Below are 56,006 nucleotides of genomic sequence, written 5' to 3'. Positions count from 1 at the left end.
TTGAGTTAGGCCTCAAGCTAGGGGCAGGCTCCCTGGAGGTGCATGGTGAACAGCTGTGGCAGGCACAGCAGGTCTAGGAAAGTCGGAAGTGAGTTGCCCCTCACATCGAGCTCACCATGATTCTGTGGTGGTGAGGGCAAGAAGTGGATGAACATGAAAGACAGGATGATGCCTTGGGTGTGGACTGAGGGAGGGGAGGGGTAGCAAGGGAGGTGGTCTGCTGCTCCGGGCTGGAAATGCAGAAGCCCACTTCCCTGGGCCCAGAGCCATATGGAACACCAGGGGTCCTGGAGATGTCTCCAAAGCTTTTAGCCTCGTGCTGGAAACAGCCAGAGGCAGTGCAGAAAAGGAATGTGCGGCTGGAGGTGTCAGAGACCCAGGTTGGCATCCAGCTGCACCCTTGACTCGGGGCCCGGGGCCAGACCCTCCCCCGTCTGGCCTCTCCTGTGAAGCATGTTGCTCTAGAACAGAACTACAGAGTAGTGTCCTCATTGAGCCTTGTTTGACCCACAGCAAGACTTCAAAATTAAACACGGGGTGATTGCATGGCAGTTCTTGATTTCTGGCTCCTCTTAAAAAGACAACATCTGGCAATGGGGGCTGTGCTCCCTCCTGGCAGCAACCAGATAGAGCTGAGTAGCAGTCAGCCCCTTAGGTAGGGCATGGGCGCCCAGTCTTCCACAGTCCCCTACTTCCTGTCCATCCTGACACGGAGGCCCTGTTTTGGTTGCCATCTGTCATCACATTCGCACTGTTCTTAGTATAGAAATGAAATTGGGGACATAGGAAAATGAAAGCTGTACCAAGAAGAGCTTGTGCTTAAACTAGGCAAGAGCCTATTTCTTTTTGGAAGTAAAGAGTGTTCGTGTGTGTGAAACATGTTATCAAGTATGTCTGTGTCCAAAGACTGCAGGCCCCCCAGGCATCTCTGGGTTCCTTGGGCTGCATTCTCCCACCTAAGTGACTGGATTTAGCATCTTTAGTTACCTCTTTAGGATAAATGAACTAGATCCCAACAGAAGAGCCAGGAGCCAGAGTGTTCTACTTACTACCTTTTATTCTAACATGAACCATGGCCCTGAGAGCTCATAAAAGCTTGGCTGAGCAGAGAGAACTAGGGGTCAGCAGAAAGGATTATGGGTGGAAAATCTTGGCTCTTCCTTGGGGAGTGATGCTGGGGAAAGGGAAAAGAGTGGCTCAGCCTGCGGGTAAATAGGCTAGAAAAGCCGAGGCCAAAGGCCAGAGGGGAAAGGACAGTCAGCCTGTCCAGCCTGGGGGTAGGGTTATCCCTTCTTCCTGTGCCTTCCCACCTTGTCCATGAGCCCAGATATCAGAGCCTTGTGTTGGAGGCTGCCGTGATGTCAGGAATGGGGTTCCGTCTAGCTTTTGGCCACCTCCTGGGACCTCATGCCCCTGTTGACAGATGGAGTTGCGCAGCAGGGCCTTGCTGCATTGTTATCTGCTGTTCCGACTTGGTTTTTCGTTTCCAAGGGTGATGAAGAACCAGGCACCAGGGTCTCATGGGATGAGGTACAGGGTGGGAGATGGGGGAGGGGCTGGGGGCCGAAGGGAGCAAGAAAGCTGTAGCTGTGCGGGGCTGGCAGGATGTTGAAGACCGCCTCTGCTGCTTCACATGGGGACTGGAGAAAGAAGCAGCAGGTTGAGGTTGGGGTCACGCATTTGTTGTCCCTGCCCCTTCCTAACATCCTGGACCTGCAGAGCCGTTGAGGACTGCCCACCCTCCCCTGCCCCCTGCTTGGGTCCAAGTAATGACCATCATGGATTTGTATAACTCCCCACAGCCCCCCAACCCTGTTCCTCCATCTGTGAAATGGACATTCCAGGGATGTTGGAGAGTGGCCCAGCATCACACTCCTTCACCTGCCCACAAAGGAGCTGACCCCGCCGGGGATGAGCTGCTGGTGACCAGATGCCCCTCTGCAAGGCCTTTACCTGGGCCCAGATCCTGCTTGGTCACACCCAGCCCGGAAGACGGGTCCTCCAGTTCCAGTGACTCTGCAAAGGAGCAGCAAGTCCATTTGTCACTTGAAGTGCAGCCTACCTGACCCAAGACACCTGAGGGCAGTGCTTCCCACCTAGCCGCAGGCTTAGTGCCTGGGAAAGCAGGTGCCCAGGGAAGGACAGCTGCAAGCAGCAACGAAGAGGTATAATGGGGGCTTGAGTGAGAAGAGGGTGATGAAATGAGATGAGTGGGCCTGTAGGACTCCTGCTTGCTAGAGGATGGTGCATGGATGGATGAAATTCACAGATGAAAGGACTGGCAGATAAGTGAACAAATAGATGAGTGGATGTAAGAGGAGAGATGACAAATGGACAAATAGGAACACACAGATGGGTGGATGGATAAGGGGCTGGATGCATGACTACGTCACTGCCCCCAGGAACTGCCATCCCGGGTGTCCTGGCCCCATGAGCTTCAGAGGGGACCTCTTGCCCCTCAACCTTCCTAGTCCTTCCTGGTCCTCTGACACTGGCACAATGCGACTGCTTACCACTACAGTTCTGGTGCCCGCGGCTTCTGGTGTTGGGGACCTCCGTGCCGTTGGGGAAGACACACCAGCAATAGCCGGTGCTCCCATAGCACTGGAGCGGCAGATAGTTGCCGTTCTCGTCGCACTTGGGCCTGAATGTACCCGGGTGGACAGCAGGGATGCGGCTGACCTCTTCCTGGCACTTGGTCAGTACTGAAGCGACAGGCATGATGAGGACACAGTGAGTGAGTGAGCTCTGAACCAGGGTCTGAGCAAAGCTAGAGACCCACACACAACTGCTGTGGGCCTAATGCCTTCTTCCCAAGTGGCTTTACTCACTCCAGCCATCACACGGATGGGAAAACTGAGCCCTAGACCAACAAGGTCTGAGAGCAAAAAGGAAGTGAATGGCCATGTGTCCAGTTCACCTCAGAAGTTGATGGTTTCTTCTGACACTCAAAGCCCATTACAGTTTTGGGCCGGGCACAGTGGCTCATGCCTATAATCCCAGCACTTTGGGAGGCCGAGGTGGGCAGGTCACTTGAGGTCAGGAGTTCGAGACCAGCCTGGCCAACATGGTGAAACCCCGTCTCTACTAAAAATACAAAAATTAGCTGGGCGTGGTGGTGCATGCCTGTAATCCCAGCTACTCAGGAGGCTGAGGCAGGAGAATTGCTCGAACCCAGGAGGCTGAGGTTGCAGTGAGCTGAGATCGCACCGCTGCACTCCAGCCTGGGCGACAGAGCCAGACTCCATCTCAAAAAAAAAAAAAAAGACCATTACAGTTTGGAATTGCACTTCGATTCTGATTCTAGAGAAAAGCGATGGGCTCCTTGGTAAGTCTAAGCTTCCTGTTGCTGAGAGTTCCCAAGCAGAGAAATGGGGGTTACCGTGTGTTGGAGATGTCTTAGAGGGGTTTAAGCATCAGCTAGGAGTTGTTGGAGGTAGCATGGAAGGTGCCTTCTATGAATCTGATGCAGAAACTGAGGGCCTGGCCAGGGTGGCCCTTTGACCTTCTACTTCAAGACCCTGAATCCCAGAGGGGACATAGCAAATTAGAGACAACACCAGGATAGAAACAGCATTCTGGCTTTGGGGCTAAAAACATCCTAGTCTGCGTTGTCCATGAGGTGGGAAATGCCCAGAGCTCTCTTGGCAGCAGCTGTGACCTTGGCGCCCTCACTGGGTTGTGGGCAGCGCTGGGGCAAGGTCATTACAAGGATTCCTTCCTGCAGTGTTTCGGGCGGGTTCTGCCCCAGGCCCCCTGTGCTGTACCATCCTCCGTGAGAAAGGTCACCTGTACCCTGTGGTGACAGGCCTCTATGGGCCCTTAGGAACCCTTACACAAGATGGGGATGAGTCGGGGGCGGGGGACAGCCAAACCAAGAAGGAACAGACAGGAGAGAGAAGTGAGAGCTGAGAGGATGGGAGATTCCGCGGCGCTGGGACCAGGGAGTGCTGGAGGCCCCAGCCTCAGCAGCTCCAGGAGAGCCCCGAGGGTCGAGAAGCCCTCGCACCCTAAAGCTCCGACTCCCTGTACCTTTTGGTGGAGCCTCAGTGGGCTTTTGCTCCAAGGAGTGCTTGCTCATTTCAAACAAGAGCCAATGGTGCATCCAGCTCTCAAAGACCTAATAGGGATAGAGGTGGAGGTCAGGTTCAATAGCCACCACCAAGCCCCTACACTGCCTGGCTTTGCCCCTGGGGACAGAAACATGCAGGGCCAAATAGGGCCCCGACACCCGGGTCCAGCGGCAGCCTCTTAAAGGCCCATGGGGCTGAGCCCCACACACTGAAGCCTCCAGGTTTTGGAAGTGCTGGGAAACCCCTTCAGCTTCCTGAGAATGGCCTTCCCCGCCCACCCTCACCCCACCTCTCCCAGCCCTGCCCTAGACATTGGAGGAAAGAGTTCCCAAGCAGGGAAACCCGCTGACCTTCCAGTCCAAGGTCTCCATGGTGCTCTTAAGGTGTCTCAGGTTCTCCGGGAAGCTCCCCTTCAGCGGCGGGTACACCTTCAGGGGGTCAGCATTCTACAGGGTGGCAGAGCAGGAAGGATGGTTCAAAAAGGGCTCCCTGGCAGGCAGTGTGAAATGTGTAGCCCATGTTCCCTTGGTCTTCCATTCTGAGGAATGGACCAGAGCCGCACCAAGCCTAAACCCTGGACTTCAGCCATGATGGGAGGAGAGGGAAGGGGTAAGGGCAATCCAGCTGTTCAGCTACAAGACTGCAGGGTTGCGAGTCCAGTTCCAGACTCCAGGCAAGCTCTACCAACAAGCCCCAGTGTCCTCCCTGTGGATGGCTGCTCAGCTTTCAGGTCTCACCTGCTTCAGAAGGTGAGGACCCAACCTTGACTGCCCCCAGCTAGGCCGAGTCCTCTGCCTCTTTCTTCACAAAGCCCCCTGCACTTGTCATCACCTGGTCACTTGTCTGTCTCCCACACTAGCCTGGGATCCCCATGGCTTCAGGAGCTGGGTCCAATTGCTCCCCATTGTGGGCCCAGAGCCTTGCACAATGCTGGCACAGAATAGACATGCAGTACAAATTTGGGGAGGAAAAACCAAAACTACGGGTATCTTGAGCAAGTCACTTCCAAGCTTTGAGCCTCAGTTTCCTTTTTTATTTTTATTTTTATTTTTTTGAGATGGAGTCTCACTCTGTCACCCAGGCTAGAGTGCAATGGTGTGATGATCTCGACTCACTGCACTTCCCGGATTAAAGTGATTCTCCTGCCTTAACCTGAGTAGCTGGGATTACAAGTAACTGGGATTACAGGTGCCTGCCACCACGCCCGGCTAATTTTTGTATTTTTAGTATAGACTTTCACTATGTTGGCCAGGCTGGTCTCGAACCCCTGACCTCAGGTGATCCACCCACCTCGGCCTCCCAAAGTGCTGGGATTACAGTTATGAGCCACTGCGCCCAGCCGAGCCTGTTTATCTCTAAAATGCGGAGAGGCCGGACTACATATAACATTTAAGGGTCACCCTTGTATTCAGTAATCCGGAGAGTACATGTTGAAAATCTGCCATGAACCAGGTATACAGGCCTTGGAGCTCGACCTGGCCAGGGTCCTGGGTGGGCAGGCAGGGCCACCCGGCTAGCTCCCTGCATTCACCTGGAGCAGGTGCATCACATGGTCCTCCGTCATGTTGCCATACTTGGTGGCATTCTGCATGGGCTGTGGGAGGAAGGAACAGAAAGTTACCAGCGCTGGTCCCTGGAGCAGGGGGTGTGGAGCAGGAGCCAGTTGCTGGGATCTAGGTAAGAGACTGGAATCCCAGGCACTTGGTCAATGGTTCCATCTCTGCCACCTCCAAACACGAGAGCTCTAGCAACTCACTTTAGCTTTCTGCCTCAATGTCCTCATTGGTCAAACTGGCATAAGCTTTCCTGCCTAGGGTTTTGTCCACAGCACAGTATTGTGAATATAAATACTGTCAATGCATGATAGCAAGGTCTTTGAGAATGGGAGAGTACAGTAAGATACTATAGGAAATGAGAAGCACTTTGTAAACTGTAGAGGGCTGAGCCTTCCTCCCAGGGATGGTGCCAAGAGACTCTTCACCTGTGCCCTCCACACCTGGGAGCCCTATTCTTCCTGAGACAGGCACTGTGCCTCCCGCAGCAGTCAGGACCCCTCCCCAGCTGGGCTCTCCTCCCTGCCCCTTCCCTTGGCACTGTCCTCCATCCAGGTAGGATAACCTTGCCCCTCCCACCACCCTGGGGCTGTCCTTACCCCCTGGGCTCCCATGGGTAGCGCCTGCATCAGCAGCGGGGTTGCCATGCGCATCTTGCTCACAGGCTTGGGAGCTGTGGGGACAGGAACGAGGATAAGTGTGGCCCCGGTGCCCAGGGAGGAGGGTATCAGACCCAGATGAGGAAGGGCTGGAATTCCAAACCAGAGGGAGAGGACAGTGGACCCAGCTGGGTGCAGGGATGGGGGTCTCTGAGGTGAGCGACAGTGGGAGGTGGGGGGTGTCAGGACGTAGGGGTGCACGCACGCTTGGGAAGCTTCATGCGCAGGTTCTCCAGCTGCAGGTTCTGGGTGGTGACTGTCAGTTTGTCCAGCCGGCCCTGCTGCTGGTACAGGAAGTAGGCGGTGGTGGCCTGGCCAGCCAGAAGCAGAGTCACCAGGATGGAAAAGCCTGTGTACAGGGCTCCACGGCTGCACTTGCTGTGGGAGGTGGGGAGGATAGGTCAGAGGAGGATCCACAGTGGTTCTCCCCAAGGGCTGGCTAGGAATGGGGAAATGTATACCCCCATCTCTATCAGCCCCCTAAGCCACCCCTAACAAACAATGCACTTGAAGCACAAATAATAAGCTGGCTATGGAAATGCAGCTTGAAGACCTCGTCCTGCCCCTCCTTCCAACCATCGATGTGCCTGAAGTCCTCCCTGGCAGAGACCCTGCAGCTGCCACGGGCCTGACTTGAACAGAGAAGAGCAAAGAGGCATGCTCCTTGTCCTCTCTGGACCTTGGTGTCCTGCCTGTGCGATGAGGGGTTGAGGTGGGGGGGTTCTCCCCAGGCTCCCTTTGCCATGCAGATCTCCCGAGGATCGGGGCTGCCCTCAAGGGGAACGGGTTTGGTTTTTGTTTTGTTTTGTTTTGTTTTTCTGCTGGCAGGATCAACCAAGTATGTTATTTGTTTTAATTGACAAAAAAAAAAAAAAAAAGATTGTATGTGCTTACCAAGTAAAGGGAAGGGAGTTTTCACCCCTCTGCTCAACCTCCCACCCTCACAGTGAAATCAGATTTAAGGAGAAAAGGAAAGGAAGTGGGACCAGGACAGCAGAAAATGTGGCCCACCTGAGAAGAAGTGGGGCCTGGCCATTTTAGGAGTGGGTTGGGGGAGCCTTGGACAATGTCAGGCTGAAGCAGGGCCAGGAACCACCCACTCTGGGACCATCCTCTGCCCAGGCTCTCCATGTCTTTGAGCATGTCCCTGCCAGTCTCTGTGCCTCTGTTCCCTCATTTGTCACATAGGTGCCCCCACCTCTGCGATTCTAGAATTTGGTGGGTTTCTTCTTTTTTTTGTCTTTTTTTTTTTTTTTTCCTTTTTGTGGAGAACGGGGTCTCGCTGTATTACCCAGGCAGGTCTCGAACTCCTGGGCTCAAGCTATCCTCCCGCCTCTGCCTCCCTGAGAGCTGGGATTACAGGCGTGAGCCACCGCGCCCAGCGGGTTTCTTCTTTTAAGCAAGAACTCAATACAAGGGTCAAAGTATTTCAAATGGTAATATCCACCCTGCAGGGAATGGGCAGGAGTATAGGTGCCTAAGCCTGTGTGGCCTGGATGAATTTCTCATGCTCCCTAGACTCACCATCCAGACCCTCAGACCTCAGCGAGCCCTTGTATCTGTGGGCCTTGGATGCGATTTTGGGGGTGCATGCATATGTTACACTACAGGGGATGTAAGGATCCTGCCCCTGCACCCTGGGAGTTTCTGATCTGTTCTTTGACAACCCCAGGGGTGGGACTACTAGGACCCTAGTCTAGGTGTTGCCAACATGAAGGTGTTGGGAGGTGATCCGGCCACAAGGTCTTCTCCCTCATGAATGGGATTAGGTGCCCTGTAAGAGGGCTTGACGGAAGGAGTTGGTTCTGTCTTGCCCTTCTGCCTTCCACCATGTGAGGACACATCAAGGAAGCCCCTCACCAGGCTGGGCGTGGTGACTCATGCCTGTAATTCCAGCACTTTGGGAGGCCGAGGTGGGTGGATCACTTGCGGCCAGGAGTTCGAGACCAGTCTGGCCAACATGGCGAAATCCTGTCTACAAAAAATACAAAAAACTTAGCCAGGCATGGTGGTGTGCACCTCTAGTCCCAGCTAGTCGGGAGGCTGAGGTGGCAGAATTACTTGAACCCGGGAGGCGGGGAGGTTGCAGTGAGCTGAGATCGCGCCACTGCACTCCAGCCTGGGTGACAGAAGGAGACTCTGCCTCAAAGAAAAGAAAAGAAAAAAAAGAGGCCGGGCGTGGTGGCTCAAGCCTGTAATCCCAGCACTTTGGGAGGCCGAGACGGGTGGATCACAAGGTCAGGAGATCGAGACCATCCTGGCTAACACGGTGAAACCCCGTCTCTACTAAAAATACAAAAAATTAGCCGGGCATGGTGGCGGGCGCCTGTAGTCCCAGCTACTCAGGAGGCTGAGGCAGGAGAATGGCGTGAACCTGGGAGGCGGAGCTTGCAGTGAGCTGAGATCCGGCCACTGCACTCCAGCCTGGGCGACAGAGCAAGACTCCGTCTCAAAAAAAAAAAGAAAAGAAAGAGGGAGGGAGGGAAGGAAGGAAGGAAGGCAAGCAAGCTAGGCCGGGTGCGGTGGCTCACACCTGTAATCCCACTTTAGGAGGCAGAGACAGGCAGATCACCAGAGGTCAGGAGTTCGAGACCAGCCTGGCCAACATGGTGAAACCCTGACTCTACTAAAAATACAGAAGTTAGCCGGGCGTGGGCCAGGTGCGGTGGCTCACACCTGTAATCTCAGCACTTTGGGAGGCCAAGGCGGGTGGATCACCTGAGGACAAGAGTTCCAGGCCAGCCTGACCAACATTGGTGAAACCCCGTCTCTACCAAAAATACAAAAATTAGCCGGGCGTGGTGGTGAGCACCTGTAATCCCAGCTACTCGGGAGGCTGAGGCAGGAGAATCACTTGAACCTGGAAGGTGGAGGTTGCAGTGAGCTGAGATCATGTCATTGAACTCCAGCCTGGGCAACAGAGTGAGATTCCATCTCAAAAAAGAAAAATATATATGTGTGTGTGTGTATATATATAAAGTGAGCTGAGATTGTGCCAGTGCACTCCATCCTGGGGGATAGAGTGAGACTCTATCTCAAAAAACATAACAAAACAAAAACAAAAAAAAGAAAGCCGCTCCAGAACTGTGAGAAATAAATTTCTGGGTGTTTTTTGTTTGTTTGTTTGTTTGTTTGTTTGTTTGTTTTTGTAAATTACACAGTCTGTTGTATTCTGTTAAAGCGGCACAAAATGGACTAAGACAGACCCATTGCGGACTGCCAGGATGAGGCTGCACCCTGCCTACTCCAGCAACCAGCAAGGATGGTTTAGGAAGCTCCAGGAGTCCCTTCTGCCTAGTAACTGATGACATCACAGACTGGCTCATTCTCATTGGCTTACTGCGTGTCAGTCTGTGCTTTCTGGGGTAAGGCCCCGCCCAAGAGAGAGTTATTCTAGAAGGAAACAGCAAAAACCCGACACGGGGGGGAAAGTGGGGAGACCAGACAGGAAGGGAAAACAAATTCTACTTCTTGGCCTTACCAAGGAACAGAGGTAGCCTGGCCTGGGTTCAGGCTCTCCAGCCTCATCCTCCACCTGCTCAGTGCTTCTGCAACCCCACACCCAATTCTAGCCCCAGCTCTACCTCCCACACGCGACATGGGAAAGTACCTTCCCCTGTCTGCCCCACAGTTCCTCAGGAGGCCTAAGAATCTTGAGATTCACCCTGAAGACGAGACCACATAACCTGGATTGGAATCCTGGCTCTGGAGTCCGTTAGTTCTGGGACCATCTAAGTTGCTTTACCCTCTGTGTGAGTAAAATCGGGTAAAACATCTGCTCCAAGGCTGTTACGTTCAATAAGATGATGAGGGTAAAGCTCTTGGCTCCACACCTAGCACATTGTTAGCACTCTATAAATAAATTACACTCAGTGCGATTCTCAGGGAGTTTGTAGTTAAGTTTAGCATCTGCTTTTCTTCCTCTTTATGCATCTTGAACGCCTGTCCCCTGGTTCTGGTAGAGTGCCAACTCTTGTCACCCCCCCTCTTTATTTCCTCATTTATACTACCTTCTTCTGCAATTTAAAAAAAAAAATAAAATAAAAATAAAAGCCAAAGTCAGGAGCCAACCAGAGCTAGCAGGAATCATGACACAGATGTTGCCAGGCAGAAGCATTCAGAAAAGCCTCCAAAACAGGCTCCAGTCTGGAATGGCCTAAGCACACATGGCCAGCTTTAGAAGCAGTAACTGAATAAAGGGAAAACTAGGCAAGGATTAGACAAGGGGACATGCACTCTGAACACTGAGCCCAACTAGGTCTGTAAATCACTGAGTGGTTGGAGCTCAGAGGGGTCCCACCTCCCCTCCCCACAAAATGCACCTCTGAAAGGGGGCCAGATGGAGGAGTGAGCTCACACTTTGATGTCAGACTAGTCCTGGTTCAAATTCTGCCTCCAACCACTCACTAGCTATGATTTCTTGGGTAAGTCACTTACCAATGTGAGCCTCAATTTCCTCTTCTGTAAAAAGGGACAACAAAAGTACCTGATTCATAGGGTGACTGTAAGAATTAAAATTGAGTTTAGCCCTTACATATGTGCCCTGCAAATAATCATAGTACTAACTAACAGTGGCTGAGGCCTGGTGACAGGTACACAGTGGATGAGAACTATTGTGGCTATTATATTATTACTCAGACTCAGGGAGAGGCAGTGATTTATCCAAGGTCATGCGTGGCCTAGACCAGAATCCATTCCTCACAAAAGAGTCTGCCCTCCTTGCCATGGGATTCCCTGGGGTTTTCACGGGCCACAGCTCTAATGGTCTGCAGTGGGTTACCTTGTTCCCCAGAACATAGCTTGTCATAACATCTCTGCAGGGCTCTCCCAAACCCCTTTCTGCCTGGCAACAGCGGACATCACACCTAGCTGTAAGTCCCTGTAGATTGCAAATTACTTTTTGAATATTGGAGTAGCAGGGCCATTGGGGTAACAGCCTTCTAGCCCTTTTTGAGGGAAACACATGGGTGAGGCTATTTTGGGGCTGGGAAGTGGGACCTGGGGTCCTCTGGATGGCTGTGCTGGCCTCTGGCTGCAAGGGAGAGGGGCACAGGCAAGGACATCAACCCTGAGCCCCCTCCAGAAATTTAACCAAAGCCTGCCCCTCCTTTCTTGCCTGCCCCCAACATCTCACAATCCCCCCTGTGGTGGCAGAACGTCTCCATCTACTCTGTAGACACCTGCAACTATCATTCCCCTGATCCGTGGTAATTAGGAGGGAACTCCTCTGTGAAGAACTGCTTCTACCATCCTCTTTTAGAAACTCTGTTTCTCCACTGGGATCTTGAACATTTTCAAAATCTGGTCCAAGGTCTTTATTTTTATTTTATTTTATTTTATTTTATTTATTTATTTTTTTGAGACAGAGTGTCACTCTGTTGCCCAGGGTGGGGTACAGTGGCACGATCTTGGCTCACTGTAACCTCTGCCTCCCAGGTTCAAGTAATTCTCATGCCTCAACGTCCCAAGTAGCTGGGACTACAGGTGTATACCACCATGCCTGGCTAATTTTTGTATTTTTAGTAGAGACAGGGTTTCAACATGTTGGCCAGGCTGGTCTGGAACTCCTGGCCTCAGCTAATCTGCCTGCCTCAACCTCCCAAAGTGCTGGGATTACAGGCGAGAGCCGCCATGTGCAGCCTGGTCCAAGGCCTTTAACCTAGCATTCACAGCCCAGCTTCAGTGGGGTCTCAAAGCCCCTGGATAGCATGTGAAACTCTAGGGAGAGAACCCAGGCTCTCTTCTGCTTTTCAGAAGGAGGGGGTCTGATGCAAGGAAAGTTACAAACTCTTGCTCTTAAAGGAACCCCTTCATTTGACAAGAGAGGGAGCCGGAGCCCAAAGCAGGCCAAAGACTTGCTCAAAATCACCCAAAAAGTCAATGTTAGAGTCAGAGCCTGAATCCCTCTTTCCTGTGACTCCCAGCCAGTGCTTCTTCCCAGCACATGCGCACAGCTCTGCAGTCCAGGATTTGTGTGCCCTTTCCTGGTGCTCACACGTACCTCTCCGGGGTTCCAGGGCGCCGGCCCAGCATGGGCAGTTGCTCATTGTTGGAGATCAGGTCGCGCTGGTCATCCATGACTGGCTTCTGATCTTCCTGACAGCTCCTCCTGCTGCTCCTGTACATCTGGGACCCTGAACCCCTGGCTCACCTCTTAAAGTTGGTGCTGGAGAGGAATCTGATTCGTCCACAGGAGGCCACTCCGCCCACTTGGTAGATGTGGAAGTGAAAGCTACAAAGGCTGGAAATACCCCATTTTGGTGAAGCTGCCTTTTGAGGGGCAGGATATGGGGCGGGGGGGCTCCCCAGGCAGGTAGAAAGGCCAACACGATCCCATTGGCTGTCCAGGGCCCTCATCACTTGTTTCTGGGCAGGCCTTTGGATTCATAAGGCTCTTTGAATGTTTGAAGAAACAGGCATATGTCCACTCCCTAGACAGGAAAGCACTTTGAATCAGAAGACACCTTTGTTTGTCTCCCCTTCTCACCCACAGATGAGTGGGTGCAGAAAGGGGCTGTACACCTTCAGAGAGCTCAGACAAGTCCTCTTCTCTGGCCTCCATTATGTCGTCTCAAACATGCGGGAGGAAGTTTGGACTACCTGCAGGGGTGAAAACATTTCTTTTCTTTCCCTGTTTAGGTTCTTAAGTTGAGATACTCCCCTGAAAACAAAAGTCAAGTTAACAAAAGAAAAACCAGCCAAAGTTTATTAACACATGCTGAACCCATTATGCAGTAGCGGCCTCAGTTGAGAAGTATTTCTCTCTCAAGGCAGTGGTTTAGAGGCCTTGCTTAAATAGTATTTTAACAAAGAGCCATAAGTCCCATAGAGTGACAGGACAGAGAAGAGGGTATCTTCAGGGTTCCAAAGGGCTGGAAGTGTAGGAAGATAAATGTGTGGAAAGAGTCAAGTCTGATCCAGGATCCTCTGAGCTCTGCTTCTGAACTGATCAAGGCAGAGAGGAGGGGCAGAGGGTACTCCTGGGTTTTAACCTTTTACCTTTAACTAAAATCCACAGGGCTTTAAAGAAGAATATTTGGGTTTCCTTCAAACCTGACAGTCCATGGTTTTAAGGCTCCGGCACTCAGACTTTCCTCCACTTACTAAGGCTTCCTTCGTGCCAGGCACATTGTCCATGCTTTGTTTCCTGTGATCTTTACAGAGGCCCTTTGAGGAGGGTTTCATCATCTCCATTTACAGATAGGGACACGGGGGCTGTTGTACAGGATCACATCTCCAGAAAGTGGTGGAGCCTGCGTTTTTAACCACTGTACCCTTCTGCCTCCTTGTGTGGTTCAGATCCAGGAGAATGGGGGCCTGTGCTGGGAGGCAAGAGGGCCTGGGAAAGGGTGCCTGGGGGGGATGGGACTGTGTTGACAAGGCTCCTGCGCTGTGACATAGTGAAAAACGTCTCTGGTCTCTGTCCCTGGTTCCGGACGCAAGGACCACTAAGAACCATAGAATCTCCAGAATAAGGCTGGGTGTGGTGGCTCACACCTGTAATCCCAGCACTTTGGGAGTCTGAGGGTAGAAGATCACTTGAGATCAGGAGTTCGAGACTTGCCTGGTCAACATGGTGAAACCCTGTCTCTACAAAAAATATAAAAATTAGCCAGGTGTGGTGGCACATGCCTGTAATCCCAGCTACTTGGGAGGCTGAGGCAGGGGAATTGCTTGAACCTGGGAGGTGGAGGCTGCAGTGAGCCCAGAATGCACCACCGCACTCCAGCCTGGGTGACAGAGCAAGACTCTGTCTGAAAAACAGAAACAAGCAAACAAACAAAAAAAAGACCAGACATGGTGGCTTACACCTGTAATCCCAGCACTTTGGGAGGTCGAGGCAGGTGTATCACGAGGTCAGGAGCTCGAGACCAGCCTGGCCAACATAGTGAAAGCCCGCTACTAAAAACACAAAAATTAGCCGGACATGTTGGTGTGTGCCTGTAGTTGCAGCTACTCAAGAAATTGAGGCAGGAGAGTCGCTTGAACCCTGGAGGCGGAGGTGTGAGATGGCGCCACTGCACTTCAGCCTGGGCAACAGAGCGAGACTCCGTCTCAAAAATAAAGTATCCCCAGAGTGAGAACAATGTCTTTTTTTATATATTCAGGAAATGCTGGTGACTGAAAGGCCCTAGATTGCTTCAGATGGGGGCTGGGTGCCATGTGAGGAGAGGGTTGGGACTTTCACACCTCACCCCCACCCACCCCACCCCGACTTCCAGAGAGGAGAGAGGGGTTGGAGGCTGAGCTCAATCCGTGGTGTAAGCAACCATGTCTACATAATGGAACTTGCATAAAATCCCAAACAACTAGGTTTGGAGAGCTTTCAAGTAGACGAACACATCCCTGTGCCAGGAGGGTGGTGCACCCCGACTCCACAAGGACAGGGACAGAGAGGCTCCTGTGTTCAGGACCCCTCCCGCAAGCTGTACACTATGGACCTCTTCATCAGCTGCTCGTCTGTATCCTTTATAATAAACTGGTAATAGTAAGTAAAGTGCTTCTCAGTTCTGTGAGCCATTATAGCCATTTGTCAAGTATGAAGAGGGAGTTGTGGGAACTCCCAATTTGTAGCCAAGTCATCAGAAGTACTGGAGGCCCGGGACTTGCGTTTGGCATCTGAAGTGGATGAGTCTTGTCTGACTGAGCCCTCAACCTATGGATTCAGATGCTAACCCCAGGTAGATAGTGTCTGAATGGAATTGAATTGTAGGATGCCCAGCTGGTGTCCAGAGAGTTAGAACATTGGTTTTTGGTGTAGAAAAAATCCACACATTTGGTGTCAGAAGTGCTGTGAGTGTAGCAAAACAAGTTTCCTTTCATATGCCGTATTTGTTTTATTAATCTTTATGTATTGCGTGTGCTTTACAATTTGCATTAATAGATTTTTTTTGTAAATTAAGACTTTGTGGTTCGAAGGTTCAATGAGACTTGGATTTCAAGAGTCAAAGGAGATAGTATATGTATTTTGGGAGGAGAGAGAAGAGCAGACATGGCCTTTGACGTGGCCAGACCTGAGTTCAAATCCCAAGTCAGAAACATCCTAGGCATGTGAGTCCCTGAGCCAGTCCCTCAACCTTTCTTTCTTTCTCTTTTTTTTTTTTTTTTTAAGACGGAGTCTGGCTCTGTTGCCCAGGCTGGAGTACAGTGGCATGATCTTGGCTCACTGCAAGCTCCACCTCCCGGATTCACACCATCCTCCTGCCTCAGCCTCCCGAGTAGCTGGGACTACAGGTGCCCGCCACCACCCCAGCTAAATTTTTGTATTTTTAGTAGAGACGGTGTTTCACTGTGTTAGCCAGGATGGTCTCGATCTCCTGACCTCGTGATCCACCCGCCTCAGCCTCCCAAAGTGCTGGGATTACAGGCGTGAGCCACCATGCCTAGCCCCTCAACCTTTCTGATTTTGCTTTCTGCTTTGTAATGTAGGGATGGTAATACTAGCCTTGCAGAGTTGTTAGACTAAATAAGCATTTAGCCAGAGCCTCGCACCATAGAAGATGCTGAAGATATGAAACTGGATGGAACTGGAGACATTTTGTAAGTGAAATAAGCCAGGAACAGAAAGTTAAACACAGAATGTTCTAACTCATATGTGGAAGCTAAAATAAGTTCAACTTATAGAAGTGAAAAGTAGAACAGAGGATACTAGAGGCTGCGAAGGGTAGGGGGAAGGGAGGAATGGGGATGCAAAAGGATACAAAATTGCACCTAAATAGAAGGGCTAAGTTTGTTCTATACCCCTGTGGGATGGCTATAGTTAACAATAATATACAGTTTCAAATAGCTGTGAGACAGAGCAGGGGACCTTCTTAGGGGCTGGCCAAGCACCCCACCAACATAAAAATAGAGAAAAACATAGGCCAGAAATGGTGGCTCACACCTGTAATACCAACACTTTAGCAGGTCCAGGGTGGGAGGACCGCTTGAGGCCAGAGTTCAAGACCAGCCTGGGCAACATAGTGAGACCCCGTCTCCACAAAAATTTTTCTAAAATTAGCCAGGCATGGTGGCATGTGCCTGTAGTCCCAGCTACTCAGGAGGCTGAGGCAGGGGGATCCCTGGAGGCTTGAGTGTCCAGGCTGCAGTGAGGTGCGGTGATGCCACTGTACTACAGCTTGGGTGACAGAGTAAGACCACCTCTAAAGAGAAAAAAAAAAAAAAGAAGAGAAAAGAAAAAGAAACTTAAGTTTCTTCAAAAGTATTTCGGGCACCTAGCTAGCCTTGAGAAGTAAATGAGCAACCTGATAAACAAAAATGTAATACTAACTTAAGACAATAGCCAAAACAGTTAGAATCACCGGGTATTTGGCTCCCTATAAAAACTAAAGATAACATCTTAGGCTGGGCGCGGTGGCTCAAGCCTGTAATCCCAGCACTTTGGGAGGCCGAGACGGGCGAATCACGAGGTCAGGAGATCGAGACCATCCTGGCTAACACGGTGAAACCCCGTCTCTACTAAAAAATACAAAAAACTAGCCGGGCGAGGTGGCAGGCGTCTGTAGTCCCAGCTACACGGGAGGCTGAGGCAGGAGAATGGCGTAAACCCGGGAGGCGGAGCTTGCAGTGAGCTGAGATCCGGCCACTGCACTCCAGCCTGGGCGACAGAGCGAGACTCCGTCTCAAAAAAAAAAAAAAAAAACTAAAGATAACATCTTAACTTATGTCCCTGCATTGCTTTTCATAAACCCAGACCGCCACCAAACAGATCCACTGGCACATAGATCTCAGACAAGGGGGAGCAGAGGAATAAACTCTAACCACCAGTCTTTGCACTAAATTTCTTCCTCTCACACCTGTAATCTCAGCACTTTGGGAGGCCAAGGTGGAAGGATTGCTTGAGGCCAGAAAGTTCAAGACCAGCCTGGGCAACAAAGCACAACCTCCATTTCTACAAAAACAAAACAAAACAAAATTTAATTAGCCAGGTGTGGCAGCACATATCTGTAGTCCCAGCTAGATGGGAGACTGAGGCAGAAGGATCACTTGAGCCCAGGAGTTTGAGGCTGCAGTTAGCACTGATTGCTCCACTAAACTCCAGTCTGGGTGACAAAGTGAGCCCCTGTCTCAACAAATAATAAATTTTAAAAATTAAAAATAAATACATTTCTTTCTGAGGGGCCTGGAAGAGGTCATGCACACAGGCCAGAGCTAACATTCATTTTTTCTGACCCCAAATGTTTAGACAAAGGTTCATGTCCTTAACCAATGACAAATGAGAAAATCTTTAAATCCACCCATGACCTGTGGACCCCCACTTCAAGATGTCCCACCTTTTTTTTCTTTTTTCTTTTTCTTTTTTGAGGCAGAGTCTCGCTCTGTCACCCATCACCCCGGGCTGGAGTGCAGTGGTGTGATCTTGGCTCACTGCAAGCTCCACCTCCTGGGTTCATGCCGTTCTCCAGCCTCAGCCTCCCGAGTAGATGGGACTACAGATGACCACCACTGTGCCCGGCTAATTTTTTTTTTTTTTTTTTTTTTTTGGATTTTTAGTAGAGACGGGGTTTCACCATGGTCTCGATCTCCTGACCTCGTGATCCACCCGCCTCGGACTCCCAAAGTGCTGAGATTACAGGCGTGAGCCACTGTGCCTGGCTCAAATATTTATTAAGTTATTTTCTGCATAGTCAGACAAATGATGTCTTATATCCACACAAAAATTTGCCCACAAATGAATGTTCATAGGGCAATAGGGCCATTATTCATAATATCAAAAAAGTAGAAACAACCCAAATATCCAATTGATGAATGGGTAAACAAAATGTGGTGTATCCATACCAAGAAATAGTATTCTGCCATAAAGAGGAATGAATACGCAATAAAACCATTACTTTAAAAAATAACGAAGTACTGATTCATACCATAACCTGGAGGAACCTTGAAAACATTATGCCAAGTGAAAAAAGGCAGACACAAAAGGCCATACATTGTATGATTCCATTGATGAGAAATGCCCAAAATAGGCAAATCCATAGAGACAAAATACAGATTAGGGGTTGCTGGGGGCTGCGGGGAAGAAAGGAGGGGGAGTGGTTGCTAACAGGTATGGGGCTTCCTTTTGGGTGATGAAAATATTCTAGAATAGATAGTGACAATGGTTGCACAACTTTGTGGATATACAAAAAGTCATTGAATTACACAATTTTTAAAGGGTGAAAGTTATGGTACATGAATTCGATCTCATTTTTTGAAGATTTTAATGATGGATAGAGCACACATTTACTTTTGCTTCCTCTCTCACTTTGCTTTTGTCACTAAAATGACCACAGGTTGTTTTAAGCGTAAATCTACAAGAACAAAGAGAACAGGAGATGAGAAAACAATAGAATTTTAGAAGCAGGAAAGCAGGTGAGCAAGTGTTAAGTCCCTTAGTGGACCCCCCAAAAACTGCATCCTAAACCTGCAGCTAGAAAAGCTGAGAAGCCACCTAGTTACGTGGCAGAACTCAGGAACGGGTATGTCGGGTACCCTGGTGGTGAGTAGAGGTGGGGCTAAAAAGAGGAGGGTAGTTTGGAAATCTGTTTCTAAGGTAGTGAGATACCCATGCCCTCTCCCTCCCTGAGTGCCATCCATCCCCTTCCTTGACGGAAAACTGCAAGTGTCTTTCCCAGACACAGTAGAGAACGTGAGCCTGGTACTGAAGCTGAGAGGCCCAGTGTTCTCCCCTACCCACAATGTGAAGGCCAGGCCTTCACCCAAGCCACAGCCTGGAGGATACTTCTCTGTGGAGCATGACTATCCCAGGAACAAAAGACCTCAGGACTGTGACACTGGGAGTTTCCTGATGAAACAGCCCAGCCAGAATACCCTGTAGGAAGCCCTCGGCGGATAAACCCTACTCATGGGTCACAGCTGTCTTAGACAATCAGGTTTTTTAGATAACCCAGAATCATGGGACATGTAAAGAAAGCCTTTAACATAAAAGAGAGTGAACAAAACAATCACACAGAAAAAAAAAAAAGCACTATGGAGGAAATGAACTGTCATTAATAGCCCTAGGGAGAAGAAGGACGACACTGTGCCCATGAAACAAGAATAGGATGCTATAAAAGTTTAAGTAGTACAGAAGAACAAAACACAGCTCTTGAAGATTTAAAATATGAGGGCAGATATTAAACAATCAATAGATGGAAGATAACGTGTTTTTATAAAATCTCCCAAAGTGTAGACTACGAAGATAAATTTAAAAATCAGACAGAAAAGGCCGGGCACGGTGGCTCAAGCCTGTAATCCCAGCACTTTGGGAGGCCGAGATGGGTGGATCACGAGGTCAGGAGATCGAGACCATCCTGGCTAACACGGTGAAACCCCATCTCTACTAAAAATACAAAAAAATTAGCCGGGCGTGGTGGCAGGCGCCTGTAGTCCCAGCTACTCGGGAGGCTGAGGCAGGAGAATGGCGTGAACCCAGGAGGCGGAGCTTGCAGTGAGCCGAGATAGTGCCACTGCACTCCAGCCTGGGCGACAGAGCAAGACTCCGCCTCAAAAAAAAAAAAAAAAAAATCAGACAGAAAAGAGAATTAAACACCAGTCCAGGAGGCCCAACAGCCAAATACCAAGTTCCAGAAATAGAGAACAGAAAATATAGAGGGGAAGAAATCATCAGTGAAATAAGTCAATACATTTTCCAGAACTCAAGGACATGAATTTCCAAACCGAAAAGGCCCAGTGAGCACTGAGGACAAGGTGTGAAAGCAATTTCACAGCAAGACATGCTGTTGTGAAGTTTCAGCAAAATAAGAACAAAGAGAAGATTCTGCAATTTTCCAGAAAGGAAAAACCAAGACAAATACAAAGAATTAGGAATCAGAAGATTAGGAATCAGAATGACTTTAGATTTCTTTCTTTTTTCTTTTTTTTTTTTTTTGAGATGGAGGCTTGCTCTGGCTGGAGCGCAGTGGTGTGATCTTGGCTCACTGCAACCTCCGCCTCATGTTCAGGCGATTCTCCTGCCTCCACCTCCCAAGTAGGTGGGATTACAGGCACCTGCCACCACCACTGGCTAATTTTTGTGTGTTTTATTTTTTTTTTAGTAGAGATGGGGTTTCACGATGTTGGCCAGGCTGGTCTTGAACTCCTGACCTCAGGTGATCCATCTGCCTCGGCCTCCCAAAGTGCTGGGATTACAGGCGTGAGCCACCGTGCCCAGCTGGAAAAGTTTTAAATTGCGTTGGGGACGGAGATGGAAAAAAAAATTTTTTGTTTGAAAGTGGTATAAAGAGGATGGTGAAGATCTGCTACTCTTTTTACAGCAAATCTTGTAGAACTATTTGATTCTTTTTTATTTTTATTTTTTTGTTTGTTTGAGACGGAGTCCACTCTGTAGCCCAGGCTGGAGTGCAGTGGAGCAATCTTGGCTCACTGCAGCCTCTGTCTCCTGGGTTGAAGCGATTCTCCTGTCTCAGTCTCCTGAGTAACTGGGACTACAGGCTCGTGCCCATGCTCAGCTAATCTTTTTGTGTTTATAATAGAGATGGGGTTTCACCATGTTGACCAGGCTGATCTTGGGAGGCTGAGGTGGGTGGATTGCCTGAGCCAGGAGTTTGAGACCAGCCTGGGAAACACAGTGAAACCCCGTCCCTACTAAAATACAAAAAACTAGCCGGCCATGGCAGCGTGCACCTGTAGTCCCAGCTACTCAGGAGGCTGAGGCAGGAGAATTGCTTGAACCAGAGAGGCAGAGGTTGCAGTGAGCTGAGATCACGCCACTGCACTCTAGCCTGGGTGACAAAGCAAGACTCCATCTCAAAAAAAAAAAAAGATAACACCTGCCTTCTCCAAATAATCAATGTCACAAAAAAAGGTGTATGTGTGTAGATACACGGTGATCTGTATTTTAAAAGATGTAAAAAACAACAAACCAAATGCAATTTGTAAATATTTGCAAGATGTACAATTTGGAAAAAATATGTATAAAAGATTTGTTTAGAAGCTGGGGAAATTTGAATATCAGACGTCATTTGGAAATTGTTATTGCTCTTCTTAAGTATGATAATGAAGTTTTAGTCTGGTGGGAGAATTTTTTTAGGAGATGAAGGCTGAAGTACTTGGAGGTAACATGACATGATGTTTGAACTTATTTTCACGTTGTTAGGAAAAGAGAGAGAGTGGAAGGGTGTGGCTCACGCCTGTAATTTCAACACTTTGGGAAGTTGAGGTGGGAGGATTGCTTGGGAAGTCAGCTTGAGGCCAGGAGTTTAGGACTAGTCTAGGCAGTATAGCGAGACCTTGTCTGTTATTTTTTTTTTTTAATTAGCCAGGCATAGTAGTAATCCTAGCTACTCAGGAGGCTGAAGCAGGAGGATCGCTGGAGCCCAGGAGTTCGAGGTTGCAGTGAGCTGGGTTCATGCCACGGCACTCCAGCCTGGGTGACAGAGCAAAACTCTCTCAAAGGTAAAAATAAAGGCCAGATGCAGTGGCTCACATTTGTAATCCCAGCACATGGGGAGGCCAAGGCAGAAGGATTGCTTGAGCCTAGGAGTTCAAGACCAGCCTGGGCGACATAGTGAGACTCCATCTCCACAAAAAATTTTTTAAAATTCTTATCTGGGGCTGGTGGCACACAACTGTAGTTTCAGCTACTAGAGAGGCTGAGATGGGCGGATGGCTTGAGCCCAGGAGATCAAGGCTGCAGTGAGCCGTGATCACACCACTGCACTCCAGCCTGGGTAACAGAGACCCTGTTTCAAAAAACTAAAAATAAAGACCCAGGCATGGTGGCTTATGCCTGTAATTCTAGCACTTTGGGAGATCAAGGCAGGCAGATCGCTTGAGCTCAGGAGTTCGAGACCAGCCTGTGCCACACGGCGAAACATCGTCTCTAAAAAAATAAGCCAGATGTGGTAGCACGTGCCTGTAGTCCCAACTATTTGGGGGGCTGAGGCAGGAGGATTGCTTGATCCCAGGAGGTCGAGGCTGCAGTGAGCCAAGATCATGCCACTGCACTCCAGCCTGGGTGACAAAGTGAGACCGTGTCTCAAAAAATAATAATAAATAAAAATAAAAGTAAAAGATCAGACACAGTGGCTCACATCTGTAGTTTCAACACTTTGGAAGGCTGAGATGGAAGGATCCCTTGAGCCTAGGAGTTCAAGACCAGCCTGGGCAACATGGAAAGACCCATCTCTATCAAAAAATGTTAAAAAAAAAAAAAAAAAATTCACCGGGCATGGTGGTATGTATCTGTGGTCCCAGCTACTTGGGAGGCTGAGGTGGGAGGTTGAGGCTTAGCCCAGGAGGTTGAGGCTGCAATGAGCTGTGTTGTGCCACTGCATTTCATTCAGCCTTGGTGACAGGAGAAGACCCTGTCTCCAAAATGACAAAACAAAATAATAATCATAAATTAAAACATGGAGAGAGAAGTGAAATTAATAGTAGTTGAAGCTGAGTGGTGGGCATCTGATCAACTTTTCTGTATGTTAAATTTTTTCATATTAAATGGTTAGAAAAAATTTTAAGTCAATTATGTACAAACTCAGTTTCCTTTGTACAGGAATTGTCCTCACTGCCAAGAAGGCATTGTTCATTCCCATTGTGGTTCTATTGACAACTGGGGGACAATGGGCTCTTTTACAGCATACACACATAATGTGTGTGTGGTTTTTTTGTTGTTTTTTGTCTTTTTTTTTTTTTTTTTGAGACAGAGTTTCGCTCTTGTTGCCCAGGCTGGAGTGCAATGGTGCAATCTCGGCTCACCACAACCTCCGCCTCCCAGGTTCAAGCGATTCTCCTGCCTCCGCCTCCTGAGTAGCTGGAATTACAGGCACGCGCCACCCCACGCCCGGCTAATTTTGTATTTTTAGTAGAGACGGGTTTCTCCATGTTGATCAGGTTGGTCTCGAACTCCTGACCTCAGGTGATCCACCCATCTTGGCCTCCCAACGTGCTGGGATTACATTATGGTCCCCCATGCCCAGCCCATAATGTGTGTTTTAATCCTCATGAAAATGTCTCAGTACTTTAGCAAAAGTTTTCCAATTTGTTTTTCAGTTTTGTGGGGTTTTTTTGTTTTTTTGGGTTTTTTTATGGAGTCTTTCTCTGTGGCCCAGGCTGGAGTGCAGTGGCGTGATCTTGGCTCGCTGCAACCTCCGCCTCCCGGGTTCAAGTGATTCTATTGCCTCAGCCTCCCAAGTAGCTGGGATTATAGGTGCCCACCACCACGCCTGGATAATTTTTTTTTTTCATAGAGATGGAGTTTCACCATGTTGGCCAGGCTGGTCTTGAACTCCTGACGTCAAGTGATCTGCCCACCTCAGCCTCCCAAAGTGCTAGGATTACAGACGTGAGCCATTGCCAGTTTTCTATTTTCATAGGAAAAAAATCCAAGTCCACCACTTACCAGATGCATGATTTTGAGCAAGTTACTTAAATCCTTTGTGCCTCAGTTTCCTCACCTGTAAAATGGGCATGCTAATAGAACCCATCTCATTGGGTTGCAAAAGGATTGAGTGAAGTAATACACACATGGCTGACATCAAGACAGCATGCAATACATGTCAGAGAGCTCAGCGATATTTTCTTTTCCGTAAGCATGTTCAATCTGAATCTGGGACCCTGTGCATGTGCAGAGATTTGGAGCTGCTCAACAGAGCCAGAGGGAGCCTCATCATTCCTCTCTGGACTGTTCTGGGGGTCTCATCTTGTGGGTCTCATCCCTGGTGTCACCCCTGAGCTAGTCTGAGTCACTGTCTAAGATGCCTGCCCTCTCTTAGTCTGGACATTCCAGGCCCCAGAGGTGTGAGTTCCTACCAGTTCACCCTGGGTGAACCCGGCGTGTGGAGTCTCCTGAGACCTCCCCTTCCCCATTCTCCTTCTTGGTCCCCGAGTCCCTGATGAACTGCCTCAAGAAGCAGGCAGGTGGTGTGCACACATCCCTGCCCACCAGCCCACATGGCCCAGTCCACCCATCTTGTGTGGGGTCTCTTGGACCCCAATACACCTTGGCCACGAATAAGGGGCTGGAAAGGGGACTCTTTGAGGGGAGGGAGCAGGCCTGGGCTCTAGTCCTATACCTTCCATATGTGCCCCAGGCAAGTATACGTCATCCCTTCTCTCACTTGCTCCGAAGTTATGTATTGAATATTTTATGCCAGGCGCTGTTCTAGGAGCTTGGGACACATGGATGAACAAGGCAGACAAGTTTCCCCATCCGTGTGGAGTTTATGTTCCAGGGGCAGGAGACAGGTCAGTAAACTTGATTTTTGTTAGAGAGTGGTAAGTGCTATGGAGGAAAGGAAAGTTGTTTCTGGAGACGCAGGGCTGGGGGCAGATTGTAGTCTTTGATAGGACGTTGGGATGGGCCTCATTGACAAGGTGAAATTTGAGCACAGGCCTGAAGGAGGGGAGGAAGTTTACCAAGCCCACGGCCGGGCAGAAATCACAGCCAGAGCAGAGGTCCCATGGTGGGAATGTGCCTGGCCTGGTTGACGAACTGCAAGGAAGCCAGCATTGCTGGGGCAGAGTGACTGAGAGGGAGAGGGAGAGGGAGGGACGGGAGGTCACAAGGTGTGCAGCCAGATCCTACAGACACCCACTGGACTTTGGCTTCACACCGAGTGAAGCCAGAAGCCGTGGGAAGGCTCTGAGCAGAGGAGTGTCACCTCCTGACTCGTGCTGTGAAAGGGCGGCTCGGGCTGCTGCTTAGGGGATCTGTACAGGATGGGCAGATCATCCCCGCGCCTGGTGGGCTGCTGTGAAGGTCGGTGGGGACACTGGGTGAGAAAATGCTTAGAAACAAAAGGCCCTGAGTGTGGTTACAGGGCTTCCAGGAGAGGGACCTGAGTGACTCTGCTCACACCCATCTTATTGAAGGGTCAGTGGAGCTCAGGAGAGGGTTATGATTTGCCCGGGGTCATATGTTCTACCACCGATTCAGGATCGGGGACTTCCCACTCTTCTCCCAGGGCAAATACCATCTGGCAGGTGGCTAAGTAGCGCAGCCTTTGGACCTGTGATGGCTGTAGGAGTCCTCCCGTGAAGATCCATTCACTGCACAAATATTTGTTAAGTGCCAGTTATGGGCCAGGCACTGATCTGGACTAGGAGCTGGGACCTAGAGGCATTGGGAGACACCTGGCAAGGGCTAAGTCCTGGTCTCTGGTGGGTCTGGTCTCTGATGGGGTTTGGTCTCTGGTGGGTCTGGTCTCTGGTGGGGTTTGGTCTCTGGTGGGTCTGGTCTCTGGTGGGGTTTGGTCTCTGGTGGGTCTGGTCTCTGGTGGGGTTGGTCTCTGGTGGGGGTTGGTCTCTGGTGGGGTTGGTCTCTGGTGGGAGTTGGTCTCTGGTGGGGTTGGTCTCTGGTGGAGTTTGGTCTCTGGTGGGAGTTGGTCTCTGGTGGGGTTGGTCTCTGGTGGGGGTTGGTCTCTGGTGGGGTTGGTCTCTGGTGGGGTTGGGGCTCAGTCGGTCTGTGCAGGATTTAAGTGTTAGAGGCCACGCTACTGAGGACTGGTGTTGGACTTAGGGGCAAGAGTCCATCTGGGACTGGGATCAGGTCACAACTGGAGTCAAGCAGCCCAGTCAAGAGGCTGTGGAAAGTCAAGCTGGAGAGGCAAGCCCTGCTGGGAGCTGTGGAGGTCAGGAGAAGGCTGCACATCCCAGGCCAGACTGTGTATGGGAAGGGCGGGACCAAGGCTTCACTGAGCTTTGCGTTTAGGTGGTAAAGAAGATGATGTCATTCATACAGGCAGGAAGGCATTAGCTCATTTGAGGAACAGAAAGAGCACAGTGCGTCTGATGAGCAGGGAGAGGCGTTTCAGCTGAAGAGCCGGGCTGGGACCAGGTCGTGTACTCTGGTAGTAGTCTCTTGGGGATTATTCCGAGAACAATGGGAAGCCCTCAGAGGGCCAGGCGGGAGGTGCTGGGTCTGGTTTATATTTGAAAATTATGCGTAGCACACAGATTTAAGGAAGCAAGAGGCCAGGCACGGTGGCTCACACCTGTAATCCCAGCACTTTGGGAGGCGGAGGAGGGCAGATCATGAGGTTGGGAGTTTGAGACAGCCTGGCCAACATGGTGAAACCCCATCTCTACTAAAAATACAAAAATTAGCCCGTCATGGTGGTGCACATCTGTAATCCCAGCTACTCGGGAGGCTGAAGCAGCAGAATTGCTTGAACACAGGAGGCGGAGGTTGCAGTGAGCAGAGACCACACCATTGCACTCCAGGCTGGGCGACAAGAGCAAGACTCCGTCTCAAAAGAAATAAAAGGGAGGGGGGTGGTGGGGGGACAGGAATGGTACCGGGAGACTAGAGAGGGGCCCAAGTGGTTTAGAGATAGTGGTGACTTCGAGTGGTGGTGGAGAAAAAGAAGGGCAGATCCACAGCTGTCTTGAAGGTAGAAGTGTCAGGATTTGCTGGGGGAGGAAGGGAGAAGGAGGTGAAGGTAGTGCCCAGGCTTGGGGCTGCACAAGGCATGGTGGTGGCCTCCACTGAGATGGGGAGATGGCAGAACACCTTCTGGAGCAGGTAGAAATCAGTTTTCTTCTGGCTCTCTGCTGCTGTGGCACTCATCTGTAGACACCAAGTAAGTGGCTGAGGATGTAAACTGAAACTTCCTAAAGAGAGAAATGAACACGTACATTTGTGGGTTATCAATGTGCCCCAATACTTAAGAGTGTGGATGGAGAAGCAGCTCTGATCAGTATGGAGGAAAGGCAGAGAGGTGGAAGGAAACCTAGGAGAGGGGCCACCATAGTCCCAGGAAAGACTTGAAGGACGGTGTGGACAGCTGTGTTGAATCCTGCTGAGAGGACGAGTCAGACAAGTGCAGACGAAAGCCCGGTGGACTTGGGCATGTGAGGTCACCGGCGACACTGACAAGAGCAGGCTTGTGAACTGCTTGAGGGTGGGTGGAGCAGCACTGGGAGCAGGGGCAGGAGGTGAGGCAGTGGCTGGACAAGATGCGGCCCCGGGTGCGAGCATGCTTGTCTGCAGAGGGAGTGACTCCATGGGGAGGGAGAGCCAATGATGCTGACGAGGGGAGGCAACAAAGGAGGGATCCAGGCCGGGTGCAGTGGCTCACGCCTGTAATCCCAGCACTATGGGAGGCCGAGGCAGGAGAATCACTGGGGCCCAGGAGCTCGAGAGCAGCCTAGGAAACGTAGGGAAATCCTGTGTCAATCAGTCTGTCAGTGAGTGGTCCTGCACAGCCCAGGCTCTCTGATTAATGCTGCCACCACAGTTCCCATCCGCTGGGTTTGAAGGGAAAGTGAAACTTTCAAATCCCACAAAGGCCCTGGCTCCTAAGCCTCACCTCTTTGATTGAGTGTAAATTATTCCCATGTGGCTTCTCATTTTATTGTCACAACAAGCCCTGTGAGTTTCAGGGGATTAAATGAGCCGCATATGCACCAGCTGAGTGCTAGTAAGTGGCAAAGCCAGGATTTGAAGCCAGGTCTGAGCTGTCTCCAGAGCACGTCCTCTCAATCCCCATGTCATACTGCTTCCCACAGGCTTCTTACTTCAAGCAGTAATAGGGTCAGGTCACTTGCAATCCCTGTTCCCAAGGGGATGGATTAGGCAGGCAGATGGGATTCCTTCCCAATCATTGTTTCCTACGGGCAATTCCTACCTCTGGTACTTTTGAGACAAACTTAGTATCAGTCCTCCAGGCTTCCATCCTGCCCAGGAATGATGCGTTTCCTCACATGCCTGATGGTCTACTTACATGCCTCTAGAGATAGAAAGCTCACTATCTCCATGAGCAACCCATTCTAGGCAGTAGGCTTGCATGACAACTCACAGCACAGACTCTGATCCAAGTTGCTTTGGCTGCATCTCAATTCTGCTGCCTACTAGCATCCTGTGCTTCAGTTTCCTCACCTGTAAAATGGTAATAACAGCCTGGTACAGTCGTCCATCCCTCTTATCCCAACAATTTGGGAGGCCAAGGAAGGAGGATTGCCCTGAGCCCAGGAGTTCAAGACTAGCCTGGGCAACATAGGGTGATGCCCATCTCTTAAAAACAGAAAAAATATTTAATTAGCCAGGCACGGTGGTGTGTGCCTGTAGTTCTAGCTACTCTGAAAGCTAAGGCAGGAGGATCACTTGAACCTCAGAGTTTGAGGCTGCAGTGAGCCATGATCACACCACTGCACTCCAGCCTGGGCAACAGAACAAGACCCTATCTCTAAAAAAACAAAACCAAGGCCGGGCGCGGTGGCTCAAGCCTGTAATCCCAGCACTTTGGGAGGCCGAGATGGGCGGATCACGAGGTCAGGAGATCGAGACCATCCTGGCTAAGACGGTGAAACCCCGTCTCTACTAAAAAATACAAAAAACTAGCCGGGCGAGGTGGCGGGCGCCTGTAGTCCCAGCTACTCGGGAGGCTGAGGCAGGAGAATGGTGTGAACCCGGGAGGCGGAGCTTGCAGTGAGCTGAGATACGGCCACTGCACTCCAGCCTGGGCGACAGAGCGAGACTCCGTCTCAAAAAAAAAAAAAAAAAAAACCAACACAACCAAAAGAGGCAGGCCAAGTGCGGTGGCTCACGCTTGTAATCCCAGCACTTTGGGAGGCTGGGGTGGGTGGATCACTTGGGGTCAGGAGTTCGAGACCAACCTGGCCAACATGGTGAAATCCTGTCTCTACTAAAAGTACAAAAATTAGCTGGGCAAGGTGGCAGATGCCTGTAAATCCCAGCTCCTTGGGAGGCTGAGGCAGGAGAATTGCTTGAACCCGAGAGGTGGAGGTTACAGTGAGGTGAGATGGTGCCAATGCACTCCAGCTTGGACAACAAGAGAAAAACTCCGCCTCAAAAAAAAAAAGTAATAATAGCAATACCTACTTCCTCACATCTCTGATGGTCTCAGGAGTTTGAGGCTGCAGTGAGCCATGATCACACCACTGCACTGCAGCCTGGGCAACAGAGCAAGACCCTGTCTCTAAAAAAACAAAAACAAAACGGGCAATAATAGCAGCATCTACTTCGTTACATCTCTGATGGTCTACTTGCATGCTCCTTCCGACTGTGAGTATGAGAATTAAATAAGCTGCTACTTTTTTTTTTTATTTTTTTGAGACAGTCTCACTCTGTCACCCAGGCTGGAATGCAGTGGCATGATGTTGGCTCACTGCAACCTCCGCCTCCTGGGTTCTAGTGATTCTCCTGCCTCAGCCTCCCAAGTAGCTAGGACTACAGGTGTGCACCACCATGCCTGGCTAACTTTTGTATTTTTAGTAGAGACTGGGATTCACCATGTTGGCCAGGCTGTTCTCGAACTCCTGACTTCAGGTGATCCACCCGCCTTGGCCTCCCAATGTGCTGGGATTACAGGCGTGAGCCACCTCACCCGGTCAATAAGCCGCTACATTTAAGTTGCTTAATAAATTTCAGCTGTAAGGCCGGGCGCGGTGGCTCAAGCCTGTAATCCCAGCACTTTGGGAGGCCGAGACGGGCGGATCACGAGGTCAGGAGATCGAGACCATCCTGGCTAACATGGTGAAACGCCGTCTCTACTAAAAAAATACAAAAAACTAGCCGGGCGAGGTGGCGGGCGCCTGTAGTCCCAGCTACTCGGGAGGCTGAGGCAGGAGAATGGCGTGAACCTGGGAGGCGGAGCTTGCAGTGAGCTGAGATCCGGCCACTGCACTCCAGCCTGGGCGACAGAGCGAGACTCCGTCTCAAAAATAAATAAATAAATAAATAAATAAATAAATAAATAAATAAATAAATTTCAGCTGTATAACATTGTCAGTATAGTTAGTGCTATTTTCCCTAAAGTTGCACCACAACTTGCCTCCCTGTAATTTCCATACTTTAGGTCTAGCCCTGTCCCTTGGAATTCTACCCTCTTTCGCACTCACCTGCAGGTTATTCCTATTGTTCTGCATTTCTCAATTTTTCTTTTTCTTTTTTGAGACAGAGTCTTGCTCCATCATCCAGGCTGGAGTGCAGTGACTCCATCTCAGCTCACTGCAATCTCTGCCTCCTGGGTTTGAGCAATTCTCCTGCCTCAGCCTCCCAAGTAGCTGAGATTACAGGTGACTGCCACCACGTCCGACTAATTGTGTGTGTGTGTGTGTTTTTAGTAGAGACAGGGTTTCACCAAGTTGGCCAGGCTGGTCTTGAACTCCTGACCTCAAGTGATCCGCCTGCCAAAGTGCTGGAATTACAGGCGTGAGCCACTGCACCTGGCCACTTGATGCCAGATTTTCTTTTTGCAAGTTCCATTTTTCATCATGCAAACATAATTTCCCCAAGATCATGGTTTCTTCTTGTCAGAGTCACTGGTTGTTTGCCAGGCAAGCTCAACTTTGCCAGACACACAACTGTTGGGGGTGGGAGAATGTAGCTTCAAGCCCTCACCTCCTGCCCTGACAGGCCTGATTGTTTGCTCCCAGGAATTTGCGTTATATGGATTTGGAATCCCTGTCAGTGGCCCTCTCTGACTGTACACCCTAAGCATCTGCCATCAGGCCAAGATGATGTCATGATGAAGGGCCCGGACTCTGAACAGAGCTAAGTTCAAATCCAGACTCTTCCACTTACTTGCTGTGTGATCTTCACTGAGGCACTTAGTCTCCCTAAGTAAGCCTCAGTTTTCTCATCTGTCAAACAGGACTACTACTACTACTAATCTTGCCTGCGTCATAGTGTGTTGTGAAGATTGATTAAGAGAATGCGGCCAGGTGTGGTGGCTCACACCTGTAATCCCAGCACTTTGGGAGATCGAGGCAGGCAGATCACGAGGTCAGGAGTTCGAGACCAGTCTGGCCGATATGGTGAAACCCCATCTCTACTAAAAACACAAAACACTAGCCAGCGCGATGGCAGGTGCCTGTACTCCCAGCTACTCAGGAGGTGGAAGGGAGAGAATCTCGCTTAAAGCCGGGAAGCGAAGGTTGCAGTGAACCGAGATCATGCCATTGCACTCCTGCCTTGGTGACAGAGCGAGACTCTGTCTCAAAAAAAAAAAAAAAAAAAAAAAAAAAAAAAGAATGCATGTAAAACACTCAGCATAGTACCTACCTCAATAAATGTTTGGCATTATATCTAAGGCTGTGCTGTCTAACATGGCAGCCCCTAGCTACACATGGTGGTTGAGCCCTTGAAATGTGTCTAGTCCAAATGGAAGTGTGCTATAAGTGTAAATATATAATGGACAGGCCGGGCTCAGTGGCCTGTAATCCCAGCACTCTGGGAGGCTGAGGCGGGTGGATCACCTGAGGTCAGGAGTTCGAGACCAGCCTGGCCAACATGGTGAAACCCCATCTCTACTAAAAATACAAAAATTACCCCGGCGTGATGGTGGGCACCTGTAAATCCCAGCTACTTGGGAAGCTGAGGTAGGAGAATTGCTTGAACCCGGAAGGCAGAGGTTGCAGTGAGACAAGATCGCGCCACTGCACTCCAGCCTGAGTGACAGAGAGACTCCTTCTCAAAAAAAAAAAAAAAAGTACAATGGATCTCAAACTTAACACAAAAAAGTAAAACATCTTAATAATTTTTATACTGATTATATATTGAAATGATAATATTTCGAACATGTTGGATTAAATGAAATATATTATTAAAATTAATGTCACTTTGTGATACTTTATTAGTATGGCTACTACAAAATTTGAAATTACATCTGTGGCTCACTTTTGTGGCTTGCATCATATTTCTTTTTTATTATTATTATTATTATGCTTTAAGTTCTAGAGTACATGTGCATAACGTGCAGGTTTGTTACATATGTATACTTGTGCCATGTTGGTGTGCTGCACCCATCAACTCATCAGCACCCATCAACTCGTCATTTACATCAGGTATAACTCCCAGTGCAATCCCTCCCCCCTCCCCCCTCCCCATGATAGGCCCCGGTGTGTGATGTTCCCCTTCCCGAGTCCAAGTGATCTCATTGTTCAGTTCCCACCTATGAGTGAGAACATGCGGTGTTTGGTTTTCTGTTCTTGCAATAGTTTGCTGAGAATGATGGTTTCCAGCTGCATCCATGTCCCTACAAAGGACACAAACTCATCCTTTTTTATGGTTGCATAGTATTCCATGGTGTATATGTGCCACATTTTCTTAATCCAGTCTGTCACTGATGGACATTTGGGTTGATTCCAAGTCTTTGCTCTTGTGAATAGTGCCGCAATAAACGTATGTGTGCATGTGTCTTTATAGCAGCATGATTTATAATCCTTTGGGTATATACCCAGTAATGGGATGGCTGGGTCATATGGTACTTCTAGTTCTAGATCCTTGAGGAATCGCCATACTGTTTTCCATAGTGGTTGAACTAGTTTACAATCCCACCAACAGTGTAAAAGTGTTCCTATTTCTCCACATCCTCTCCAGCGCCTGTTGTTTCCTGACTTTTTAATGAACGCCATTCTAACTGGTATGAGATGGTATCTCATTGTGGTTTTGATTTGCGTTTCTCTGATGGCCAGTGATGATGAGCACTTTTTCATGTGTCTGTTGGCTGTATGAATGTCTTCTTTTGAGAAATGTCTGTTCATATCCTTTGCCCATTTTTTGATGGGGTTGTTTGTCTGTAGCTCACTTTTGTGGCTTGCATCATATTTCTTTGGTGCTAATTCTGGTGGGTTTTGTTGTTGTTTTCAGTACGGGAGAAGAGATATGGTTTGGTTTGGGAGCATTTGAATTTCACTGGCTGCACCTTTCTCCTTTACACGGTATCTCAGCTGCAAGGGCTCAGATCACAGAGATGCAACCTCCTTTTTGTAAAGATGAGGAAACAGAGGCACATAAGAAATGGATATGCTAAGGGTCACTGAACCAGGGGTGGCAAAAGCCAGATCAGAACTAAGGCACCAAGGCAGCAGGCGGCTTCCTGTCAGAACAATGCTGCCACCTGGTGGCCACCTATATATGACTGATGCAAGCTCCCGTGGCAGCGGGGCTCCCTTCAGGGACAGGACTCTGCCACCATGTACTTCCAGCACTCTGCTGAGATGCTAGGACAGGGCGGGTCCTCCTCCTCCTCAACTTCCTTGGTAGCCTGATTGCACTGAGCCCCAGCCTGCTAGAAGTGAAAGAGTGTGGCGACTAAGGGTACAGTCTGTGGCTACAGACAAGCATATGTATGTTTGAATCCTTGCTCCTGTTTGAATCCTTGCTCCTGCCCATTCCCAGCTGTGTGCCCCTGGACAAGTCACTTAACCTCTCTGACCCTCAGTTTCCTCATATGTTAAATTTAGATAATAACAGTACTTACCTCAAAGCGACTGAATGAGGTAATACTTGTAATTCGAGTCATAAATATATTTATAGGATACCAGGTACACATTGTCTCAGGTGCTGGGACAGCAGTGACCTGAACAGAAAAGTCCAGTAGTCACCCAGCCTAGTGGTTCTCAGAATGTGGTCTCTGGACCATCAACATCAGCACTACGTGGGAACTTAGAAATACAAATCTTCAGACCAGGTGCGGTGGCTCATGCCTGTAATCCCAGCATTTTGGAAGCTGGGGTGGGTGGATCATACTTCTGTTTGAAAACCACGAACTTGGTGATATAGACGTTAATACCAAGTGGGGCTAAGATCTACACATTTAGCAGCATACATGGATAAATAGCTTGAGAATGATGGGCAGAGGTGAAGGATGCTAATGGATCTGTGATGTCAGGGAAGTTTGTCTGATAAGGCGACAGGTTCCAGCAAAGATCTAAAAGTGAATATCTAGAGGGAAGAGAAGAAGGTCATGCCTTCTCCTCTTCAAAACTCTCCCTGTTGACTGGGCGCGGTGGCTCAAGCCTGTAATCCCAGCACTTTGGGAGGCCGAGACGGGCGGATCACGAGGTCAGGAGATCGAGACCATCCCGGCTAACACGGTGAAACCCTGTCTCTACTAAAAAATACAAAAAACTAGCCGGGCGAGGTGGCGGGCGCCTGTAGTCCCAGCTACTCGGGAGGCTGAGGCAAGAGAATGGCGTGAACCCGGGAGGCAGAGCTTGCAGTGAGCTGAGATCCGGCCACTGCGCTCCAGCCTGGGCGACAGAGCAAGACTCCGTCTCAAATAAATAAATAAATAAATAAATAAATAAATAAATAAATAAATAAGACTCTCCCAGTAGACTGTAGACTGCATACGTGACTCTGCTTACCTCTCACTGGCCACAACTTAGTTGTGTGAGTCACACTTAGCTGCCTGGGGAGGCTGGAAACTGTAGTCTTTATTCCTCGTTTCTCTTAATTCTATGTTTCTTCTTCTTTTTTTTTTTTTTCTATTTTAATATTGCTCAGACCATCCTCCATAAAAATGTAATCTTCATTCTGATCAACCATACACGCAGCTAAAAATTGAGATTCCTATTTCCAATAGAAGATGAAGAGAAAGCATACTGGGACACAATTATATCTGCCACATGGTAGTTGAGCCCTTGAAATGTGGCAAGTCCAAATGGAAGTGTGCTATAAGTATAAATGTACAACAGATCTCAAACTTACCACACAAAAAAACAGTAAAACATCTTATTAATTATTTTTATATTGATCATATGTTGAAGTGAAATATTTTGGACATATTGGGTTAAATGAAACATATTATTAAAATTAATGTCACTTTTTGGTACTTTATTAATATGGCTACTAGAAAATTTGAAATTACATATATGGCTCACTTTTGTGGCTTGCATTGTATTTCTTTGGTGCTAATTCTAGCGGGTTTTATTGTTGTTTTCAGTAGGGGAGAAGAGAGATGGTATGTTTGGTTTGGGAGCATTTGAATTTCACTGACTGCACCTTTTTCTTTTACGTGTTTCTGATATAACTAGCCTTTGGAAGTCTTTTACACTTGTATGCCTCCAGTGATGGAGAGATCACTATCTCATGAAGCAGTTTAAATCCCTCTTTGAACAGCTTTTTTAGAAAACTCTTTAGGCCGGGCGCAGTGGCTCATGCCTATAATCCCAGCACTTCGGGAGGCCGAGGTGGGCAGATCACCTGAGGTCAGGAGTTCGAGACCAGCCTGGCCAATATGGTGAAACCTCATCTCTACTAAAAATACAAAAATTATTCGGGCGTGGTGGTGGGCGCCTGTAATCCCAGCTACTTGGGAGGCTGAGGCAGGAGAATTGCTTGAACTTGGGAGGTGGAGGTTGCAGTGAGCAGAGATCATGCCATTGCACTCCAACCTGGGCAACAAGAGCAAGACTCTGTCTCAAAACAATAAAAATTAAAAACTCCTCTTTAGGCCAGGGATGGTGGTTCACACCTGTAATCCCAGTACTTTGGGAAGCCAAGGTGGGATAATTGCTTGACCCCAGGAGTTTGAGACCAGCCTGGGCAACAATGTGAAACCCTCTCTCTACAAAAAGTGGGGAAAAATATTAGTTGGGAATGGTGGTGCACACCTGTAGTCCCAGCTACTCAGGAGGCTGAGGTGGGAGGACTGCTTGATCCTGGGAGGTCGAGGCTGGCTGCAGTGAGTTACAATCGCACCACTGCACTCCAGTCTGGGCAGATGTCTTGTCTTCAAAAAAATAAATTAAAAAAGAAGGAAAGAAAGGAGAAGGAAGGGAGGGAGGGAGGGAGAGAGGGAGGGAGGGAAACCCCTCTTTATTTGATGTCAAGTCTACCTCTGTACAACTCCTTCCCTAGCCAACTTCTACCACCTTAGGACCACATATAACACCACTGCTGCCTCTTCCCTGAGACAGAACTTTACCTGTTTGAAATCCCTTATACGTTTTCCTTTTTGGCCCATTTAAAGTAAATAACCCTCCTTTGCAGCCACCTCTTGGGAAAGGTTTTCCTGATCCTGCACCAAGAGCTTGAGGGTGGCCTCGCTAGTGCCCTCTCTGGACAACAGGGGGCCACTGCCAGGTCCCCCAGGTGAATGGAGGCTCACCGGGCCCCAGAGTGGCTGGCAAGGCTGATGCTCCCTCAGGCAGAATTGTCTTCGGTTCCAAATCCTCTTGGAATCTTCTCTGTTTTGTAATTTCTTCAGATTTATTTTGCAGTTCAGTAACTTTTTTTTCTTTTCTTTCTTTCTTTCTTTTTTTTTTTTTTTTTTTTTTTTGAGATAGAGTCTTGCTCTGTCACCCAGGCTGGAATGCAATGGTGCGATCTTGGTTCACTGCAACCTCCGCCTCCCGGGTTTGAGTGATTCTCCCGCCTCGGCCTCCTGAGTAGCTGGGACTACAGGCACGCACCACCACGCCCAGCTAATTTTTGTATTTTTAGTAGAGATGGGGTTTCACCATGTTGGTCAGGCTGCTCTCAAACTCCTGACCTCATGATCTGTCCCCCTCAGCCTCCCAAAGTGCTGAGATTACTGGGCGTGAGCCACTTCGCCCGGCCAGTAACTCTTCTTGCAGCTGGTTCTAATCTGCCATTTAACCTATCCACTAAGCATTTCATTTCATTGATCATATGTATTTTTCTTTCAGAGGGTTTTCTCTGGTTCCATTTTGAATATACCTGATTTTTAAAATAGGTTTTGTCCACTCTTTTTGTTCCATTGCATATTTCTTTCAACATTTCATATGTAGTTATATTCTAGTCTCATCAGAAGTCTTTTGGGTATCTAAATCTGTTTGTTGTTTGTGCTGCCTCTCATTCTGGTGGTTTATCTGCATGTGTGATGATTTTTTTCTATGAGCTCTGAGAGGGCAGGGAATGGGCCCATATTTGGTTTTACCTAATGTGTGGGAAACTGGAGGGCTTCCGTTGTAGAGGGCTTTCCTCAGACAGGATGTGCTTTTGCTTCTGCCAAGAGCTCAAGGACACTCCTACCTGGGCTCATGTTAGCCCAGAAATCAGAGTATTTAGGGCTTAATGTGAGTGTCACGTTCAGCCCCCTCACTTTGTTTGGGGTTGGGGATGGGGAGTGATAGAGCCTAGGTCTACCTCCTAGCCGCTCTCAGGGATTCTCCACCATTCTTCTTCAGATTCCAACAGGTAAGCAGATGATAGTGAGGCCAAGTTGGGGAGAGTAGATACTCCATGAGCCAAACTGGGAGGGAAGACACAGAGGAGAGGCGGAAAACACGAGAAGGCATGGAGGAGGGGAGGACTGAGGGAACCAGGCTTGGCTTGGGCAGAGTGAGAGATGGGCGGAGGATGGGGTGGGGCTAGCTAAAACACAGGAGATTCACTGAGGAGATTGGATCTGTTCTAAAGAAAACAGGGAGGGCAGTGATAAAACAGCAAGGGAGGGCCAGGCGCGGTGGCTCATGCCTGTAATCCCAACACTTTGGGAGGCCAAGGCGGGCGGATAACCTGAGGTCAGAAGTTCAAGACCTGGCTGGCCAATATGGTGAAACCTACGTGGTGAAACTCTTACTAAAAACTACAAAAATTAGCCGGGTGTGGTGGCGGGCACCTGTAATCCCAGCTACTTGGGAGGCTGAGGCAGGAGAATTGCTTGAACTCGGGAGGTGGAGGTTGCAGCGAGCCCGAGATGGCACTCCAGCCTGAGTGACAGAGCGCAACTCCGTCCCCCCAAAAAAACAGCAGGGGGGTGACAGAATCCAGTTAGTTTTAGATGGCAAGTTGCAATGTGGTCCAGAGATAAGCAGGGGCCAGAGGGAAGACCGGGAAATGCTAGGAAGGAAACCATGGCATAAGAAAGCAGCCAGGGAGGGGAGCAGGGGAGAGGGGCAGGGACTGTCTCTAGAGGCCTGGTTGGGGCTGCAAACGCCTCTGCTGCAGGTTGCAGTCTCAGGTGGGCAGCCGCCTCTGCGGTCAATAGGCTGCTACGTTCCCACCTGAGCCGCACCACAATTTGGCTCTCCTTTCAGGCAAAACCCCCTAAAGGAACTGCTTTCAAATACCCGGCTGATTGCATCCCTGGTTACCAGGAAAGAGCAGGACAAGTTACAGTCTCACCACAGGAAATAAAAAGAATGCTCCAGCAACTGGCAGCATTTTTCCACCATGATTCCAGCCAGCTGTCCTTTATGCTGCTTGGCAAAAGAACGGCACCAGTGTAAGAATAGCAGCAGCTTCTTCAGTGCCAGGCACGGCGCTAAACACTTTGATCTTGTGTGATTCGATCTGAGGCAACCATCATCACAGGAGTTTCCACTAAACGGCGGAGAGGTTAAGTGTTTTGCCTAAGGTTGAACAGTCTGAAGCTGTGGAACAGTATTTCCATCCAGGCGTGTCTACCTCCTGAGGGTCTGTGCACCACATCCTGCCTTGGAAACCAGACTGACAGTACAAAAGCACCCCTCATTTTTTTTTTCCAATAATTTGACTTTGGAATAATTTTAAGTTAACCAAAAAGTTGCAAAGATAGAGTTTCTGTGGGCCACTCACCCAGTTTCACCTGTTACCATCTTACATCGCCATGATATATTTGCCAAAAGGAAACCACTGGTACATTACTAGTAGCTTTATTCCAGACTTTAACTCCAGACTTTATTCATATTTTTAAATTTATTATTTACTTATTTAGTTTTTGAGATAGGGTCTTGCTCTGTGGCCCAGGCTAAATGTAGTGATGCAATCACGGCTCACTGCAGCCTCCACTTTCCAGGCTCAAGCAATTCTCTCACCTCAGCCTCCCAAGTAGCTGGCAGTACAGACGTGTGCCACCATGCCCAGCTAATTTTTTATTTTTTGTAGAGATGGCATCTCCCTATGTTGCCCAGGATGGTCTCAAACTCGTGGGCTCAATCCTTCCTCCTGCCTCGGCTTCCCAAAGTGTTGGGATTATAGGCGTGAGCCACTGTGCCCTGCCTTTATCCTATTTCACTAGTTTTTATGTTAATACCCTATTCTAGTTCCAGAATCCAATCCAGGATACCACAATGCACTTAGTTTTCATGCCTCCTTAATCTCCTGTCCTTGACTTTTTTTTTTTTTTGAGATAGCGTCTCGTTCTGTCGCCCAGGCTGGAGTGCAGTGGCTCGATCTCGGCTCACTGCAAGCTCTGCCTCCCGGGTTCACGCCATTCTCCTGCCTCAACCTCCTGAGTAGCTGGGACTACAGGCACCTGCCACCACGCCTGGCTAATTTTTTGTATTTTTAGTAGAGAGGGGGTTTCACTGTGTTAGCCAGGATGATCTCCATCTCCTGACCTCGTGATCTGCCCGCCTTGGCCTCCCAAAGTGCTGGGATTACAGGTGTGAGCCACCGCACCCCGTCTGTCCTTGACTTTCATGACAAAATTTTAACAGTTTAAGGAGTACTGTTATTTTGTAGATGTCCTCTAACTGGGTTATGGGTTTTTAGGAGAATATCAGAGGTGAACTGCTCTTCTTATGTCAAACTAGAGTATGTATCAATGGATTTTTCACAAGTGACATCAACCTCAATTTGGTTAAGTTAGCGTGTGCCAAGTTTCTTCACAGTAAAGTTACTATTTCCCTCCTCCATATTCTGTTCTTAGGAAAGCAAATCACTAAGTTCAACCTACACCCTAAGGGGTGGGGAGTTCCACTTACTGAAGAGGGGAGTATCTACTTATATTATTTAGAATTCTAAGATTTGTACCTTCTCCCCCATTTGTTAAAATAATCAGTATCAACACCCTCATTTATCTTATGCTTTTGGCTTAATCATATCCTTTTTTAAAAAATAATTTTTTTTTTCTTTTAGTGAGATTGGGTCTCACTCTGTTGCCCAGGCTGGAGTGGAGTACAGTGGCACAATCACAGCTCACTGCAGCTTCGACCTCCCGGGCTCAGTCTCCAGAGAAGCTGCAACTGCAAACGTGCACCAGCATACCAATTTTTTTTTTTTTTTTTTTAAGAGATGGGCGTCTCGATATGTTACTCAGGTTGTTTCTGTCTCAAGCCATCCTCCCACCTCGGTCTCCCAAAGTGCTGGGATTACAGATGTGAGCTACTGTGCTTGGCCCACACCCTCTAAGATGAAGGGATTCGGCCGGGCGCGGTGGCTCATGCCTGTAATCTCAGCACTTTGGGAGGCTGAGGTGGGCGGATCACCTTAGGTTGGGAGTTCGAGACCAGCATGACCAACATGGAGAAACCCCGTCTCTACTAAAAATACAAAATTAGCCAGGCATGGTGGCACATGCCTGTAATTCCAGCTACTCGGGAGGCCAAGGCAGGAGAATCGCTTGAACCTGGGAGGTGGAGGTTGCTGTGAGCTGAGATCATGCCATTGCACTCCAGCCTGGGCAACAAGAGCGAAACATCTCAGAGAGAAAAAAAAAAAAAAAAGATGAAGGGATTCAGTGGGACACAGTGGCTCATGCCTGTAATCTCAGCACTTTGGGAGACAGGCAGGAGGATCACTTGAGCCTAGTTCAAAACCAGCCTGGGTAACACAGTGAGACCGTGTCTCAAACGAAAAAAAAAAATTAGCCAGGTGTGGTAACACACGCCTGTAGTCCCAGCTGCTCAGGAGGCTGAGGTGGCAGGATTGCTTGAGCCCAGGAGGTTGAAGCCGCAGTGAGCCATGATCACACCACTGCACTCCAGCCTGGGCAAGAGCCAGACCTTCTCTCAAGAAAGATTGAAAAAGGTTGTCCAAGGTGGAAAGAGACTTGTGGAGCACAGTCTGTACATCCAGACAACGGATTATCATTTGGCAATAAAAAAGGAACTTACATGAGACCACACAAAGTAGATTCCACTTAGTCATGCACCAAATAATGTTTCAGCCAACAAAAGACCATACATTCACCAGCGGTCCCATGATTATACTGTATTTTAACTCTACCTTTTCTAAGTTAGGATACACAAATAGTATTGTTATAATTGGCTACAGTATTCAATACAGTAACATGCTGTACTGACTCCAAGCTTAGAATCAACAGGCTGTATTATCTAGGTTTAGTTTGCACAAAATCACCTGACCTTTCTCAGAATGTATCCCCATCATTAAGCAATGCACAATTGTATATGAAATGCCAACAGGCAAATTTATAGATGGATTAATGATTGTTCAAGGCAGGGTAAGGAGTGACTGCTAATGGGTTTGTTTTGGTGTGTGGGGGTGGGGGTAGCAGGACAGGGTGTGAAATGCCCTAAAGCTCATTTTGTTTCATAATCTACAGTACTAGAAATCATTTTATAGGTGAATTGTATGTAAGTTACCTCAATAAGGCTGTTACCTAAAATGTGTGCAGCTTGAGTCAGAACTCTTATCCTCTTGTAAGCTGTGACCTTTGCCAAGTGACTTCCCATGCTGGTTTTCTTGGCTGTATGATGGGCATAGTTGTATCTTTTTCATCAGATTAAGATTCAATGAGATTAACATCTCTAGCAAGGTTTGGCATTAACACTCATCACAGTAACCCCTTGTCTCAGAACCCATTTATTTGCTTATTCCCTCTACCTAGAACACGCCATCAAAGACTGAAAGCAGCATCCCCAAATTTTCCCCTCGTTGGTTTCTTTCCTCTACAACTGACTACCTCACTGGTCTCATCTCTCCAGCCTGTGACACACAGCATCCTCTCCACTGGGCCTCACTAATCCTACCCAGCCACCAGCCCGTCCTAACCATGGCAGGCACCATCACGGGGCCTTGTGGTAATCCCTTGCAAAACAGAGTACCATCTGGTGTCACTGGGTACTCAGAGCCACATGCAAGTTTCCGGAAAGCAAGAACTTTTCTTTTTTATCGCTGATGAAAATAGGACTTGGTGTGTATTTGTGGGGTGACAATCTTTATGTACTTTATGTACTGATGTGGAACAATCTCCAAGATCTGCCAAGTGAAAAAAAGCAAGACACAGTAGAGTGAGCTCCCAGCTTTGCACAGAAGGTGTGGGGGGAGAATGCACACCCACGTGTGTTTATATATGGCATGGGTCTGGAAGGCTCCTCTTCGCTTCAGGCTACACTTGGATCCACAGTTCCCACTCTGACTCTTTAAGAATTGGTCCATTTTTAGAACCAGTATCTCCACTCAAAACGAGGTCTCCAAAGCCTTGGTCTGCTTTAGATGACCAAGGCAACTTAATGCTGCAAGTAGCATGGAAAAGACCCCAAATGCAGCACCAAAATCTCAGCTCTCCTCAGGCACCTTCTCCCAAGAAGCCAAATAGGAGGAAGAAATCAAATGCCCGAGTAGCCCCTGATGAAGGAGAAAAGACTGGAGTTCAAACAGTTTACACGAAGGCAATTTATTAACAGAAAATATTTTGAGGAGTCTTGTTCACAGACGGCGACCACGGCGACCCCCCTTCCTGCGAGTGCTGTCAGAGGGGATGGGGGTGACGTCCTCTGTGTGGAGGAAGAGAAAGTGTCATTGCCTGGAGCTGGATGGGAAGGGCCCCCAGACCTCCCTAGACCAATGGCCTAACCAATCAGCAACAGATCCTGCTGCTCCCCAAATGACTCCCCAGTACATAACAGATGGATGTGAACGTGAAGCGGCCCCATCTGCCAGTTCCTCGAATTTCCTGACGTGGTCTTAACTCACTTTCCAGAAAGGGAAACAGAGAGGTGTGCAAGATGTCAGAGGCACAGGAGAAATCCAGCTTCTGACATTTAGCCCACCATCTTCTCTAGAGGAAAAACCCTTTGGACAGGGTAATTGCAACTGTCTCCTTTGCATTAAGTAAAACGATACTGAAAAAAGTCTGAAAAAATCTTTCAAGGTTGGGTGCAGTGGCTCATGCCTGTAATCCCAGCACTTTGGGCTTCGGGAGACTGAGGCCGGTGGAGCGCCTGAGGCCAGGAGTTCGAGGCCAGCCTGGGCAACATGGTGAAACCCCTCTCTCTACCAAAAAAAAAAAAAAAAAAAGGAAGCCAGATGTGGTGGCACACACCTGTAGTCCCAGCTACTTGGGAGGTTGAGGTGGGGTGGTGGGAGGATCCCTTGGACGGATCTGCCCAGGAGGCGAAATTTACAGTGAGCTGAGATTGTGCCACTGAACTCTAGCCCACACAACAGAGTCAGACCCCATCTCAAGAAAACAAAATTATCCTTCAAGTAGGACACGGTAGGAACTTTGGCCTGGGGCGTCAGCGTACGTCTCTACTAACTGCACAGAAACAACGTGCAGGAAAGAACTAATGCCCCCTTCCTAGGAGCTGTAAGGAGCCAGGAAATCACAGGCATGAGTATTAATAATGGAGGCTGGCACCCCCCGACTTCATTTATGGTTGTCACACGGCTGGCATGCCCTATCGATATTTAGTGGGCAGATACCAAAAATGGTGAACATCCTACAACGCAGGAGATGGCACACACAAAATGCTCATTGCAATGCCCTCAAGAACGGAGGAAAGGACAATTCATCTCTTGTCAGTTTTACCGGCACCAGGCAGTGGAGGACAGAGATTCACAAATGAAACAGGATATTCACATCAAGGTGACAGAGATATTAAGGGAGAGATTTTTAAGTCAGAAGGTGACTCTTGTAGCCTCCCTTAACAAACTTAACTGCCAAGAGCGACCAGACCAGCCGCTGCGCATCCACTGGGCACAGCATGTGCTTTTTGGGGCTGATGCTTCAAAACAGATCCAAGCATTAGCTAGAGAAGGGCACCTACCAATCCGCCCAATCTTCATACCCGAGCGGGCAAGGGCTCTGAGGGCCGACTGGGCCCCAGGTCCAGGGGTCTTGGTCCTAGAAAATGGAGGTTTAAGTTAAGAAAAGCCTTTGGCCAAGTCAATGAAAGATCTCCTTTCTAAGATTCCAACACCCCGCTAGTTCAGAGGTCTGCAAACTTTCTTTAAAGAGACAGGGCTGGGGACAGTGGTTCACATCTGTAATTCCAGCACCTTGGGAGGCCAAGGCAGGGCGGACTGCTTCAGCTCCGGTGTTCAAGACCAGCCTGAGCAACATGGTGAAACCCCATCTCCACAAAAATACACAATTTAGCCAGCGTGGTGGCGCTACTACTAGCAGACTACTCAGGAGGCTGAGGTGGGAGGACTGCTTGAGCCTGAAAGGCAGAGACTGCAATAAGCTGAGACAGCACTGCTGCACTCCAGCCTGGGGGAGAGTGAGACCCTGTCTTAAAAAAAAAAAAAAAGAAATAGAAAAAAGTCAGACGGTAAGTATTTTAGGCTGAGGGGCCACTATGGTTTTGTTGTATGTTCTGACCACTGTCTGGCCTGTTCACCTAATAGTCATCTAGTTTCATGCCCCTCCCCCCACCACCACTCAAGGCCAGGTCCTTCCCCTCTCCTACAGGACTCCACCTCTTCCCCTCTGACTGTACCTCATGCCACCCTTTCCTTCACAGGTGCCCAGGTTCACCCTCAACATCAAGACCTTTCTTTGCAGTTGTCTCTAGCTGGAATCCCCTTTTGTCCTTCCTTCACTGGAAGAACTCCGGACTCATTGAGACCTTAGTTTAAATTACACTTTATCACCAACTCCTTACTTGTACTTCCCAGCATTTGTCACAAATGAAAAGCACATACTCCCTGGTGCTCTGTTGTTTAAAGTCTGACTCTCCTACCAGCCTAGGGCCCACACAAGGAGGGGAGAGACCATGTCTATGTTTCCTATGTTTCCCCCATCACTCTCTTCTAGTACCTGAAACACAGCTCCTGGTATACAGTGGGTGCTCCACACTGAGCTGCTGGGGGTGTACAGAGGAGCCAATTATTAAATATGTATATGACTAAAATATCTTGTTCAAGGTCACGACGAAAAACCCAAACCTCAAATCCAGGTGCTCCAGCACCCAAGCCCAGCAGGTTTTCGACCACCCAGTCATCCCCTCCGCATCTCGTACCTATTTCCTCCTGTGGCCCGGAGTTTGATGTGTAGGGCGGTGATACCCAGCTCCTTGCACCTCTGGGCCACATCCTGGGCAGCCAACATAGCAGCATATGGCGAGGATTCATCTCGGTCTGCCTTCACCTTCATCCCACCAGTCACACGGCAAATGGTTTCTCTGGGGACAAAAGCACAGGGTCATTTCTTCCTTGTCCAAAAAGGAGTGCTTACGATATCCTAATAAGTGAAGAGCACCACAGCTCAGTCATGTTGGAGGATGATGGTCATGGGCTCTACCCTCATGGAGTTCAGTCCAATGGGGTTGAATGGCCCAATATAGCTAAACTTAGCATTAACACTTTATATATCTACTTCTGCATTTAATCCTCACATATCACTCCACGAGGTAGATACTACTGTCCTCATTTTACATATGAGGAAACCGAAACTCAGAATTTGAGTGATTTCACACAAGTCACAACAACTTGCTAAATGGCAGTCGAACCCACATCCAGAGCTCACTTGCAGTCCACTGCTGCTCCTACAAAGGGAACTAAGGAAAGAAATTCCCAAGAAACCAAGGATTCAATAACCATCACACTATAAGGACAAAGAATGTTGTCTCCTCTCTTGTAACCCCTGGGAAATCACAATATTTGTGGGATAAATGGACAAGCGTATTTTCTTACCTGGATAAAACAGCATTTCTTTAGAGAGAACCCCCTCCACTGCTAGCCCATCCCAGCCATTGCTTTCCTCAGCCTTTTGCCAGCTGGGTGCCTCTCCACCCAGGTACTCACTTGCCAGAAAGGTCAGTGACATGGACAAAAGTGTCATTGAAGGATGCAAAGATATGGCAGACACCAAATACATTCTCTCCTTCAGCCACCTGAGGTCCGAGGCTGATGACCTGTTCTTCCTTCTTTTCCTTCCCCTTTCGAGGTGCCATTTCTGAGTGGAAGGAAAAGAATCTCAAGGTTAACAGACAAAACATTTCCAGAATCCCTTTCCCCTGGCTATTAAAGAAAACCCTAAGTCTTGCTTCATGTCCCTGTCTTCTTCCATCCAGGACTCTGCTATATTCTCTCATCTCTGCCTTACTAAAAGTTCTTTCTCCTTGCACTCGGAGGGGTGTCAACTGTGGCCATATAGCAAAGTACCATGAGAAGTATTCTTTCCCCAGAAACTATCAACAGCGAAGCTCACAGCACCTACAGGATAGAAGCCTAGGGATCTAGCAGCAGATGCCTGAAGGCTGCATCCCAAAAGGCAAGAAGAAACCCAAGACCAATACCTACCAATGTACTGGTAACACCATTCCAAACACCCTTTATGGGGCGAGGGAGCTGCCTGACTCCTGCATGAACTCCTCAGCTTAGAATTCAAGGGTCCCTTACCAACACAGCCCTCAAGCCTCTCATCTCCTGTTTTCCTGTGCTCCACCTGATCCCTTCAAAAGCCCAAAATGCAATTGATTTGATACCCACAACTATTTAGAACTAAATCTTTCACCAACATCAAATATCAAAGGCACTAAAATACATCCAAAAGGCAGGGAAATGGGAAAGACCCATCCCAGAAATCTGATGGGTCTCTGAGACCAAACAACTCTAACCTATTATGGCCTTGTAAGTGCAATCATACTGTCACAGGATCTAAGGGAGGGAGAAACTGACAGGAGGAAGGCAGGTGAGAATGAATGAGAAAGTGGAAGACTAGGAGAAGACGGCTTCCGGCCTAAAGACCCAGGCCTTCTGAACCTCCTGGTGTTCAAAACAATTTCTACACCACAAATAACTACCCCAGTCTGTCTCAGGTGTTCCTAGATCTCTCCTGTGCCTTCCCTATATAAACTTTAGTGTGTGACCACAGTAAGTACTTCAAGTGTAAGTCTTGGGTGTACGAAGTTAACTGTTCCTATCTTCAAATCAGGCTAATGAACACGACGAAGTGCGTTAACTATCGTAAGGAACGCGCCACAGAAGAGAAGACTAAGGTTCTACCTGGAGAAGCATAGAAAGGCTCCAGCAGATCTCAACTACGTAAGCATGAGTATGTTTCGGCATGGTGGCCATTCAGTAAATGCCAATTTGCCGTTTCTCCGTCCCTAACACCCCTATAGTAATGAGCCGAGTGGTCATCGGGGGTATATAAATGCAGGGCAAGCACACAGCAAACATTGGTGCTGGGCCCTGAGCGCCTAGAACTTGCAACGTGCCCAACTCAGCAACGGAAAGAATTGCCCAGATTTAGAAGCATCCAATACAGGGCGAGAATTTTCCCTGCTTTCCTTCTTTGAATGATCACTACAAATCCATGGGATCGGTGCTACTGTTACTCCTATACTGCAGATGAGGCAAGGCAACGAGATTAGGCGCGGGCCTGCGATAATCAAGAAAAAAGTTGGCGAGATAGGGGTGGGAACCCACGTCTGTCCCGGGTTCCCTCAACTACGCTGTGCCCCTGAAACAAGGCCGTGGCCGTATTGCGGGGCCGAGGCCTTAAAAGGTTGGACCCACACTCACCCTTACTTCGCAAGCTCCTCCCTGAAGCAAAACCGGCCTTCCGAGACCAGGCGCGAACTCAATCCCGAGTTGGCCAGGATCCAAGTGGGCCAGCCGCGCGTCTCTTGCCCGGCACCTAGCTCAGTTCCCACGGAAAGACCCCAGTCTTTCGTTCCAAGCCCCACAGGGTCCCCCTGCTGCAGGATGCCCCCCGATTGTCGCGCCCGGGCCTCCTACCTGCACGTCGTCTCCAGACTCCAAACCGGAAAGAGAGAGTAGGAGAGGGAGGAGCGACGGGTCACTTCCGTGTCCCGGAAGTATACCTCTGAGGTCACGGGGCGAGGTCGGCTCCCGGAAGACGCCGCCATTATTGCTTCCAAAGAGTTTAAGACTCGTCATAGGGAAAGACGGTTTATTACTTAAGGGAAAGCGAAAAGAGGCAGAGTGGCTGGTTGTCGCTGCGAGCGGGTCTGCCTAAGCGACAGTACGAAACGGCTACACCCGCGGGGTGAGGTGGGCCTGTATTCCATGACGGCGGTGGGCTGGCTAGACATACTTCCGCCCTCCTGACTCCCGCCCTGGCAGCCTGGGAGCGGCAGCGCCCCTTGTGTGGAGCAGGGGAATAACAACAACAAAACGGCCTTTTTAATTAAAGCCAGGGTGGTGCCTGCGTCTAGTCCCAGGTACTTAGGAGGCTGAGGATCGCTTGAGCCGAGTAGTTCGAGGCCAGCCTAGGCAACATAGACGGGGAAAACCACCGTGATCACGTACTTTGTCATACTATATAATGGGAAAAATAAGAATAAATTATTCAATATGTATTTACAGACCGGTCTGGGCTAAACAGTTTATATGCATTGCTTCATTTACTCCTCAAGACATTGTCAAATAGTTTCGATTTCCTTCTTACAGATAAAGGATGTTAACTGAGAGCACACCTTTGCAGACGGTTTGGAATTCTAGTTTCAAAGCCCATGTGTTTAATAGCTACTTCCACGTAGCCCTTTAATAACTATATATTTTTTAAAAAATTTATATATTTATGTATTTATATATATATTTTTATATATGTGTATATATATAGTTATTAGAGGGCTATGTGGAAGTAGCTATTAAATATATATGTATATTGGGACGAAACCTTGCTCTGTGGCCGAGGCTGGAGTGCAGTGGCACAATCTCAGCTGACCGCGACCTCCGCCTCCCAGGTTCAAGCGATTCTCCTGCCTCAGCCTCCCGAGTAGCTGGGACTACAGGCGCGTGCCACTACTCCCGGCAAAATTTTTTTTTTGTATTTTTAGTAGAGACGGGGTTTTACCGTGTTGACTAGGGTGGTCTCGATTTTCTGACCTCGTGATCCACCCGCCTCGGCCTCCCAAAGTGCTGGGATTACAGGCGTGAGCCATGGTGCCCAGCCTCTAATAACAACATTGAAGGACCTTGGAGGTTTGGGAGAATATGTCGGAGCTGTGGGGAAGGGCCAAGAAGTGTACCTCACAGAGCTAGGCAAGCAGTAGATACATTTTAGCTATATACTATATGTAATATTTATATGGACTATATACAGTATTTTTGTATTACATACTATATAAATATTATAGATATATTTTTTATATATTAATATATCCTGTGGCTGCAGCCTGGGTGACACAGCGAGACCCTGTCTCAAAAAAAAAAAAAATTCACTCTGCTAAACTGAAAAACTCATCATACCTTCTTTTTTTTTGAGACAGAGTCTGGCTCTTGTTGCCCAGGCTGGAGTGCAGTGATGCCATCTCGGCTTACTGCACCCTCTGCCTCCTGCGTTCAAGTGATTCTCCTGCCTCAGTCTCCCGAGTAGCTGGGATTACAGGTGTGCACCACGTCACCCGGCTAATTTTTGTATTTTTAGTAGAGACGGGGGTTCCACCATGTTGTCCAGGCTGGTCTCGAACTCCTGACCTCAGGTGATCCACCCGCCTCAGGCTCCCAAAGGGCTGGGATTACAGGCATGAGCCATTGCACCCGGCCTCAACATACCTTCTTGTTGCATTGCATTTCTTCCATGATGAGTGACGTCAGACATCTCTTTACCGATTGTTTTAACCATTTGCATCTGTTCTGTGAAATGTCTGTATTTTTTGAAGGAGAGGACTTTTTTGTTTTAAGTAATGAGCTTCCCAGTATGTTAGCAGAGACTGGAGTATTGTGGAGTGAGTTCCGCTTTGGTTAAGAGTTGTATTAAACAGACCTCCAAACCTCACATGGTTTCATGGAGGGAGCAGGCCTTGATCTTATGGCTGAAGGCAGCCCACACAATCACCTCAGGACAAATGTTTCCACAGGGAAGCCTTATCTTTATCCCAGAAACCATCAAAGTCACTGCTTTCAAACTCCACTTTATTTAATCAACATATTTATTGTTTCTGCAGTTATTAGCTATGAGTCTTTGGGCAAAATTGTAACCTCTCTGGGCTTCAGTTTTCTCATCTGTGAAATAGGGATGATAATAGTATATTTATTTTTTTATTTTTTATTTTTTTTGAGACAGAGTCTCGCTCTGTTGCCTTCTCCTGCCTTAGCCTCCCTGGTAGCTGGGTCTACAGGCACACACCACCACGCCTGGCTAGTTTTTTTGGTATTTTTAGTAAAGACAGGGTTTCACCATGTTGGCCAGGCTGATTTTGAACTCCTGACCTCAGGTGATTCACCCCCCCCTCCCCCCCGCAGTCTTCCAAAGTGCTGAGATTACAGACGTGAACCACCGCACCCAGCCAATAATAGTACATTTTAAAATGTATATTGAAAACTGCGGGGCTCAGTGGCTCACACCTGTAATTCCAACACTGTAGGAGACTGAGGCAGGAGGATCACTTGAGCTCAGGAGTTGGAGACCAGTCTGGGCAACATGGTGAAACACCTTCTCTACAACAAATAGGAAAATTAACCAAGCATGGTGACCTGCACCTATAATCCCAGCTACTTGGGAGGATCACCTGAGCCTGGGAGGTCAAGGCTGCAGTGAGCTGTGATCACACCACTGCACTCCAGCCTGGGCGATAGTGGGACTCAGTATATATATTTTTAAAATGTATACTGAAAACCTGTATCTTTTGTTTTTTGAGACGGAGTCTTACTCCGTTGCCCAGGCTGGAGTGCAGTGGCACGATCTCGGCTCACCACAACCTCCGCCTCCCGGGTTCAAGCAATTCTCCTGCCTCAGCCTCCCAAGTTGCTGAGATTACAAGTGCCCTCCACCACACCCAGATAATTTTTTGTACTTTTAGTAGAGATGTGGTTTCACCATGTTGTCCAGGCTGGTCTTGAACTCCTGACCTCAGGTGATCCACCCACCTTGGCCTCCCAAAGTGCTAGGATTACAGGCATGAGCCACCACACCCAGCTGAAAACCTGTACCTTTATTGGGTGCTTACTCTTTGTCAGGCACTGAGATGCAATCATGGCATTTGAACTGAGACTTGAAAGTAAAGTAGGAATTAGCTATGTGAAGGTGTGAAGAATGGTCTGGGCAGGGAGAATAGAATATGCAAAGGCCCTGAGGTGGGTAAGTGTTTGGAGAGCTCAAGGAATTAAAAAATGGCCAGTAGTACTGGGCTGTCGTGAATAAGGGAAGAGGAATGGGGGCTGGGGCTAGAGGGGCGGCCCAGCCACTTTCTGTGGGGCCTCACCTCCCTGTTGCCCTGTGTTCCCCACCCCACCGCACCCCTGCACTGTCAACACTGCCAGCACAGAGGTGTGCTTACCCTCCCCTCTCAGAGTTCACACACTCAGGGAGCACTCACAGAGCACCTAGGATGTGTCTGATGTCGTAAATACTTGGGATACATCAGTGACAAAAACACTGGTCCCTACCCTCTCAAAGTCTACATTCTGGAAGGAAGGGCAGACATAATGTCTAAGTAAGCTTTCTATTATGTTAGAAGGTGGTCAGTCCCATGGAAAGAAGAAAAAGTTGGCTAGGCATGGTGGCTCATGCCTGTAATCCCAGCACTTTGCGAGGCTGAGGTGGGCAGATCACCTGAGGTCAGGAGTTTGAGACCAACCTGACCAACATGGTGAAACCCCGTTGCTACTAAACATACAAAAATTAGCTAGGGGTGGTGGCAGGTGCCTGTAATCCCAGCTACTTGGGAGGCTGAAGCACAAGAATAGCTTGAACCTAGGAGGCGGAGGTTGCAGTGAGCTGAGATTGTGCCGTTGCACTCCAGCCTGGGCGACAAGAGTGAAACTCCGTCTCAAAGAAAAAAAAAGAAGAAAGAAAAAGTCAGGCAAGGCGAAGGGTACTGAAGGTCTGAGGAAAGGGGCGGGGTGGGTGGCTGAATTAAACAGAGAGGACCAGGCAGCCTTGCTGAGGAGAGATTTGAGCAGAGCTGTGAGGTGGAAGAGGGAGCCAGCCTTGCTGGTATTTAAGGGAAGATGGTTATGGGCAGAGGGAACAGCATGTGCAAAGCGCAGGGGCAGAAGTATGACTGGCATGTTCTAGGGACAGCAAGGAGGCCAGGGTGGCTGGTATGGCGTGAGCCAGGGTTGGCAGGTGAGGAGATGTGACGAGAGGTTATTGAGGGTGGGGAGAGATTGTGTAGACCACGTAGGCCTTAGAGTTCTTTGGCTTTTACTGAGTGGAGCCACTGGAAAGTTTTAAGCAGAGAGTGACAGAACTGACTTCTGTATTAATAGGTGCACTCTGGGTGCTCTGTGGGGAATAGACTCCCAGTGGGGTGGGGATGAGGGGCAAAAGTAGAAGCAGGGGTGAGGGGCAAAAGTAGGAGGTTTTTGCAATAAAGCAAGTGAAAGATATTGGTAGCTGAGATGGAGGAGGCATCGGTAGAGGGAGAAAGAAATCATTAAGATTTGGTTTTATTTTGAAAATGGGGGCCGATCACTTCTCAATCTTTTGGCTAAGATTGAGTGAAAATGGTGGGTGAGTGCAGTGGCTCACGCCTGTAATCCCAGCACTTTGGGAGGTCAAAGTGGGTGGATCAATTGAGGTCAGGAGTTCGAGATCAGCCTAGCTAATATGGCGAAACCCCATCTCTACTAAATATACGAAAATTAGCTGGGCGTGGTAGCGCACACGTATAATCTCAGCTATTCGGGAGGCTGAGGCATGAGCATCGCTGGAACCCAGGAGGCAGAGATTGAGATCGTACCACTGCACTCCAGCCTGGGGGACAGAGTGAGACTCCGTCTCAAAAAAAAAAAAAAAGAGAAAAAAAGAAAGAGAAAATGGATCCAAAAGGATTTACTAATAGATTAGACTAGACATGGGGCACAGGAAAAGAGTATTATCAAAGATGATTCTAGCATTTATAGCTGGAGGAACCAGAAGAATGGAGTTGCCCTCAGCTGGGGTAGGGAAGGCAGAGGGTGGAGGAGGAGGTTTTTAGGGGAAGATCAGATGCCCACTCGTAGGCCTGAGTTTGAGCTGTTTATTACATATCCAAGTGGAGCTGTCAGAATGACAGCTGGGATAGATGAATCTGGAACTGAGAAGTGGATCAGGGCTGGAGGTGTAAATTTGGGAGTCTCCAGCATACAGATGGTATTTAAAATCACAAGACTGATTTTAATCACGAGTCCCACCAAGGGGCTGCGTGTAGATAAAGAAGAGGCTAAGGACTGAGCGTCGAGAACATGGGGATAAGAGGAGAGAGCCAGGAAAATAAGCCGTGAACAGAAATGGGAGGAGACCAGGAGAGGGCACATCCAGAAGCCAACTGGAGAAATGCAATCAAGGAGAAGGGCGTGTGCACCTGTGCCATCGCACTTAGAGGTCAAGGATAACAAGGGCTGAGGATGACTGTTGGATGTAGCAACATGAAATACTGGGGACTTTGACAAGAGCAGCTTGATTGGGGGGCTGGGTGGGGGAGTGCAAAAATGTGAATGGAGTAAGAGAGGGAGGTGTGGACAGCTTTTTCCAATTTTTTTTTTTTTATGTATTTATTTAAAGACGGAGTCCCTCTCTGTCGCCAGGCTGGAGTGCAGTGGTGCGATCTAGACTCACTACAACCTCCATCTCCTGGGTTCAAGCAATTCTTGTGCCTCAGCCTCCTGAGTAGCTGGGATTACAGGCACACGCCACCACACCCAGGTATTTTTTGTATTTTTAGTAGAGAATGCTGGCCAGGATGGTCTCAATTTCCTGACCTCGTGATCTGCCCACCTCTGCCTCCCAAACTGTTGGGATTACAGGCATGAGCCAGCACACCTGGCCCAATTATTTTAAAAAAAATTTTTAAGGCCGGGCGCGGTGGCTCAAGCCTATAATCCCAGCACTTTGGGAGGCCGAGACGGGCGGATCACGAGGTCAGGAGATCGAGACCATCCTGGCTAACACGGTGAAACCCCGTCACTACTAAAAAATACAAAAAACTAGCTGGGCGAGGTGGTGGGCGCCTGTAGTCCCAGCTACACGGGAGGCTGAGGCAGGAGAATGGCGTAAACCCGGGAGGTGGAGCTTGCAGTGAGCTGAGATCCGGCAACTGCACTCCAGCCCGGGCGACAGAGCAAGACTCCGTCTCAAAAAAAAAAAAAAAATTTAATTTTGTTATTTTTGAGATGGAGTCTCACTGTGTTGCCCAGGCTGGAGTGCAGTGGTGCAATCTTGGCTCACTGCAACCTCTGCCTCCCAGGTTCAAGCAATTCTCTGCCTCAGCCTCCATGTAGCTGGGATTAGAGGTTTGCACCACTGCACCTGGCTAATTTTTGTATTTTTCGTAGAGATGAGGTTTCACCACATTGGCCAGGCTGCTCTCGAATTCCTGACCTCAAGTGATCCGCCCCCCTCGGCCTCCCAAAGGCTGGGATTACAGGCGTGAGCCACCGTGCCTGGCCCTCATTTTTCTTTAAATACTGAGTCTCCCTATGTTACCCAGGTTGGTCTTGAACTCCTGGGCTCAAGTGGTCCTCCCACCTCGGCCTTCCAAAATGCTGGGATTACAGGAGTGATCCGCCATGCACAGTTCCTTCATAGACAGCTCTTGAGTTTTTCTGCAGAGATGTGCCAGGGGGCAGATGGAGAATGGGGATGTGGGATCAAGAGGTTCTTTTTTTTCAAGGTTGCATCAATAACAGATATTTTAACACTGCTGGGAATAGTCTGAAAGTGAAGGAAAAACATGCCGGAGCCCTGACATTGAGCAGGCAATAGGTAAGGGCCTCTGCTGCACATGTGGAAGCATCGGCTTTAGGCAGGAGTGTGGACAGCTCACCTCAGGTGCTAATGAGGAAGGAAGATGGTGGGGGCAAATGTGGCAGCAGAAGCTGGAGAAAGTTCTCATCTGGGAAGTGGAAAGCAAGCAGCTTCCTCTCAACAACCATAGGAGGTAGAAAATGTTTAATCCCCCCGTGTTATAACTGAGGACACAAGTAAAAGATCAACAGCTCTAAGTGGGGCACCAGGATCTGGGCCCAAGCAGTCTGACTCCAGAGCCCCAATTCTTGTAACCTCAGGTGCAGGCGTTTTGTAAGTATCTGTTGATTGGATGAAGGAAGATCAGGGAATTATCCTGGAGCAAGCAGAAGCCAAGCCCTTTCCTGGATCCTCAAGCTCAACCTGGAAGCCCCCGTGCTCCCCATTCTCGGAAGCAGCTCATGCTTTCATTTGTCCAGGAGCTCTATCCCCTCCTCCCCTTGAAGGGTAGTTTGCAAATGGAACAGAGGAAGGGTGGGAAGAAGCTGTGGCTCAGACAGGGTGAGTTTGCTCACCAAGAAACACAGCCAGGAATCAGACACCAACTGTGGTCCAGGTGGTCCTGGGACTTGGAGGGGGGACCTTCTCAAAAGTGTTGGCTGCCATGAAGCTGTCTTGGAGTCATGGGTCTATTGCTGGTCTGAGCCCCAGAACACACATGAGCTCTGGTCTGCATGTGTAAGTGCGGCACACAAGGGAGAGCGGCGCTGTGTGTGTCGGGGATTAGGCCAGGTGCACACCCTCCAGGGAAGGAGGGGCTACAAAAGGCCTGGAGATGGCTCCCTCTGAAGCAGTGCCCCTCTAGAGACCTGCAGGCTCCGTCCTCCAGGGCTGTAATTCACCTGCTCCCGTGCTCACAGGACTCACACGCTGTCTGCAAGCAACTGATGGGAGCCCCTGTGTGCCCCAGGACCTGTCATCTCAGCCCTCAGCATACAGTGACCGCGTCAGGGCCTTCCGCCAAGGGGCTTTGTCTAGCAGGGAATATGGGCAAGAAACAAGGACAAAGTAAGGAACGGGGGAAACAGAGGAGGGCTCTGGCTTGCTCAGGGGCCTCGCTGGAAGGCCCAAAATGGGAGTAGGAGCCAGCTGGGACAGGAAGAAGAGGGTGGGAGAGAACTCCCAGCTCACAAAACAGCCCGTGGTAAGGTCTTGAATCAAAGGGGAACTGGGATCATTCCAGGATTCTGGAGAAGTCCATGTGCTGAGGGGAGAGGGTGGGTGGGAGGTAAGATCAAAGGTTGGGCCTGGGCCTTGGGGGCGGTGGGTGAGAGATCTCCATCCCTCTGACCCAACGGAGGTAGATCCCCGGTTTGATCCTGGGCCCAACCCTGCCCGGTGAGGAAGGTCCAGGCGGGGTCCCGGGGTGCGGCCCCACCCACGGTGCGTGGAACACACGGGCGGGGAACGCCCGGTCTTCCCGAAGTGCCCTCTAGATGGCGCCGGATCTCCGTGCTGCAGGGGAAGGAC

The 56,006-nt window shown here is 49.0% G+C and overlaps 2 protein-coding genes across 4 annotated transcripts; both read right to left on the bottom strand.

Moving 5' to 3' along the window:
* Positions 1 to 1,039: 1,039 nt before the first annotated feature.
* On the bottom strand, positions 1,040 to 12,573 carry CD74 (CD74 molecule). 2 transcript variants are annotated; one of them, XM_008015001.3, is made up of 9 exons: positions 12,287 to 12,573; positions 6,491 to 6,663; positions 6,226 to 6,299; positions 5,605 to 5,667; positions 4,424 to 4,519; positions 4,033 to 4,120; positions 2,514 to 2,705; positions 1,954 to 2,016; positions 1,040 to 1,640 (listed from the first exon to the last, which is right to left on the bottom strand). In XM_008015001.3, the coding sequence occupies exons 1-9, from the start codon at positions 12,409 to 12,411 to the stop codon at positions 1,630 to 1,632; spliced, it is 885 nt and encodes a 294-aa protein (XP_008013192.1). In that variant the 5' UTR covers positions 12,412 to 12,573; the 3' UTR covers positions 1,040 to 1,629. The 2 variants fall into 2 exon arrangements, with proteins under 2 accessions (XP_008013192.1, XP_008013194.1); XM_008015003.3 differs by lacking the exon at positions 2,514 to 2,705.
* A 29,692-nt stretch (positions 12,574 to 42,265) lies between these two features.
* RPS14 (ribosomal protein S14) lies at positions 42,266 to 47,668 on the bottom strand. Of its 2 annotated transcripts, none has more exons than XM_008015005.3 (5): positions 47,579 to 47,668; positions 45,638 to 45,788; positions 44,854 to 45,015; positions 43,657 to 43,733; positions 42,266 to 42,381 (listed from the first exon to the last, which is right to left on the bottom strand). In XM_008015005.3, exons 2-5 carry the CDS (start codon positions 45,784 to 45,786, stop codon positions 42,314 to 42,316), a joined length of 456 nt encoding a protein of 151 aa, XP_008013196.2. In that variant the 5' UTR covers positions 45,787 to 45,788; positions 47,579 to 47,668; the 3' UTR covers positions 42,266 to 42,313. The 2 variants fall into 2 exon arrangements, with proteins under 2 accessions (XP_008013196.2, XP_008013197.2); XM_008015006.3 differs by having other exon boundaries at positions 47,363 to 47,602.
* Positions 47,669 to 56,006: the final 8,338 nt, after the last annotated feature.

Source organism: Chlorocebus sabaeus, chromosome 23 (assembly GCF_047675955.1).
Source record: "Chlorocebus sabaeus isolate Y175 chromosome 23, mChlSab1.0.hap1, whole genome shotgun sequence".
NCBI lineage: Eukaryota > Metazoa > Chordata > Mammalia > Primates > Cercopithecidae > Chlorocebus > Chlorocebus sabaeus.
Note: the sequence above shows the minus strand (reverse complement) of the source record. Positions and strands in the feature narration are given on the sequence as shown.

What these genes read in the sequence shown, in the direction of transcription:
- CD74 (XM_008015001.3), bottom strand. Translation starts at nt 12,411, where the DNA reads ATGTACAGGAGCAGCAGGAGGAGCTGTCAGGAAGATCAGAAGCCAGTC. An exon ending in CGCCCTGGAACCCCGGAGAG is followed by an intron (nt 6,664 to 12,286) that starts GTACGTGTGAGC and finishes CACCTCCCACAG; the next exon opens with CAAGTGCAGCCGTGGAGCCC. An exon ending in TACCCATGGGAGCCCAGGGG is followed by an intron (nt 5,668 to 6,225) that starts GTAAGGACAGCC and finishes TTCCTCCCACAG; the next exon opens with CCCATGCAGAATGCCACCAA.
- RPS14 (XM_008015005.3), bottom strand. Translation starts at nt 45,786, where the DNA reads ATGGCACCTCGAAAGGGGAAGGAAAAGAAGGAAGAACAGGTCATCAGC. An exon ending in GTCACTGACCTTTCTGGCAA is followed by an intron (nt 45,016 to 45,637) that starts GTGAGTACCTGG and finishes TTTTGTCCCCAG; the next exon opens with AGAAACCATTTGCCGTGTGA. An exon ending in TATGAAGATTGGGCGGATTG is followed by an intron (nt 42,382 to 43,656) that starts GTAGGTGCCCTT and finishes TCCTCCACACAG; the next exon opens with AGGACGTCACCCCCATCCCC.